Source organism: Benincasa hispida, chromosome 4, assembly GCF_009727055.1.
Source record: "Benincasa hispida cultivar B227 chromosome 4, ASM972705v1, whole genome shotgun sequence".
In the NCBI taxonomy this organism is placed as follows: Eukaryota; Viridiplantae; Streptophyta; class Magnoliopsida; order Cucurbitales; family Cucurbitaceae; genus Benincasa; species Benincasa hispida.
Genome location: NC_052352.1, coordinates 50,067,781 through 50,139,869, shown reverse-complemented (window position 1 = coordinate 50,139,869; position 72,089 = coordinate 50,067,781). Strand labels below are relative to the sequence as shown.

The following is a 72,089-nucleotide window of genomic DNA, read 5'->3' as shown; positions in this document are numbered from 1 at the left end:
TGCTCCATATAAATGGTCTTCTCAAGATTTCCATTAAAAAAGGCAGTCTTGACGTCCATTTGCCAAATCTTATAGTCATAATATGAGGCAATGGACAAGAGGATTAGAATAGACTTTAGCATGGCAACAGATGAGAAAGTATCCTCATAGTCGACTCCCTCAACTTGGGTATAACCTTTTGCACTAGTCTAACCTTGAAGGTTTGCACCTTCCCATCAGTATTTCGTTTTCTCTTGTAAATCCATTTGCAACCTATAGGTTTAACCCCATCAGGTTGATCTCTCTCCCAACAATTGATTAAAAAATAAATTAAATAAAATTAATTTATTTAAATAAATCAATTAATTATTAATATATATTTATATGATAACTATCTTATCATATAATATATATTAAACTATACATTATATTAAATATAACATATAACCTATAGTTTCTAATTGTATCATATAGAATATAATCTATAGTTTCTATACTCTCATCAATTACATTTAATATAAATCCCATTCATATTAAATTTAATTATATAATCCAAATTCATATAATTAATATCTGAATCATATTCAAATATTTATTTCCTCTCAAATATACTTTATATTATAATGTATCAAATACATTACAGTAATTATATCATATATAAAATTAAAATTAAATTAATTATATAACATATAATTAAATCCCTCAATTAATTTGAACAATTCAAATTAACCCAAAAACTTAATTTCATTTATTCCTGTTGAGCTACCGAGGGGATCTCATAGACCTGTAGCTTGAAGCTCTCATAGACTTGTAACTTGAAGCTTCAATGGTACGTGAATAATTAATTAAACTATTTAATTAAATTATTCACCATCTATTAACTATTAGGCACTCAATTAAAAACCGACAATTGCACTCTTCGTACTATAGATATATTTCAGTGTTCATTGGATATAACTAGTCAACAATATGATGACCTTTCACAAATTATTCGTAAGTACAACTAGGCCAAAATTACCATTTTGTCCCTATAGTTACATCTAACTCTTTAAGTACCATTGATCCCTCTAATGAACAATAAATCATAGTCCAACTATGATAAAACCTCTCTTAGGCTAGGAGAGGGTGTGGTGCCACATTGTTCAAGCTCCAGAATCAGCCCTTAAGGGAGCAATTTATCTACTTATCCTTACATTGGGGAAGGAGTGAATTTCTTCTTGTGTAGTTGTATTCCCAGCTCCCCAATCAAAAGAATCCCCAAAATAGTAGGCTTCTTGAGTCAGCAATCTGGTCACTCTCACCCATACAAATCAAAGAACCGCCTTCATAGGTAGGAGTTATTAACTCACTTAAGATTTAGGTCATGTTACCTATGGTTATCCTAGTGAAATGTAAGTCTCTATTATGAACGTCGTTATATAATGAGACTAAGCATTTTGTAGTTCGGTCTTGTACAAACTCCTTTGTATGAATATCCCCGCTCACATATCTCCACATGAATAATCAGGATTAGATCATTTATAGCACTTTACAATAATTGTAATATCTACAAAATGGGTCATACTCGTAGTGTCACTAGGATAAGTATCCAGCCTTATCCATCTATTATAGACCATTTAGATTATCACTTAAACATGATCCACCTATATGCCTCTACATACATGTTTAATCTACAAAATAATCTTGGATGTTAGTTTATTGGTTTGTGGTTAATGCAACTCAAATTGAAAAAAAAAAAAAGCATCATATATTTTATTAAATAAATAAGATGTTTGTACATTACAATTACAAACTATAAGACCCTATGAGATTTAGGGCATCAACCCCAACAATACCTACATCGTTCCCAATGAGTAGGATATCGTCTACATAAACACAAGAAAATCTACTAAACTCTTGATGATTTTCTTGTAAACACAAGGCTCATCAACATTCTGATCAAAGTCATAAGATTTGATCGCAGTATCAAATCTTATAACCCAAGGTCGAGAAGCTTGCTTTAGTCCATAAATGGATCGATTAAGCTTGCAAACCTTTTGCTATTGACCTTCGGTTATGAATCCCTTAGGCTACTCCATATAAATGGTCTTCTCAAGATTGTCATTCGGAAAAGCAGTTTTGACGTCCATTTGCCAAATCTCATAGTCATAATATGATGTAATGGACATGAGTATCCGAATAAACTTCAACATGACAACAGGTAAGAAACTCTCCTTATAGTTAACTCTCTCAACTTGGGTATAACCCTTTGCCACAAGTCCAACCTTGAAGGTCTCCACCTTCCTATCAGCACCCTGTTTTCTCTTGTAGATCCACTTGCAACCTATAGGTTTTACACCATCAAGTTGATCTACAAGATCCCAAACTGAATTGAAGTACATAAACTTCATTTCAAGATCCATGACTTTGATCTATTCATCTTTGTCAATATCGTCCATTGTCTTTTTGTAAGACAATTGATCTTCAACATCTCTATCAGCTATGATAGTTAGGATTTCTAATAAGCCCATATAATGAATAGGCGGGTTTGCAACCCTCCCATTATGTTAGGGCTCCCTCAATGCTTAAAGTGGATGTGACCTACTAGATGAACCAACTACAACAACTCTTGTTGAGGTATTGGGCTCTTCAAAAACTCTTGTTGAAGGTTTAGTAGTTTCACTGGAAAATTCATTCAACACGATTTTATTGCGGGACTTATGCTCCCTTATGTGATTCTCTTCTAAAAATGTAGCGTTTGTCGACACAAACACCTTATTATCCCTAGGATCATAGAAGTAACCACCTCTCGTTCCTTTAGGGTAATCTACAAATATGCACAATTTTGAACGATGTTCCAATTTCTTAGGATTTGCCTTAAGCACATATACTGGACAACCCCATATCCTAAAATGACGTAAACTATCTTTACGACCATTCCATAATTCCAAAGGTGTTCCAATAATACTTTTGGAAGGAACACAGTTCAAAATGTAAGCTGTAGTTTGTACTACATAACCCTAAAACGAGTCAGGTAAGGAAGCATAACTCATCATAGATCAAACTATGTCTAACAAGGTTCAATTTCTCCTTTCTGATACACCATTCTGCTGAGATGTACCAAGTGTTGAGAGTTAGATACAATTCCATGCTCTATCAAATAAGTCTTGTAATTTTAAATCCAAATACTCTTCAACTTGATCAGGTCAAAATATTTTAATTGTTTTATTTAATGTATTTTCAACCCTAGCCTTGTACTCCTTGGACATTTCAAGGGCTTCAGACTTATGTTGCATTAAATAAACATATTCATACCTAGAATAGTCATCAGTAAAAGTGATGAAATATTCAAACCCTTCTCTTGCATTAACATTCATCGGACCACAGAGGTTTGAAGTACAAGTTCTAAGGGTTCTATGACCCCATGACCTTTTCCAGTAAAATATCTTTTAGTCATTTTGCCTTCAAAATACGACTCACATATAGGTAAAGAATTTTCTTGTAACTCACTTAAAAGTCCATTCTTGACTAGTCTCTCAATTGTATTGAGATTTACGTGTCCTAATCTTAGGTGCCAAAGATGGGCATTTTCCTTAGGAGAAATTTTCTGTCTTTTATTTTGAGTTATCACAATTTTAAACAGTTTAGTATTAAGGACAACTTTAGTTGCTAACGGTCTTAGCACATAAAGATTTTCTTCCAGCTTAGCAGAACAAAGTTTATATCATTCTTAGAAATAAACGCTTTATTTAAAGAAAAATATATAGAATAATGTTGTTCAATTAAACACTTTATAGAATTTAAGTTCATCTTTAAATCAGGAACTACATATACATTGTCCAACACGCATCGTCATCTCCCCAGCCTCCACTTGCCATCAGGAACTAATTCTCTAGAATGAAGAACAAACATGTTTAGTGGTGAATGAATCTATTATCCAGATTGAATCATCATTCTCCACTAAACAAAGTCTCTTAAACAAGTAAATCACATTTACCTTGCTTGACCTTCTTCTTACTTGAAAAATTCAGGATGTTACAACCTGGTATTATTTCCATGAATAACAATGTATATTATACTAAAATTAAAAGCGGGGTGGGGAATTCATTTATACTAAACTTTTTTTAAGATAAAAATTACACACTTAATTTTTTTAAAAAAATAATTATACACTTAAATTTTAGAGTTTATCAATTGAGTGAATAATTATATCAATTTAAACCTTAAACTTTTACAAGTGAATTTATTTGAACATGTTCATTAGTAATTTATAATCAGTTTCACTTGAATCCATTTAAAATCAATTCAAAATCACCTAAATAAAATTATTATTCACCTAAAATTCTACCAAAGTAATTAGGAAAAAAATATCATATATTTCTTTCTAAATAAGTGGAGAAAAATATAAAGAAAATATATGAAAAATTAAGGTGTCGTATCGTAACCCTTCTGTTTTTGTTTTTTATTTTTGAAAATTAAATCTATTTCCTCCTAATTTTTTAGGATGATTTGCATCTTTATTAATTACAATAATTGAATTTTTAACCAAATTCCAAAAACAAAACCTAAGTCTTTAAAAGCTACTTTTGTTTAGTTTTCATAATTCGACTTGATTTTTTAAATAATCGGTAAGAAGTAGATAATAAAGAAAAAATTGGGAGTGAAAATAGTTTTTATAGACTTAATTTTTTAAAATAAAAAAACTAAAAACCGAGTGATTTTGCCAATTTGGCCTATTTCTTTTTAGAATTTTATATCAATCATTGCATTTAAAAAGACTTAATATTAGTATTTATATAGCTGAATAAAAAAGAATGGGCTACAAGTAAGGAAATCCCCACTAAGCCAATACTCATCTAACTGAACAAACAGAAGAATAGGGAGAAGTAATTAGCAACAACCATTTGACTAAAAAATTTTACATGAACAAAGCGACACCGTATAGCTCGAATACAGAAGATAATAATATAATTTAAACGGTTTATTGTTTTATTTAATAATTTGGATTTTTTTTTTTTTTTTGGAAAATATATATTTGTCGATTTTTTTAGTGAAATATATATTATTTAAACCTAAGGTTAAAATTTTCACAGAAATCTCGAAATTTCGGCTCGAAAGTTTGGTTAGGAAAAATTTTGTTTTCCCCATTTAAATTAATTTCGATAATATTTCAAGAATATTCCGATTCTCCCGTTTCGAAGAAATTTCGATATTTTGAAATTTTTTTGATTTTTCAATTAAATAAGTTTATGTTTTTCAATTTTGTGGTCCTAATTACACACAATTGTTTCACACACCAATGTCATTTTCGATTAAGGATTAAACATTTTTATGTGCTAATTTTTCTAATTTCCAACCTTTCTCTTTACTTTCAACCTAAAACTTTCATTTGTAAAGAAATTGAATTTGAAAAAACTACAAAAAAAAAAATAACCTATAGCTATTTTTTCCCTCATTCAAACTTTTTTCATTAAATTTTCAAATTATTTCACCTCCACATTGAATTGATGTGAGTTCTTTTTTCTTTTATCATCTAAAGTTCTCATAATTTTCACGTCATTTCACCTCAAAATATTTCTAAACTTTATAATATTTTGTAATTATTTTTCGTTTTTTCTTAAATTTCTACTCTTGCATCAATATTTACGGATACATTTACAATAGACATCTAAATGTTGTATTGTGATTAAAAATGGTCAATTATAGTGTAATTGAACCACAATGAAAGTTTCATTAATTAATTATAACAATTTTTATTGATTTTCATAATTTTTCTAGAAATTTCTATTGATATTGATATTTGTATCGATATTTCCTATAAATCGAGATCCCAATATCTCTATCGACATGGATATTTCGGACCTTGATTGAAGCATATAATATCAATCCCATCATATGTTTATTTAAAATAATAATAATAATAAATAAATAAATAAATCCCATCATATGTTAGCTATCGTATTTAATAGAAATTAGGATCGGTAAATGTTATTGCTATATCAATATCCATACAAAGATTTTCAAATAAACATTTTAAATATTTCCTAATCGAAACTAAGATAAATTAAGGATTCCCGATTTAAATTGTATTTCCTTCTCGTTTTCCAATTCCCACTTGGACTAATTTTTCTCCACATATATAAAATCAAACATCGCTGAAATTCTCAATCCCCAAATAATTTTCTCACAAATTCCAAAACCCCCCACCATGGCCAGTGACCAGCTCCAGCTTCTGACCGTCCTTGACCGTGCAAAGACCCAATTCTACCACTTCACGGCGGTGGTAATCGCCGGAATGGGCTTCTTCACCGATTCCTACGATCTCTTCTGCATCTCTCTCGTCACCAAACTCCTCGGCCGCATTTACTACACCGTCGATGGCTCCCCTCGCCCCGGAACCCTCCCTCCCGCCGTCGCCGCCGCCGTCAACGGCGTCTCCCTCGCCGGCACTCTCGCCGGTCAACTCTTCTTTGGCTGGCTCGGCGACAAGCTCGGCCGGAAGCGCGTCTACGGCCTCACCCTCATCCTCATGGTCGTCTGTTCCATCGCCTCCGGTCTCTCCTTCGGCAGCTCCCCGACTGCCGTTATCACAACTCTCTGTTTCTTTCGATTCTGGCTCGGCTTCGGCATCGGCGGCGACTACCCTTTATCCGCCACCATAATGGCCGAATACTCCAATAAAAAAACCCGAGGCGCCTTCATCGCCGCCGTCTTTGCAATGCAGGGGTTCGGAATTCTCGCCGGCGGTACTGTAGCAATTATAATCTCCTCAATTTTCAAGACCCTTTTCAAAGCTCCACCCTACGCGGTGGACTCCGTGAAATCGACGGTTCCGGAAGCGGATTACGTATGGAGGATTATACTAATGTTGGGTTCCTTGCCGGCGCTTTTAACTTACTATTGGCGGATGAAAATGCCGGAAACACCGCGGTATACTGCCTTGGTTGCGAACGACAATAAGAAAGCTTGTGACGACATGTCGAAAGTATTGAATATGGAAATTGGTCAAAATGTGGTAAATGAGACCCAAATTAACACAAATTCAAATTCATTTGGGTTTTTTAGTAAGAAATTTTTGCAAAGACATGGGATTCATCTTTTAGGCACTGCCACTACTTGGTTTCTAATTGATGTAGCATATTATAGCCAAAATTTATTCCAAAAGGACATTTTTAGTGCTATTGGTTGGTTGCCACAGCCTAAAACAATGAATGCTTTAGAAGAGGTTCTCAAAATCGCCAAGGCTCAGACACTTATTGCCCTTTGTGGAACCGTTCCGGGTTACTGGGCCACAGTTCTTCTCATAGACCGGCTCGGTCGGTTTTTTATTCAGGTGGTTGGGTTTTTCTTCATGACGGTTCTTATGTTTGCGCTTGCTATTCCTTACCATCATTGGACCGGGAATCCTGTGGGGTTTGTTGTTATGTATGGACTTACTTTTTTCTTTGCTAATTTTGGTCCTAATAGTACTACTTTTGTTGTCCCTGCTGAGATTTTTCCGGCCCGTTTCCGGTCTACTTGTCATGGGATATCGGCTGCGGCTGGGAAAGCGGGGGCGATTGTTGGAGCTTTTGGGTTCTTGTATGCTGCTCAGAGTCAGGACCCGTCGAAGACCGATGCCGGTTACCCACCGGGGATTGGAATGAGGAATTCTTTGATCATTTTGGGAGTTGTTAATATGTTTGGGTTGCTTTTTAGTTTTTTGGTTCCGGAATCTAAAGGGAAGTCTTTAGAAGAAATGTCCAAAGAGAATCAAGTTGAAGATCAAGAAAGTAAAGAACAAGCTACTGGAGTTGAACAGGTTTAGAAGAAGTTCTTAGACCAATCTTGTATTTTGGTTTCTTAGACAATTTTACTTCGAAGTAACTTTGATTTTTTTTTGGTTAACATGGTTGGGTAATATATTAATTAATTTCATTTGATTAAATGGTTTGTTTTCCATCTCCTTCCCAACCATTTCATTTTTTTTTAATTTGAAATTTATGTTCATTGTCCTCTCACAAATATTTAGTCAAATTTAAAATTATAAACAATTCTTTTTAAAAATTTTAAAACTCAACTTCAATTTTGTTAGATGATATAAGATAAAAGAAACTCATAAGTGGAATAAGTGATTATTAAAAGAAACTCATAAGTGGAATAAGTGATTATAATCCTAATTTTGAGAAACCGAAGACCGAAAGTGAAAGAATTATTCAAAAGATAACTTCAATTTTGAGTTTTGTGGATGTTTAATTAACTTTTGTTTTGTTACTATAAAAAAATCTATATCAATCTGAAATTCAGAATCAGTGTATCCAATAAGGATCAGATCCTTATCATCATACACGAGCATATAGTCCCTTGTTCTTCAAAGATATTTGAGGATGTTTTTAATGGTAGTCTAATGATCATATCCAAGATTAGACTGATATTTGCTAACAATTCCAACTGCATAGCATATGTCAGGATGAGTACACAACATGACATACATTAAAGTCTCTATTGCTAATGCATATGAAATTCGTTTCATAACCTCAACTTCTTGAGGTATCTTAGGACACTGTTCCTTAGACAGATGAATTTCATGCTTGAAAGACAACATACCTTTCTTAGAATCTTGCATTTTATATCGAGACAACATCTTGTCTATATAAGATGCTTGAGACAAAGGCTATCACTATGTTCTTGTGGTTTCGAACGATTTGGAACCCAAAAATATACTGTGCTTCTCCCAAATCCTTCATTTGGGATTGCGTGACTAGCCATGTCTTAATGTCAACTAGAAATTCTACTTCATTTTCAATGAGTAGAATATCATCAACATATAGAACTAGAAAAACTACAATCTTGTTGACAATCTACTTGTAAACACGAGGTTTGTCAACATTCTGTTAAAAGCCATAAGATTTGATTGCAGTATCAAATCTCAAGTTCCAGGATCAAGACGCTTGTTTTAGTCCATAAATGGATCTATTAAACTTGCAAAACTTTTTCTTTTGACCCTGTGCAATAAGCCCCTATGGTTGAGACATATAGATGTCCTCTTCAAGATAGTTATTCAAAAAAGTTGTCTTGACATCCATTTTCAAGATTTCATAATCATAAAAAGTGCCAATGGATAAGAGTATCCTAATAGTCATGATCATGCCAACCGAAGAGAAGGTTTCTTCATAGTCCACTCCCTCCCTTTGGGTAAACCCTTTTGCTACGAGTCTAGCTTTGTCGTTTTGTACATTACTAGCTTGGTCTCGTTTTCTTTTATAGATCCATTTGCAACTAATGTGTTTTACTCATTCTGGTTGATCTACAAGATCCCTTGAACTTTTAATTGGTTCTTAATCTCTGCGTTATATTCCTTGAACTTTTCAAGTGTATCAGACTTATGATTCATTAGGTAAATGTAGTCATACCATGAATAATCATCCATGAAGCTGATGAAATATTCATACCCTCCTCTTGCTTTAACATTCATTGGACCACAAAGGTCTGAATGTACTAGCTCTAAGGGTCCTTTGGCTTTAAACCTTTTCCAGTAAAAAGATCTTTTGGTCATTTTTCCCTCAAGACAAGATTCATATGGTGGTAAAGAGCTTTCTTCTAATTGGTTTAGAAGTCCACTCTTAACCATACTCCCAATCCTATTGAGATTAATGAGACCTAGTCTTAAGTGCCAAAGATAAGCATTTGGAGAAAATTTTCTTTTCTTATGATGAGTTTCAGATGTTTTAAACATTTTTATATTCAAAACAGCTTTTACCTCAGTCAGTTTTAACACATATAAGTTATTCTCTAGATTTGTAGAACATACTTTTTTACCTTTTGAAATAATGAACATTTCATTGTATTCAAAAGAAACTTTGTATTTTGTTCTAGCAATCATGAGATAGAAATAAAATTCTTTTTTATAGAAATTAATACGCAAGTAAAATGTGTCTATCTCCAACAAATAACTTTATATCTCCCACTGCTTTAGTCGAAACAACCTCCCCGATCCCTACCTTAAAGGTTGCTTCGCCTTGTGTAAGTTGTCTCCAGGAACTAGTTTCCTAAGCAAAAGTACAGATATGATTAGTGGCACCTGAATCTAATTTCCAGGTTAATTTATCATTTTCCACTAAGCATGTCTCAAGAACAAGTAAATCATATTTACTTTGTTGTGCCTTTTTTATCAGTAGCGATATTGAGAGATGGAGGACATTCCTCTTTTAAAACAAATTTTAAATCGTCATCTGCTAGTATTTTTTATTTCCATGTTGATTTATTGTTAAATGTGTCAGAAGCAAGTAAATTTGAAGAATTCAACATGCTGAAATTATAAATAAATTATAACTAGTAAATTGCTTTTAAACCCAATCAGATTTTAGCAAAGTAATAATGTACCTAAATTCATTATTTTATTTGCATCGATACTATAGTGAGTCAGAATAAGTTCTACCGATAGGCAGTCAAATACTCCTTCACTAAAGCAAGATATTCTTGACTAAATATTATCTCCAAAATAACTCATATTCTGATAGTCATTTAGTTACCATTTTCAGTCAAGAACTTACTAACACTTAGTAATTCCGTAAGTGTGACCCTCCATTTTTCAGATCTCAAAGGCTAGCGGCCCCAATGATGCTACCAAATTAGAGAGTCAAATTTGGGAAATAGCCGAAGAAATCTTATCCATTTCTAAAGTTTGAGTTGTTACGAATCCTACGTTACAACTCTCCGAGGGGATAGTCATGGTTAGCGACTAGCTAATGCCGCCTTAAAGATGATAAACAGGTGCAACATAGGAATATCTCGTTCCAAATTAATGGAAGAGATTGCAGAATACATTGACACACATCCTTCACCCACTTACTAGGAACTACTTCCCCTATTCACCTTCCTATTGACCCATGCAAACATTTTTCGAATAGAGGTCACTCCCAGGTTGACATGAAGCATTGCATGGATCTCACGGTGTGAACTCTTAGGGACGTGAGAGCTAAGAACAACATACCTCATATGTTATTAATCTCCCACTGGTGTGTTCTATTTATTTTTGGGTAAATATTTACTTAGGAATGTTTCGGCTAGTTAAACAACCTAAGTCTATGTGATTTATCCAAGTATAACAGTTATAATTGGATTTAACCTACGATGTCTAGGTGATAAACTAATTTTAACACCTTGCACCGCTCACGTGTGCTCATAAAAACGGTTAATAACGCTCAATTATTCGACCATAATCCCTAGGTAGGAGGTGTTCAGTAGACCGTCAACTTAAGTACCCCCAGCCTTAAACAAGATTATATACCGGTTGAGTTTATAACCATGTTTTACAAGATGTCGACCTATTTTAACTATTAAAATAGGTGGTTAATCTACGCGAACATGTAACTTATCTTTGTTATAGATTTGAATGTCTAATCCAATTTTAGAATAACTTATAAAATAATAGACATACTTTGCAACCATAACATGCTTTTATATAACAATTCTATTAACATTAATTTCATGCATTAATATAACAACTTATATAAAAAACATGGAATCCTACACATGCATACTATACATTATAACACTTATAATATACTTGCAATGCATGCTACATGTTTATCCTATGGTGGGATTTTAAATTTACATGGCATACAATATGCACACAATAGATAAATTATTTAATTTATACATTCACAGTGCATAATTAAATAATCACACTAAAATAGACTCGTTTTGGCACCTAAGCTAGCTAAAAGTTAAACTTATTACAATAATAAGCAAAAACCATCCTCGAACTGCCTCTGAACACTTCAAACCAGCTCAAACCATTTGAAAAACGCTCGAATCGGCCTTCAAAACTGCAAAATGCCAAAAAACCGTCTAAAACCGGTCAAAACTGGTCAAACTAGTCGAACCGGACCGATCCAAACCATCTGGACCGGCCGAGCCACCACCACCACGTGTGTAGGTCAAACACGGGTCGGACGGAGCAGGCGTAGGTCGACGAGTTGGAGGGAAGGCTAGGCCGGAGCGAACTGGGCTGGCGAGGCGGACGCGTGTGCTGGAGCGTCAACCGAAGCGGACTGACGAACACCGAGTTGGGTCTGGAATGCCTACACGTGTCAGCTTCACCTCGTAGGTCAGGCTCATCACTCCGGATCGGGTTGTGGATCGTGAACAGGGTTTGGCACTTAAAACGGGTCTGTGATCAAATTTACTCCAAATTTGAAGTTGTCCACTTTCGGAAACCAAGCAATTACAGACTAAAAATGACTCTAATGACTCTAACAAATTTATAGACCATTCACAACATGTTAAAGCCCATAAAACACCAGACAATTACAATAATTATTACAATACAAGAGAGAATTTGGATGCCAAAATCGAAATTATCCATTTTGGAACACACAATTATTCATCTCATGAATCAATACCCAGCATATGTAAAAATTAACCAAAATTATGTACTTTAAGCATGCTCTGATACGAATTGATGGAAAGAACACATGTGCAGCGAAAGAAATAACGGATCTAAAATACTCTAATTAGGTTAATTACAAAGGATAAGCATGCAAGTAAATAAATAAAAGGGGAAGAAGAAACACAACCTTTGTAGTCCCAAAACTTCTCCAAATTAGCTACAATCTCCTCATGAACGGTTCGTAGACCACTACGAGAGTTTTCCCGACTATTCTCCGGCCTTAAAACGGGATGGTGGAATTCAGTGAGTGACTAATTTGGAGAGGAAAATGTTAAGTTTTTGAGAGAAAATTGTAGGGAGATTATCACATAATCTCATCAATTTTCACTATGGCAAAGAAGTTTAAAATTCATTAAACTCTTCCTTTTAAAGACCATTACATGCAAAATATGCAACTTTGAGTTTGATGAGAATTTGATACTACAAAATTCACTAACTCAAAGTAGGATTAGTGGGGCAAGTGTCTTCAATTGAAGAGAATACTTAGCAATACAAAAGTTGGTATTTCCACTAACTTGGTCAAAGTTTAACTCTCAAAGTCCAAAGTCAACAAATTTGACTTTTTGACTTTCAAAGTTAAAAGCCAACATATTGACTTTCATTGCAATTTTGACCTAGTCAACAAATTTGATTTTCAATGCAATTGACCAATTTCATTTAATTTCAAAATAATTTTTAATAATTAATTTTAAGATTAAATTAATATTAAATAATTAATTAACTAATTTAATTAATTTAATTTAATATTAAATTTAACAATAATCCCAATTTATATGAATTCCTATTCATAATCTTGATATTTAAATCTTATTTAAATATCTCTTATTTTCTCTTTCTTTATGTTTAATTCACAATTAAACATTAGGTTAAATATATCGTATCTATTTAACGCTTTGTTCCAACAATTGAATTTGAACACTTTAAATTCTTTCATCATACTGTACTAAGGTTTATTCCGATATGAGCTAGTAAGGGGACCTCATGGACCTACAGATCATGGGCTCCAATGATACGAGATTAACCATCTAAATTCTTTAACCAAATTAACCACCATTCGTTAACTACCGGGTCACTCCACTAAAGCTCAGTAGTTGCACCGCTCTCACTATAGATATATTATGTCCACTCGATATAACCACTTCTTAAGTCCTACCGATCCTCTAATAAACAATTGGTCTGTGATCCAATCACTAAACTGAGTCCCTCTCGGACCAATGAGAAGTTGAGGCTACTTGTTCAAGACCCAGAGTCATCAATTAAGGGAACAACCTCTCCATTATCCCTAAAAGTGGGTAGGAGTGAATTCCATCTTGCACCCTATGTCCTTAGTTATCTACCCGATCTTACCCCTGAAATGGGAGGCTTATTGAACCGGCACTGTTGGGCCAACCCTCACCGATGCAAATCTAAGGATAATTCCGAATAAACAGGAGTTTATAGTTAGCTCAGGATTAAGGTCAAGTTACCTAGGTCATCGCTTTGAAATAATCAGTTTTTAAATAGTAAATAATGTTATAAAGTAAAAGTAACTTATTTCTTTGGTTTGATCTTATGCAAACTTTACAAAAAAAAATTGTAACAACTACAAAGTGGGCCGCATCCGTTAGTGTTACCATAATAAGGTACCCAACCGTAGTCGTATACTATAGACCATTTTGGCTATTTACTGAACTTGATCAACTTTTATGTCTCCACATAAAGTTTATGTATACAAATAATAGCCATGGATCTTTAGTTTATTAGATTTAGTTTTTACATGTGCAATTCACATATTTAACAATAGATTTATTAAATAAACGTATATATTTTTTTACATGTGATATGTATATATATATATATATATATATATATACTGTGATATATATATTTTTTCCCTATTTTTTTTGTAGCTTTTGTAGGAAATTTAATATATATTGTTATACATGTATTTTCTTATTTGATATAAATGAGAGTTTTTATTTATTTATTTAGATTTCATGTGTAATATATACGAATTTTGATTTGTTGATTTTTTTGTCTACGTAAATGGTATATATGATATATAAACTTTGATGTAAATGAAATTTATGATATATATTGTGATTTATGTCGAACATTAAGCTAATATGTGATTTATATACCGTGATATATTTTATATATTGGTTTATACTGTGATTTATGTCAAACATTGAGTCAAACTCTAATTTATATATTATGGTATATTTCATATCTTGGTTAAGATATTTTCAAATACCTAACCAAATATTTTGAGGTATATTTAAAGTAACCATGAATCCACCATGAGACCAACGTAAATAAAAATAAAATTTCATTAAATGAGTTTTCTCTCTCCTATTAAGCAAAATGAATAAAATCTCAATAAATAATTACATTTCTCTCTTCTACATTAAGGGTGCTTCGTAAATATATATAAAAAAAATCCCAACGCCACATTCTTTCTCTGCCCACCACACTCAAGGATATTTTAGATCGAAAAAATTCATTATATCTTATATACAAAATTATCAAAAAAGTTTAGACATTTATGAAAATAAGTTTGGTAAAGCGAATCAATCTATAATAATCCCTTTTTAGTACTCCAAATTAAAATCGTATTGAAATGTATCTTGGAAAATCGAAAATTAAAGACAAATCAACTATATTGGAGTTTGTTTAGCAAAATCTTTGAATTAACACAAAATTCCAAGTTTAAACAAATTAACAAAAGTCATTGAAATATTATTTAGAGGATTAAAAAGTTGAAATCCACAATCCCAACAGTTGTTTCCCTCTTTTTTTCCTTCTTCAACCTCCTCTTCTTCTTCACTTCTTTATTTTTCACCTCTAGTATTTTTTTCAGATGGGTTATTGATTGTAGATCAGCGAAATTGGCAACTGCTTCGACAGAATCGTGCGCGATTGTCTAGAGAATTCATTAGAATGTGTCGTCCATGGGTGTTTCTGCCGATCTGATTTGTCGCCAGACTCTGCTGTTATGCTACGTAGGGGACGTTGCTACGTAGAGAATTCATTAGAATGTGTCGCCAGATCAGCAAAATCAAGCTTCTTCCGCCAGAGGCGCGTCTGTTCCACATACACCGCTTCAGGTTTCGCCGGAGGTGGCCGCTCGTGGGTTTCTTCCAAGATTTCTGATGTTGTCGGGCTGGGTATGAAGGTTTATGAAAACTGTCCGAAAGCGAGATTGGATCTCAACTTTAATTTTTCACAGAGATGAAAAACATTATGAATTCAACGAATTAATAGCATGCTTAAACAAAAGAGAAGAGAAAATTAGGGTTAAAAGACACTTACCCTTGAAATTACAATCTCTTCTTGATTTCCTCTCCAAACGATGACTAATTCTCCTTTGTAAATAATCACGAAAGTACAATACCCCAAATGATCAATTGGTTGGACACCACCATAATGGAAACCACGATATTCTTTGTAGGGTTGAGAAAACACAAGAGTTGTGGGCTTAGTGTTAATTTTCGAAAGAGTGAGAGATTGATTTTTAGAGGAAAAAACAACCTTTCAATAATCTATGGTATTTAATATAAATCAATATTAAATTTAATTATAAGAATCCAATTAATATTTAAATTATATTCAAATATTTATTTCCACTCAAAATAAATTTTATATTATAATATATCAAATACACTATATCAATTATATAATATATAATTAATCATTCAATAAATTTAATTTGATTCTCAATAATCCCAATTGAACTATCGAGAGACTTTTCGACTTATAGATCGAAGCTCTAATGGTACTTAGATAATTAATAATACTATTCAATTAAATTATCAAACTTCCACTTAAAAGAGTTGTAAAAATCGTGCAGAAGCGTGATCGGAACCCAATTTAATTTTTTCACATAAATGTAAAACTATGGAGACGAAAATATTATGTATTCAAAATAACAACATGCTTAAAACAAGAAAGGAGAGGTAATTAGAGTTTTTAAAGAAAATTTACCCTTGAAGTTACAAAGTTCTTCACAATTCCTCTCCTTCAAATTGCACAAAAAAAACAATGAACACCCAAAAACAGACAACACCAAGTGGAAACCTCTGTATTCTCTTTTGGTGTGAGAATCCACAAGAGTTTGTGGCCTTTGTGATTAATTTTTAGGGGAGGGATAGAGAGCTTTTGAGTGGAAGCTTTTATAGAGATCAATTTGGAAGGGTGCACACATTGTATCTTCTTTGCGTGAACAAGGAAGAAAAAAAATAAATTTTTTTAGCCACCCCACTTCCACATTTATGAGAGAGATAAGAGGAGGGAAGTTATTTTTCATAACTCCCTCCCTTTAAATAAAAAATAAATTAAAAATAAAAATATTTTTTAATTTAATTAATATATATTTACATAAACACTAACTTACTATATAATATATATAAAGCTATATGTTATATCTAATATAACATATAGCTGATAGTTTATATTATATGAAATATGATATATTCTATAGTTTGATATGAAGGAACTCGTATTGAAAAAATCCCTGAGCGGAAGTGGATCGTCCAAATTCTATTAATTATTGAAAACATAATTTACAATAAACATACAAGAGATGCATTCAAAATAAATTACAACATGTTTGATACAAGAAAAGAGCTCAAGATACATTACCTTTTAAGACCATTTCTCTTCACGTAACTCCCCCGAACAGTCACAAACTCAGCAACTCTTGAAGACCTTCTTCAAGAACTTCTCAAACCAAATAAAGTAGACACTACCACAATGAGCCTTTGGTATTCTCGAGGTGAGAACACAGGAGTGGTGGGCTCTAACTATTTTGGTTAGGAGGGATAGTTTTAGTATGGAGGAAGAAGAAGATTGAAATACACAGAACTTTTCTGTAAACTCAATCGTTCAGCCAATGCATAATTAGCCATAGAGGAAGAAGAGAAAACAATTTTCTTTTATTCCATTTGCTATGAAACAATAACCACCCACTAAGGTGATTGGAAAGAAAAGATAGAAGTTATTATTCAAAATAATAAAGTAATATAAATACGTATGATAACTAATTTATCATATTATATTTATATTAAACTATATGTTATATCAAATATAACGTATAATCTATAGTTTTATTATTGTATCATATACGATATAAACTATAGTTTCTTTTCTCTATTTTATGGTATTTAATATAACTTATATTTATATTAAATTTAACAACCATGAATCACATTCATAGAAAATATATTCGAATCTCATTCAAATATATATTTCCTCCAATTAAACTATAATGTATCAAATACATTATAACAATTATATCATATATAATTGAAACAATAATTATATAATTAAATCCCTCTCATTAATTCGAAAAATTCAAATTAACCCAAAAATTGATTCTCAACTAAATTCTTTTGAGCTACCAAGGGGACGTTATGGACTTGTAGTTTGAAGCTCCAACAGTACGTGAATAATTAATTAAACTCTTTAATTACATTATCCACCATCTGTTCACTGTTGGGCACTCTACTAAAGACCGACAGTTGTACTCTTTGCACTACAAATATATTTCTATGTCCATTAAATATAACCAATCAACAGTACAATTACCTTTCACAAATACTCATAAGTACAGCAGGGCCAAATTACCATTTTGCCCTGTTGTTACATCTAACTATTTAAGTACCACTAATACTTCAAATGAACAATAGATCATAGTCCCACTATGAATAAACCTCTCTCTAGCTAGAAGAGGGTGTGGTGCCACATTGTTCAAGATTTAAAATCAGTTCTTAAGGGAGCAATTTATCCACTTATCCCTGCTTCATGGAAGGAGTGAATTCCATCTTGTGTAGTTGTGTTCCCAGCTCCCCAATTAGATGAATCCCCAAAATGGTAGGCTTGTTGAGTCGACGATCTGGCCACTCTCACCCATATAAATCAAAGGACCGCCCTCATAGGAAAGAGTTTACAACTCACTCAGGATTCAAATCATGTTACCTATGGTCATCCTCACTCACTTTGTGAATCGAGTGTGACTCGATTGGTTTCGTGGAGGCTATGCCCGTTGTGGTCGCGTTGTTTCGGTTGTTGCGTTCGAGAGTTGCTATGGATGCGTTTGTACTGATCAAGGGATTCATGAAGAATGTTTCTTCAAAGGTACGCATACTCTACCTTGATACTCTTATTAGCATGCTATAATTTCGTGTTGTACATGACCTGTTAGTTTCATGTTCTTGTACTGTAATTGTTTATGTTCAATTCGAATGGAATATGGAACGATCCTTCCACTGCTCATGGAAATCCTCATACTTGATTTCCTTCAATATTTACATGTCCAAGGGACATAACCAATCAATAGTGCGTTGACCCTTCACAGATTGCTCGTAAGTACAGGTAGGTCAAATTACCATTTTATCCCTAAAGTTATATTTAACTCTTTAAGTACCACTAATCCCAATTGTCATAGTCCAACTATGACTAAACTCCTCTTGGGCCAGAAAAGGGTGAGGCGTCTTATTGTTCAAGCATCGGAATCAGCCCTTAAGGGAGCAATTTATCTTCTTACTCTAACTATAAGGAATGAGTGAACTTCTTCTTGTATAGTTGTGTTCCCAGCTCCCCAATCAGACGAATTCCTAAAATGGTAGGCTTATTGAGTCGACGAATCTGGCCACTTTCACCCATACAAATCAAAGGATGCCCTTATAGACAGGAGTCACAACTCACTCGGGATTAAGGTCAAGTCACCTATGGTTATCCTAGTGAAATGTAAGTATCTTCTAGCAACAGTGTTATAAAGAAAGACTTAACATTTTGTGGTTTGATCTTTATACAAACTCTTTTGTATAAGATACTCCTGCTCACATATCTCCGCAATAATGATCAAGATCATATCATTTGTAGTACTTTACAACAATTATAACAACTTTAAAGACCGTCTAAACGATACCCTCTGCTCACATGTCTCCACAATAATGATCAAGATCAGATCACATGTCACAAATGTGGTTCGGTCTTTATACAAACTCTTTCGCCTAGTGTGCTTCGCACAACGCCAACCTTATGTGATCGCCTAAACGACTATGATGGGGCAAAACACCATCACCTACACGATTGCTTAGCTAGCACCTTCATATCGTATACTGTGCGATTGTGTAGGTAGTAACTAAGCGATGAAGCACGATAACTACACGATCGTCTAGCGCGCGCCTTTTACTAAACAATAAGCATCATATGCTCCCACTACGATCGTCTACCTCCAACGCCTACGCGATCGGGCAACCAACGTTACGCGATAGAGTAAACAATTTACCTGATCGTTTAGCATAGTAAATACTACACAATCATATAGAAAAATCTACACGATCGCTTAGATAAATACCAACGATCGTTTACTTTAGGCTACACGATACGACCAACTCTTGGTCTTCTTCCTCGTTGAGAACCGCATCTCCATGCTTCGAAACTTCATCATGAACGACTCGACTAACTCAAAACTCTTTGAATTACAAACTCGATAGCATGTTAATTACGCCTAAAAACTCAGGGGCCCTTACAAATTAACACTTTGTAATTTAAGAAAGCTTTAAACAAAGGCAATTACTAGAAAATATTCATCAACTCCATCCACAAATGCACTTAACAATTAAATACAAATGTAGAAAACCCATCACGACTATAAAAGAAGCTCAAAACAGAATTGAAATTTGGAATATCAGAACAACCTGGCTCTGATACCAATTGAAGGAAATCGAATACAAGGATTTCCATAAGCAGCGGAAAGATCATTCCAAATTACAATCATATATGAACTTTACAATAACAATTATAAATAAAAACATACGGTTATGCATTAAACAGAAATTACAGCATGTTCTACAATAGATTAAGGACAAGAGCAACACACTTTTGTCAACTCATCTTCATGCTCCTTGATCACGAACTCTTGATCACAATTACACAGCAACACATGAATGCTCATCTAACACAACCACTACACTGCACGAACACCGCGTGCTCAAACTAAGTGATCGCCAAGGTCACAAACACCCCGAACAACATGAACGGCCTCCACAGAACCTCGACAGTGTTGAGTTGAGTATAACACCACCAAGAAGGCTACCTTGGTATTCTCAATGTGAGAATCCAAAGGATGGGCTCTATGTGAACTTGGTTTAAGGCAGAAAATAGGAGGAAACCACAATCGTGTAAACGATTGAGCAAGTAAGAGATGGAAGAACCTATCGTATAGGTCGATGCCCAATCGTTTAGGAAAAACTAAGCGATCGTCTAGCAAAAGTTATGTGATCATTTAGCTCATCGCTTAACTGAGTGTCTATCGCCTAAGAACACTCCACGTTTGTTTAGCCAACTCCAAGTTGTCGCTTAGTAAATCCAATTTACTTGACAACTCTCCGTGAGAATTTTTCCGAGATTGAAAATCTCAAATTCACAATTTTGCAAATCTTTCTAAAATTAGGAATACATTTTTCCTTTTATCTCACGGTTACCATGAAACCACCAATAACCTCCCACTCAATTGGTTATTAGAGAAAAAGAGATAATTATCCAATAATTAATATTATTATAAATATAAATGATAACCAACTTATCATACTACATTTATAACCATAGCTCTTTTTCTATTTCATGGCACTTAATGTAAATCTCATTTACATTAATCCTCCACTAGATATATATCATACACCATACCAATCATATCATATATAATCGAATTACTTCTTATCAATCTGAACATTTCAAATCAATACAAAGAACTGATCCTCAACTTGAATCCATTGAGCTACCAAGGGAACCTTATGGACCTATAGCTCGAAGCTCCAACGGTACGTGAATAACTGACTAAACTCTTTAGTCACGGGATCCACCATCCGTTAACTGCCAGGCACTCCACTAAAGATTGACGCTGAGCTCTCCTTACTACAGATATATATTAATGTGCCCATCTTACCAATCAGCAGTGCAACAACCCTTCACAAGTCACTCATAAGTACAGTTCGACCAATAACCGTTTATGCCCTGTAGTTACTTCTAACTCCTTAAGTACCATGATTCCCTCTTATGAAACATAAGTCATAGTCCTAATGAACTAAGTCTTCTCTTCCCAAAGAGAAGCTATGGCCACTATGTTCAAGCCCCGAAATCAGCCCTTAAAGGAACAATCCCTCTACTGTCCCTGCATCGGTGGGAAGAGTGAATTCTCTTGTGATTATGAGTCTCCCGGCTCCCAGATCAATACAAGTCCCCAAAAAGTGTAGGCAATGTTGTTGTGCAAATATGGCCACTCTTAATCCATACTATCAAATGAAAGGACCGCCTCAAAGGCAAGAGTTCCCAAAACACTCAGGATTGAGATCGTGTCCACCTATGGTCGCTTAGGTGAGAATGTAAGTCTCCAGTATCAACGGCGTTATATACAAAGTCTAGTCATCTCGTGGTCCGATCTTATACAAACTCTTTGTACAGGACACCTTCACTCGCATGTTTTCACATGAATGGTCAGGATCTACCATCTATAATAGTTTACAACACTTGCAAACTTTTATAAAGCGGGTTGTATCCGTAGTGTCACCAGGATCAGGTATCCCACCTAAATCCCTATACTACAGACCTATTTAGATTATCACTTAAGGCATGATCCACTTGTATTTCACATATACATGCTTAAACTTACATAAGATAACCATGGAGTTTTGTTTATTGGATATGAGTAAATGCCAGAATGAAATTATTTTATTCATAAAACAATGTGTGTAATTACAAACAACGAGACTCCGGGAGAATTAGGACACCAATCTCAACATACACTTCAACAGACCTGTCGTCTTCCATAGGAGTTTCAGAATTTATGTCAGTTGACATGTCTGTAGAGTTGTTAGGGACATCTACATTAACAAGTAGAAGAGAACCAAAATCTTCCTCTTCCCAAGGAATAGAGTTAAATGAATCTTCACTATCATCAATTACAAAATTAATTGACTCAATCACACATCAAGTTCGTTTATTGTCACGGTAGGCTTGACTATTTGTTGAATATCCAAGAAAAATGCCTTCATCTGATTTAGAATCCCATTTTCGTCTGGCTTCCTTATCAACCAGAATATAACAAGTACTACTAAAGATATGGAAGTATCTAACATTTGGTTTTCTTCCTCTCCATATTTCATAGATCGTGCTTGAGGAACCGGGACGTAAAACAACATGGTTGTAAATATGACAAGCTGTATTTAAAGTCTTTGCCCAAAAATGTAAATGTAGATGTTCAGCATGTAACATCGCTCGAGCCATCTCTTGTAAAGTCTAATTTTTCCTTTCCACAACCCCGTTTTGCCGAGGAGTGATTGAAGCTGAAAATTCATGATGAATTCCAACAGTATTACAAAAGGCAGCAAAATGAGAGTTTTCAAACTTCCTTTCATAATCACTCCTAATTCAAATCACATTTAACTCTTTCTCGCGTTGTAACTAGAGACAAAAAGTTTGAAAAGCAACAAATGTGTCTGATTTTTCACGAAGAAATCAAACCCAGGTGTATCGGAAGAAGTCATCGACATAACCTAAAATATACCATTTCCCTCCCAGATTTCTAATTGTGTAGGACCCATAAGGTTCAGGTGAAGAAGTTCCAATATTCGTGTAGAACCTGAGTGAGACATTTTTTTATAAGGAGAGTGATTATGCTTACCTGATTGCCAATTTCCACAAATAATTCCAGTCGACGCAGGTAAAGATGGAAGACCAGATATTGCATTTTTAGCTAGTGATTTTTTTATCATCTTCATCCTCACATGACCAAAGCGTTTATGCCAAAGGCTTGCTACATTTTGTTGAGAAATATGACAAATATGCGAGACAAAGTTAGGACTCCATAGATAACAAGGTTGACAATAAGTCCTTCAACCAACATTACATCATTTAAGGATGGAAGACTTGGGTTATTAAGTTTGCCTTTCCCAATGATCTTACTAGAAGCACCATTGTTAAATGTGACCTTTCTCGAGTATACAACCCTGAGTTCAAACAAATAATTCTTGTCACCAGTCATGTGACGAGAGCTCCCACTATCAAAGTACCAATCTCCCTTAGTCGATGATCTAAGGAATGTCAGTACAACGTTGCATTTGTTTTGAACATTCTTCATTTTCCAAACCTGATTCATTTTTTACTTTTTATGAGGACCCTTTTGAGAGAAGAAGTTGATAGCCCTTATGAAGTAGGTAAATCTGTGTAGAGTTTCCAATAGTTAATAGCAAAATGGTCGTTTATGGCCCACTCTTCCACAGTAGTGATAGATTCATCAAGGATTGTGACCATGATTGGCTATTTTGATTGAATTGCTAGAGGAGGTACCTGTAAAGCCATAAGACTCTGGATTCTGAGCTCTAATAAATTCAATCTTTTTCTTTCCTTTATATCAAGACTGTTTATTCAGATGATTTTCACCTTGAGAAGCCTAACCCAGAATTATCTCCAACTGTTATTCCCTTTGTAAAACTTCAGAGACTCAGTACTAATACTCAATATTCTAACATTGAGGACAGAAATGCACGTTATTACAGTGCAAATAAGTAAAACAATGAGGGAATGCAACGGTCAAAATATACAAAATCATGTCCAAAAGTGTTAAACTAAAAAAATTTCGATCGCATGCGCCTATCGCATAAAAGTAGTTAATTTACTTATTTTATACAGGAAAAATGCGTTGGCACAAGTTACATTGCGATCCAAGGAATTCGGTGTACGTGCGCATTGAAAGTTTATGATCGTATGCACTCGCGAGAAGCAGCTCAAGAAGGTGGCCGCATAAATATGGCGCATCAAGGTGAAAGCTTAATAAATCATGATGGGACGGAAAACTGATGACGGTCGAATCTAAATTTAGTTGACAAGCCGTTAACGACACACTGTAGCAAGTACACTCAACTTTTCGGTGACCATTAATTGGCGCATCAGAGCAGAAGATTTAATGACCGCCCATCATTGAAATCATTAGAGAGGAAAGCTTCTTCACCTTGAAGCTCTATAAATACCGAAGGCCACCATTGTTAAAGAGTTCGCCATATAGAAGATAGATCATATACAATATAGACAGCCGTTAGTCTGTAGTTATTCTTATACTCAGAAGGCGGAGGCGAGCAAAGAGAAGAAGACGCCGAGAGAACATTCCTGGACAGCTCGAAAGACTATCAAGAAGCATTACAAATGGAGAGAGGGCCAACACTTGCGAGAGAAAGGATATTCTTCTGGATAGAGTTGAAGTGAAGAGACAGTGTAAAAGGCCACGGGAAGCAAGACATTGCTACCGGTCTTCTTATCTCTACATTCTTATTGTCATTCTGTATTCTGCATCTAATTATAAACAATGAAAATTTCATTTCAACTTATGTTCAATCTCTTCACATTTCTCTTGAGTAGCTAAATTCCCGAATGGGTTGAGAAGTACTTAGCTAGCATGACCTAAGATCTTCACTTTATGCGATTATCTTGTCTTATGTATGCGTCATTCACCCTTTAGAGATACTTGAGAGAGTAGTCTAAAGAAAAAACTTAGACTTGAGAGAGTCAGGTTAGAATCTAGGCTTGAGAGAGTCAGATTAGAACTGCATAAGCAAGAGATAGATACTTAGACATAAGTTCTATTTGCTATTACGCATCGCATGCACCCTAGAAATAGGATATAATAGTATGCAGTCACCTTGTGTTTGTGTACATCATTCATCATCGCATAGACAAGAATAGAGGCTTAGACATAAGTCCTATCGACATTATCATATACATCACATGCGTCCTAGAAATAGGAACTATGGCATTTGCATTGAGAGATGACATGTTGTTGTGTGTGTGTAGCATGATCGCATAACTTGAATGCAATCTTAGAAAGTGTTAGCTAAATCTCTTCTCAACCCGTTCACCGCATACTCATTGTAATTCTCATTTTTATCAACTCTTTACTCAAATCCGTCGCATAGGAAATATACTTAAACAACACACCAACCAACTTATTTGTTTTTGTCACCGCAAAAGAATCAAAATTTACCCTCACATAGTAACTCAGTAGTCCCTGTGTTCAACCCTGAACTTACCAGGAAACCTAGTGAGATTTATACTTGGGTTTTACTAGGAAAACTTGCATGTGCAACGCATAACTCATCACCGCAATTTCATACCATTATTTCATCACATTTACAACGCATCAATAACCTATCTCACCTTAACCTTCATATTTAATGGCCTGATGGCACATCGTCAAAGCATGGAAAAACATGAAAGTGAACCTGTCGATTCACGGAATCGTAACATGAAAATGAACCCATCGGCTCATGCATGTCTAGTGGCCTAAAGGCACACCATTAAAACATGAAACTGGACTCGTCGGTCCCTTAAAATAAAACATGAGTCAAGGCAAGATAGTAAATCGCTCATGTTGGTCTAATCATGCATCACATAAATTTCATTAATGATCCCACGGCACAAATCATAACGTATCATGTAAATTCAATCATGCTCATGATACTCATAACTCTCATGCAACAAAAAGTATATCACATAGTCTAAATCATGCTTCTAGAGTCCATTAAATAACTTGATAAATCTAATCTAGGACGTCTGGCACGAAGGCACCAGTAATAATACCACTTACCTCAAATTAAGCCCAGAAAGTTATCACAACAACCACTCTCCAACAGTCTACTTGAACTAAAATCTAAGAACATAAATCTAACTCAAATTTCACTCATTAGGCCCAAGCCAAACATAATTTACCCAAACAAAGGGGGCTTTGAAACCTTGACTTACCCACAATTAATCGAAACAACTTTAGCCCCACTAGAAAGCACCCAAAAGTCCTTTAAATCTCCAAGCTAGCCTCCCAATATTACGAGTAAACTAAATATTAAGCCAGAACTAAAATCAAACCCAATGGACAGTCCAAAACTTAGTCAAGCACCCAAATAAAATTCATTTAACCTTACAAACGAAACCCTTACCCATGAAAATCTAGGATTCTGACGAAGATGGTGGCAGCACTGATTAGTGGCCGACGGCAGGTTTGTGGTTGGCGCAGGCAGCAGCTAGCAGCACGAAACGACCAAACAAGGTCGGGAAAGGACAGATGCCTACGATCTGCGGCGTTGGGCGGCGAAACAATCGCGGCGATCGACGAGGTGCAAGGAGCGACGTGGGCAGTTGTCGAGGATTGGCAAGGCGCAGCGAGTGATGTGGGGAGCTACCGAGGATCGGCGAGGCACAGCGAGCAACGTTGGCTGGGTTCGCATGAGAAGATGGCTGACGAGCGCTTCACGAAACCTTCTTTCCCTTGTTTTCTTTTTTCTTTTCACTTCATGCTAACTGAGGTATCTTATATAATAACTTTTTTTTTCCTTTTCTCAAACTCTAGGCACTCAATCAACTATATATTTTTTTAAAAAAACCCTTTTCCCTTTTCCTTTATCAAAATCCAATTCCAAAATCCAAATCCTTTTGGATTTAAATTCCAATTTCAATTTAAACTCTTTCATAATTCCAACTTCTCCTCTACCTTCTTAATTAACGAATCAAAATATCAACTAAAACCAAATAAATCAATTATCTCTAAAATCAATAGGAAGTAAAATCCAATATTTTCAAGATAATTAATTCAATCCTTTGATCATTTAAATTCAAATTATTCGATGAGGCTTTACATTATCTCAATTTAATCCCAAATTCCTAAAATTAAAGGGAAACCAAAACTTAATAATTGGAGATAATTAGCTTAATAATTTTTTTTTCGAAAACTCGGGATGTTACAGCTACAATATATATTTTAATATATTAAGATTGACAAATTTATAAACTCCACAAAAATTTGTTTTATGGATCAAAATGAACTATAAGAATGAAAAAAGTTGTCCAAAAGCAAATAAAACCTTTCTTATTGTGAGATAAAACTCCATGTAATCAAACATGGCATCAAAGTCCATTAAATCCTAAAGAGTTTTTGGTTTAAAAAATGGAATTTAATCTAAAAATGTTGAACCCAAAGAAGTACTATCTTCAAAGACATGTTAAGAATCTCGTATAGAAAAAGTCAAGGAACCTCATAATGTTTATAAGATACATGAGTAATTAGTTTTGAGATTGAACTCCAATTATCTAATACCAGAGTTAAGATGTATCAAGATTTTTATCTATATAGATAAATGCATCAATGTAATCTCTAATTCAACCTTAATTATTTAGTACTAAATAAGTGTTTGACTTAAGTGTTAAGGCTAGTTAAGAAAGTATGAAATTAGGGAAAAAAGTATATATGTTGGTGCTCCTAAAAATTGAATGAAGAAATAAAGTTTGGCAGTGGAAAATCATTCTATAAATAGTAATATGCATTAACCCTCGAAAATTCCACACTTAGAAAACCTTTGAAAAAAAGTCAGGTTTGAAACCTCTTATGCCCATGGTAAAATGTCAAATTCTGATGTATGATGAAAATCTTTAGAGAAAATAGAAAATTATTAAAATGTATACAAATATTATATATTTGTAAACGATACTTTTTCTATAATATTTGTAGACGATACTTTATTAAAAGGAAATCATGAAAATTGATGAAAAGTATTTGAACTAAAAGACCTTTTCGACATAAAAAAAAAAATGACTACTTTGAATTCCCAATGGATTAATGTTAAGTTAGATTTATTGTATTTGATTTGAAGATCTTTGGTAACTTTTATTATAAACATTCTCAAAAAGGTTTTTTTCTTGGTATATCTTATCTAGTAAAGTACTGAACAAAAATAGTTGTCTTCTCTTTCTTTATTCAATCACTAAAAGTTCCTAAATAGATGTTCCGACTATATGTTTGAAACAAAAAACTACTTAGGGTTTGAATCCCTCTCTCTCCTTTTGCTCGACGAATACTGAGAACTTGTAGTGTTGTAACTAGGACTTAATGACTCAATAAACACTCATGTAGTTAATTGCACAAATTAAATTATTTTTTTTTTAGTATTTATTGAGGGTTGTTCCAAACAAGATCAAAAGTTCACGAATGAGCTCAAATCCAAAGAAAATAGAAGTCTGGATAGGAGCTCATGTGTCTCAAAAGGGTTCCTCGGTTCCGATTTGATCAGTCTAGCTAACGAAATTCATCAAAGAGGAAATAACCAAGTCGAGTTTGGTACTAACACTCTACAACCTCAAGAGTCACATCTACCCTAACACCATCGGTGTTACACATAACCTCACACGGGCGTTAAAAGGGGAGCCTTAAAAATAGTCTTATTTTGACAAATCCAAGGGAAGACAAGTTAATAAGCTCATGTGAGAAACTCTAATTTCTCTCTATGCTTAACTGAACTAAATATTTCATGTACTAACTTAAACATTAGAGTGTACTCAACTCGATACCAAGTTAATTATAACGATGCGACTGAACTAAGTTGAATAGGCCAGAGGAACACTCAAGACCCAGGTGCATGTTTCTTCGGGCCAACAATATTTAAGAATTTCGAAAGAACTTTACTCCCATACTAAAATTAAAAATTGAAATATATGTTTGAATTTATTCTCCAAATATAAATGGTCGGAACATGCAAATTTAGTGTGTGAATTGAAATATCCGAAAAATATTACGTTACTAAAAGGGGTTTTTTTATTTTTACTAATTAGAATTCCAAAAAAAGAGTAAGATTAAATAGAATAAATATAAATGCTACAATTTATAGACGTGACCTACAAACACGGACACACCCGATTGAGACCTGTTCATTTTCCGTGAAATTTGAAAAATAATAATAATAATAAAAAAACTGCCAAGGTCCCACAGCGTCGCCAATCAGAGCCCTTCAAAAGTGGTCCCACATGTAAGATTGAGATGAATGGTCATGATCAATCTACTTGGACGGTTAACAGTGGTAGAGACTACATAGGATAATTTCAGTTTTTGAAGTGAGTTTTTATTTGGTTAAGACTGTGGTAGCACGTGCCACACCTGTCATTACTAAAGTGAAAAAGAAGACCGAATCTTGATCCGACGACCATATCTTCCCGGCAACATCGCGCTTCATCCAACGGTTATTATTCATTTTAAATCCCACTCCGTTAGATTCCCATCACACGGCTCAAATTGAATCTCACTCCCTCCCTTTAATCTAAACCCGCCCGCCCCTATTCCTTTTTTGAAGCAAAGGGAAGTGAAGTCTTATAAAACCTTCTCTGAGTTTTGTTGAGCTTCTTTCCTAATTTGCGCCATTAATTCTCTCTGATTATCGTGCGCCGTTCGCCGGAGATGTTGTTGACGCCGGCTTCTCAAACTGCCTTTCTTATTAGAAGAATCTCGAGATACAGAGCTTACTGAACGGAGAAAACGGGAAAACGGAAAAACGGAAAAAGGGGAAAGATCTGTTTGATACTGGGAACTGATATTGTATTTGGGTTTTTTTTTTTCTTTTCTCTCTTCCGATGGACGGCCAAAAGAATCAGGCGAAACTTACAAGAACTCAATCTTCGCTTCTTCGTTCATCCCCCACTGTACGTTCGATTCAGAGTCTGTCTTCGGTTACGGAAGAGGATGTAATCGAACACGAAAATGAAGACCGGAATCGGAAGAACAAGAAGCTTCGTCGGAGCCGGTCATCGGCGAGGAATTGGTCGATGTGTTTTACTAACCCTGTTATGGGTTTGGCTTTGCTTGCTTGTTTCACTCTCTCCTCCATTTCTTGCTTCTGTTTCTTCTTTTATACACGGAAGGAAGAGATTGCGACTTCGGAGAATCTTCTACTGGCGTTGGTTTTCGTCGCGATTGCGCTCTTCTTCGCCAACAAAAACAAGGGTTTAATCCAGCAGACGGTTTCGATTTTGAAACAATCATGGGATGAAAATGCGCGACGGTTTGGGTTTTCGAGTAGCAATGCGAAGCCGGTGAAATGGTTTATTGGTAGTCCGAACCCCAATTTGGAAACCAAGAAGAAGAGGCAAATTATCAGAGAAGGGGTCGAGTTCTACAGTAATGGGGATTTCTACGAAGGTGAGTTTCATAAAGGGAAGAGCAATGGAAGTGGGGTTTACAATTACTTCGCGAATGGAAGGTATGAAGGGGATTGGATCGACGGCCGATACGATGGGTATGGAATTGAGAGCTGGGCAAGAGGAAGCCGGTACAGAGGCCAATACAGGCAGGGTTTGAGGCATGGATTTGGGGTTTATAGGTTCTACACAGGGGATTCTTATGCAGGGGAATGGTATAATGGACAGAGCCATGGGATTGGTATACAAACTTGCTCTGATGGCAGCTGTTATGTGGGCGAGTTCAAGCATGGCGCTAAGCACGGCCTTGGCTGTTACCATTTTAGGTGAACTCTTTAACTCTACATTTGAGTTGCCATTACTTTTGTTTGATGTTTATTTGTCATTTGACCTTTTAGAGTACATGATCTTAAATGTTTCTTGGGGAATCTCCATCTTCTCTTTTATACATCATTATGTCTAGTTTCTCTTTAGCCATTCATTCTGGATTGGATCTGGTTGTAGTTGTTCAATTCAATGTTTATGAGATATCTCTAAAATGATTGATTGAGTGTCTAATGATATTAATGATATCTCTAAATTTGATTTGGATGATTGGTATATACTATTCAGGAATGGAGATAGATATGCAGGGGAGTATTTTGGGGACAAAATACATGGATTTGGTGTGTATCACTTTGCCAATGGGCATTGTTATGAAGGATCATGGCATGAAGGGCAGAAGCAAGGTTTCGGCATGTACACATTCCGAAACATCGAGAGTCGATGTGGCGAATGGGATGCCGGTCATCTCAAGAACCCTCTTCCCCCCCTTACTGATTTAGTCCTTGGAGCAGTACAGGTAACTGTGATAAGTTTGTTCATATAGCTGCTGTTTTTCTGTTGCCAATTCTTATGCTGATTTAGTTTACAATAACACTCCATTAGGCTGCTCGGAAGACGGCAGAGAATGCGATTAAGATCGAGCCGGTGGACGACGAGGTGAACAAGGCAGTAGTAGCTGCAAATAGAGCGGCTAATGCTGCTAGAGTTGCTGCAGTGAAAGCTGTTCAAAACAGAATGAAAGGGGAGTTTTGTGATATAGGGGTTTAAACAACAAAAAAAAAGTGTAAAGTTTGACTAATTTGAGTACTTTGTGGAAGAAACAACCACCCTGCTGAGCAAAAAGCTCATCAGAGGTTGAGGGAAGCTTTTTTTTTTTTCTTTTAGCTTTTTTGTCTCTTATTTTTATTTTTTTTCAATGGTGATCACAATCTAACATGTATATACTTCCTTGTATATCAATGCAAGCTTCATCTTTCATCAACTCTTTCTTCTTTGTCTGTATTATGATTATTGTTTAAGTTGATAAGAGAGGAATGATAGGAGAGGAAGACAAAATCCACGTGGAGGATGGGATGATGTGGCGACATTCGATTGGCAACTGGTCCCATCTTTCTATTTTCATTTTTAATATTAAATCAAACTTATCCATAATTTTCTCAAATCTAGGCTTGTTTGCATTGGATAATACTTATCTTTCTTCGAGGTGGTTGTAGTTGTGAATGTTTTTATCGCTATTTTACAATATCGACGTGAGAATTGAATCAACATTTTCATTATGTCGAAGAAAAAAATCATGAAACATGAAAAATTAAACGACATTAACATGAATATAATATAAATGATAATCATTCTAACTTGTTTTAAAAAAACGTAGATACTATATCGATATTTTTGTGAAATTGAGATCTTGTATGGTAGCCATCAACATCTTAAACCAAAATTGAATGAAATATGGTTTTTTGAATTTTAAAATTGTTTTGATAGAATGGTTTTTCAAAATAGTTCCAAGACAAAATAGAATGAAACAAATGAATAGTAGTATTTTTGTTGGTTTGTTGTTTTAAACAAATCATCTTAGTTGATCAAATCACCATTGAAATTATATGCATTTGGGAAGTCGTTGCTGGTAATCTATTAAATCAATGTCATAAAATTTGGGAAGAATTACACAAAACAGGGGTTACCAGAATCAAAATTAGATGTCCTCTTGTTTTTACTTCATTAGCATGGATTGAAACATCAAATATCTATATATGTCAATATCTATAAATTGGAGCGTAAGATAACGAGGTCAAGGATCGTAAATCAAAGAGTTCAACATCAAGGATTAATTGATATCTCTGAAATTCTTTATAAATACATATAAAACTTTAAAGACATCTCATCTATCGAACTCAAATATGAATATGGATACTATTAAAAAGATATTATAACTAAAAGTAAAAATAACTTAATTACTAATTTCAATCATTTTTATACATTTTTTTATCATAGAAATATTTTTCGATAATCGTTATATTCATCTACATATTCATAAAATTGAAATCTCGCTATCAATATTGACAACAAAACCATAGATAACTAACATAAGCATAGTTCAACGATAATAGACATATACTCCATTTGAGATTGAAATTCAAATCTCTATACCTTAGAATTGTTATACTAAAAAAATGAATAGTCAAAAGTAATATAATAACTCTAGAAGGTATCGGAATATTTTCATATGTAAATGATAAATTTCAAAGGTATATTTTTTCAATGCATCGTATAAACTATACAACAATTACATCTCAAACTAAACACATGTTTTATAAACTATCATAGTACTAGAAATTTCATGGCTACCACAAACTTATACATTTAGTAAAAGTCTAGGGTTTAAATAAAATGATTTGACTTCAAGAAACAATACATATATCAAAGGGAAAAAAAATCTGTATCTAAATTTTGGGTCTAGTTTCTACGATTTTACCTTTTAGATATGAGGTACACTTTTAAACTCAATTTTTTACTTAAAAATACTTACTTTATGAAATTTTAATTTAATTTTAATAGCAATAAAAAAAATAATTAGTTATAATTCCTTTAATCCTTTTAAATGAATTAATAAACATTAATTAGTGACGGAGAATGAATATGTAGTAAAAAAAAAAAAAAAGACTAAAGGTTAAAAGTGTAAATCTTGAAACTCAAGAACTTCATTTCAACCGTAAAATTATAATATTTTGAAACCTTAAAACTAAATTGAAGTCGAACTCAAAATTTAAGAATTAAAATTATAACATTTTGAAACTTATGAACCAAATAGAATCGGAATTCAACACGCACGGACTAAAAATGTTTTTTTTTTTTGGTTATATATATATTTTTTAAGGGTTGGAGAGTGCTAAGGATGGAAATAAGCTCCCCACCAATTATCAACCTATGTCCATTGCCACGTCATTTCCGACATGAGTAACATGACTTTCGACATAAGATCTCATCTCTAAAAATCTCTCTCTAGATTGTTTCTTTTTTTTTCCCCTTTTTTTCGTTTTGATCCGTTGAGCATAATTAAATTATAAATGTTGTCTGTTATTTGCTTAGATACAATGTATAATCTATAACAAATTATATTTGTCCTAAGCAAATCTCAACGGTACTGCACAATTTTTTTTTTTTTTTTTTTAGGATTGATATATCCGTCTCAATTCTCTATTCAACTATTTTTTTCAATTTCATTCTTACCGATTTTTTAATTTATATTAACATTGATTCACGGTCGATAAACTTTTATTGTATGATGAGAATAAGTTGACAAATTTATTACGTGATCTAATTCCTCTTCTAAATTCCTACCAACTGTTGTCCCAGATAACTATGTTCCTCTTGTTTGCAGGTTCAAATTACTCAGTATTAACGGTCAACTTCTCTTCAAGACTTAGGGAAAATTGTATTCTTTAAGCTTCAAAACTCTTCAATCGTTTACTTCGATGCAGCTCAACCGTGTAGACAAAGCTCTGATGAACTAGACGATAGTTCAATTATATAAATGATATTAAGAAGCACTAGACGATCGTGTAGATGATAGTTGTATGGAACTAAACGATCGTATAGACGACTACTGAGGGACTAGATAATCGTATAAATTATGCAAAGCGGAGCTAGACGATCGTGCAAACGATGCAAGAGGAACTAAACGATTGTGTACACGATACTTTAGAAAAAGCTAGACGAGCATAGAGAAAGAACGAAAGAACACAAGTATTTAAGTGGTTCAGCCAAAGGCCTATGTCCACTGTGCAAATCGGAAGGGTCTCTTTTATTACTTCTTCTTTAAACTTCTTTACAGAATGAATGTCTTGCTCTCTCTAGTTCTCGTCATTCTCTCATTCGTTTTCTTTTTATACAGGCACTCATTTTCAACGAAAAAACTTTGGTTTGGTAGTTACAACAAACAAAACAGAAAAAGGCGACAACGATAAATTGATTGCAACTTCATTTGCCTTCGGTTCTTTTTGTAACACCAACTCCCTAGTTATCACATTAACTAACGAAAAACAACTCCAATATTGTGAATCATAGAAACATGAGTAAATCAATTAAGAAAATGATGATTATGGATTGTTGGTTCAATATTTTACCCTAAATTTTGTTAACTAAAGAAAATTATATAAGAAAAATACAGATACATTAAATTAGCATGGTAATTTTTATAATGAAACTAGATGCATACTTGGGGAATTTCAATGTTAATCAATCTAAGTAAGATTCTATTTTGGGACTGGGTTGCTTTAAAACCTATTACTTTCTTTAATAAATTTATTTTTCGTATATTTAATTTGAGTGTTGGGATTATTTTTCTCGATATAAACAAAACACCTCCATATGTGTTTCTCAGCAACTTTTTGACCAATATTTTCTCTCTTTTTTAATACATTTATTCGACCCACAATGTTCTTTATTATTATTATTATTGTTTATTTATTTCGTCAATTCCATATAATTTTTAAATAAATTCTACTTTTATGGAAACAATAAATATAATTTCCATGCCATGGAAGTAATGGACTTTCTCCCGAATTAGGAGAGTGTATGTTTTTTAATGAATATTTCTTTTGGGTATTAATAGCATGTCTTCTCGACTCTTCTCTGCCATGTCCCCAGAAATCAAGGATATCGACAGGTTTTTAATGCCAAATTTAATTTTGAGAAATTTAACTTCTAAGAACTAAATTTAAGTTATTTTATCAAAAGTACAAGATTAAAGTCTTAACTTTGAAATTAAAAGAAACTAAAATGAAACAAATTCTAAAGTATGGTAACAGAATTAATATTTTAATTTTTTTAAAGTGTTGTTTTTAAATATAGTAAAATAAATTAAAATATTTATAAATATAGTAAAATATTACAATCTATCAGTGATAAATAACGATCGGTTACTATCAATGATCTATCACGGATAGACATCGTAAATATATGTAGTTATCCTTACAAATATCACAATTTAAAATTTTTTCCTACATGCTCACATTTTCATGTATCTAAATTTGATGTCCATATGAGAGATAAATCGATATTTTCATCTAACATTGATAACACTTCCAATATTTTCATAAAATTAAGATCGTGACATTTTCATCAACATCTTCCTACAAAGTCTATATTAGGGCACATATTATTGTATTTTTTTTGTCTTTGTAGATTTTTCTTTTGTGTTACTTACATGTATAAAAAAGTTTTTTTTATCTTTTTTCAGAAGGGGTTACAATGGTTTCTCTCTTGTCATAATAAGAAAGCTGACTAAAGCTAATGTATGCAAGAAGCTAACGTGACAATATTATAAATTTAACTTAAGATTAGGTGGCAAATTCAATTTATATATATATATAAGCATATGAGTTTGTTCTTCTTTTTTCCTTTTCTTTGTCTTGTGTTAGTACGAGAAGTAAAAGTACAGACGTGAACTTCTGATTTCAAATAAAATAGTATATGTCAAAAAAATATATTATAATATATAAAATAGAATAAAATCTTAGTTGTTGATTAAATGGTTGTGTCTTCTAGTTTAATATTTCTCAAGAAAATATAGCAAAATGTTACTATATTTTCTCAAGAAAATATAGTTTATTTACAAATATAGCAAAATGTTACTGTCTATTAGTGATAGATACTGATATCTATCTATCTATCTATCATAATGTCTATCATAACAGTGATTTTTGGTGTATTTGAAAATTTTTGTAGCAGTTTTACGATTTAAAATAAGGGAAGTTATTTCAAGTGGTAAAACTGCTGAAAATATTCATAAAATATAACAAAATTTTGGAACTATGAATTATAGTCGTTGATAGACATAATAATGTCACTGATAGAAACTAACAGAAGTCTATAGTGTCTATCAACGTCTATTATTAATAATTCTAAAATTTTATTATATTTTATAAATATTTTGATTCATTTTTCTATATTTAAAATCCGTCCTCGAAACAATTACCATTTTTAAATCAACGGTGAAATTGACCGATTGGTTTTTAGAAAATGAAACAACATATTAAATGTTGTGTGCGACTTTGTGGCAATTGACTGACCAACGGGCAGTTTGTCTGTATTTTATTTAAATTTCTTTATTTCTTCCTTTCTTAATTCATATATTTTTAAGTACCAAATGTCATGATGTTTTTTTTTCCTTATATTGCTATATTAAAATTTTAAATTAATTTCTACTAATTTTTTATGAGTAAATATTATTTTCTTTATTTTCTTTTTCTTTTATTTGAATAACTATCATTATCTGTTTTGTAAAAGTATATGTTTTCATTTTCAATAATCATATAAATTATTTTAATCTAACATCTAAATTAACATCAAAGTGAATAATTTATAGATCTATTTTAATTTTCATTGAATCGAAACTTTTGGATAATTAAACATGAAATAATATTCGGTATACAAAAATCGACGCCGTGCGATAAGGCTTATAAACTTATTATTTGACGTCGACTTAGTCAATCGAATTGGTTTTAAAGTGTGTTAATATTCACCTCTAGTTTAAATCATATTCTTATCGAAGCATTTATATTTATTTTATTTTGGTTTAAGAAGTTATAAGGGGTTTGTTTTAATCCAAATTAAAAGAATTGTTTAATAGAATAATTTTGCATGCCTTCTATTTGTTTTTTAAGTCAATATGTTTCCATTTCGATAAATATTTGAAACTATATTTAATAAGTTAAAAGGTTGGATTTGCAAAGAAGATTAGATTATCGAGTTGAATGATTAATAAAATAATCAAGAATAAAAATACTTAAATAATATAGAGACTAAAACATAAGATTTGAAAGTAATTTAGATATAAGAAACAAAATCATCAGTTGAAACTTCATTAATCTTAAAATAGCATTGAAACCAAAGTTACATTTCAATCTAAACTTTAATGAATTGTTATCTTATTGATATCTGTAAGTGTCTGAGCCAGTTTCGCATACCTCGATTAATCTCATCGGACAATCTACATGACCATACCAAAAAAATCGGTAGGATATTAAATCCTAGGTATGTGACTACCAAGGATAGACCCTATAATATTCGGGTGTCAAAGAAACTTATAGGATATTAAATCTTAGGTAGGTGGCCACTATGAGCTAAATCCATTACCCTTTGGCCCTTTGACCATGTTCTTACTACCGTTAGACCAATTCATGATGGTTAACTTCAATGAATCATTTGTTTTCTCATTATTTGACATCTTATGCTTGTATTTTTAGGGTAGCATTGTAAATTTGAGTATATTCTTAAAATTAGTATTAATTTTTATGAATTAAAAGTGAGAAAGAGACTGGTGATACCAATAGCCATAGCTGTCAAGCTTCAACTAATCCTTGTAAATTTGTAATCTTAAGGCTGACATATCTTGAGATTTGAGAGTCCCAAAGAATTAGGTAACCTAATTCATATCTAACATATTACTATTTCTTTACATTTTTTTTATGCATTTTAGACTTTACTCTATCACCACCTATCCATTTCCTCCCTTTTTAAAGATTAGCCATGAATTTACACTTCCTTTCACAAAAAATAAAAAATTATTCTCCTTTTCAAATACTTTTTTAAAAATAGTTTTTGAATTTTGATTAAGATTTTGAAAGTTGAATCATAAATCAAAGAAATTAGGAATAAGTAGAGTCAATTCATCTTCAAAAGTAGAAAATATAAAGAAAATTAGTTATTAAATTGGGGATTTTTCTTTACGTCAACCATTTGATTTTTGTTTTTTGTTTTGAAAATTAAGCCTATTTCATCCTCATTTCTTTTAATAATTTGCATATTTCTTAAATACAATGGTTGAATTCTTAACCAAATTCTAAAAACAAAAATCTTTTCGAAAGCTACTTTTTTAATTCTCAAAATTTGACTTAGTTTTCTAAACTATTAGTGAAAAGTAGATAACAAATGAAGAAATTTGGAGGTAACGGTAATGTCTATAAACTTAATTTTAAAAAACAAAAATTAAAAATAAAATAATTACTAAATAGGACCTTAATTATTTAAATTTTGTTTGAATTGATGTATGCTAATTTTCTTAAAATTAAAAACTTGAATCCTATATTCTACTAAAAAAATAATTTCTGTAATGTAGGTTTATATCTATAAAGATAAGAAGATTTACTCTCTACTTTTTTTTTCTTTTGAGATAACTACTTTCTCCAAAAGCGCTTTTTAGCATAAATTCTTTGGGCAAAGCTGCAATCTTTTTATTATTTGAGCATGCTTTTGTTTTTGAAATAACTCAAAGATTTACATTTCTATAACTTTTGTTCACATTTATAAGGATTAATAACATTTTTAAATGTATATGAATTTAATTTGAACCTCTCATTTTATTATATACTATATTTGAAGCATCTTTTTTAAAAACGGACGCTTTTAATATTTCTTTCCTTTTTTAAAAAAATTGATACACTATTAAATCTAAAGAAAATTATTTTAAATGATAAAACTGTTAAAAATATTTATAAATAATTAAAAAAAATATCACAATCTATCTATGATAGATGATAACATTTTATTATTATTTATAAATATTTTACTTCATTTTCCTATATTTGAAAAGAGTGTTAATTTAAACTTATATTATCCCACACTATAATTATCAAATTAAATATAGGAGAAACATCAACAACAGAAAGTACATTTGAACGTTGAATCTATTATAAAGTTAATTAGTTCAAATTACAGGCACAACGTTAATTTATCAAAATTTCAAATTTCAAGTAAGCAAGAGAATCAAGTTGAAAAAAAAAATCACTGTTCATGTGGGGGTGGTTGGTGGGTGGAAAATTCAAATTGGAAATAATAGAATCTATTTATTTAAGAGAAAAATTTTGGTATAGTCGGCTACATCTATCTTCTGTGCAGTCTGGTTGCCATTCAATTGGAACGTGACACGTGGTATTTTTTAAAAAAAATATTTGTGTGACAAATAAGGAAAAAATATGGTGATTAGATGCATCCTAATATTACTCTTTATTTAAATGGGAAAAGGCATATGAAAAATTCAATGGGGTCATTTATTTACCTTATAATTCCCAAAAAAGAAAAAGGTTTGTAAGCAAGTGCATGTCATGTCACTTTATTAAAACCTTATAATTTGATATTTCCTATGTTTTCATTCACCCTTGTTGCTTGAAGTATAAGCTTATGTTTCTTTTTCTTTCCCATGGTCCAAAAGAACAAAAATCATGAATTTTTAATTCTTTTTCTATTTTTTTATACATTATAAAGATGATGGAATTATTATAGTTCATCATGTAGCTGTTTTTACAAATTTGGAAGTTTGGGGCATGCTCTCACCTATGCCCTTCATTATATTCATGAAGTGAGAGCATTGATTAGGCAAATTTTTAAATAAAATTTTGCTTTTGGTCCTTTAGACTTTTAAATTGTTCTTTTAGTACTTAAATTTTATGTATTTTAGCATTTGATGTTAATTTATTCTTCAATGATATAATTCGACGATTTTTTTTCTTATCTAGACTGTTGCATGTGATTTGGACTACTTTTTAGATTAAAATACCATTTTCATCTATGCATTTTGAAATTACTTGTTTAAATTCTATTCATGTATTTTCAAATGTTCAATCTTGTTCCATATTCTTTCCATAAATCTTATAATATTTAGTGAAAGTATAGGGATTAAAATTTGACGTTTGTTTCGACAAATTGCGTGCTTCTAGTTCTCTCTTTGTGTTTCCTTGTTATTCATTGCAAATATTCATATATTTATGTTTTATGGTATTAAAATTTGAAATTAATAAGATATAGACTATATTTGAATTGATTTTCAAAGAGTTTCTAAATGGAAAAAAAGATTTGTTATAAAGGTAAAATAATAAATTTCTCATATCTAAATTTATTTTGTGAGGTAAAATATCAATGACTTGGACATAAACCGTGGCAGATTCAGAAGTTTAGTGTATAAACTTTTAAATTTGTATCTATTTTGTGAAATATGTGTCTAATAAAATCATAAAATTTGAATTGTGTGCCGTAGATCCTTGAATTTTTTATTTTATGTCTAATAGATCCGTTTAAGTGATACTTTTCAAAATTTATGAACCTACTAGACAAAAAATGAAGATTTAGAGTCTCATTAGATATAAAATTCAATTTCATATCTAATTAATGAGTTATTTTTTCTAAATAATATAAATTATGACCAAGACACATAATTGGAAACTTAGGGAAAATATGAAGTTCAAGGACTCGTACACTTCATCTATATATAATTTTGGTTAAAAATACTTTTTTTAGATTAAAATACCATTTTAGTTTTGATACTTAAAAGCTTATTATATTTTAGTTTTCCTACTTTCTCATCAAATATTATTTTGGTATTTTTAATAATATTAAAATTAATCCTTTTTTTTTGTTAGTCTATGGTTAAATTTCCAGAAAAAAAGATGAGTTCATAGAAAAAAATTATGAATTTAAATTATGTAGAAATTGAAAATCTGGCTTGTTTTCATTAATTAATTAATTAATTTTTGTTAATTGAAAGTCTTGTTAATCAAATTTGAAAAAAATATCGAAATTTGATTTACTAAGACCCAATTTGGTAATCATTTTGTTTTTTGTTTTTGGTATTTGAAATTAAACTTATTTTCTCTTCATTTCTTACAATGATTTGCATCTTTCTTAAGTATAATTATTGAATTTTTAGCCAAATTCTAAAAATAAAAGTTAATTTTTAAAGTTAATTTTTTTTTTTAAAAAAAAAATTGACTTGGTTTTTTAAACCATTAATAAAAAATATATATATAACAAAGGAAGAAATTTGAAGGTGGAAATAGTGTCTATAGACTTAACTTTCAAAAATTAAAATCAAAAACCAAATAATTACCCAATCATTTCAAAGAGTTTTGTTGTGTTTAACGAAGTGGTTTTGTTTTGTTTGAAACTACATTTTATGAAAATTTCCACCGATGGCTAGGAACTACATGTTATATATATAACAAAGCAAATAATTTACGCTAATTGTTAGAAACTACATTTTATATATAGCTGTTAAAGACTTGAATTCGATGTTGGCTATATTTGTTTAAGACAGTTGTTGCTGGTTGGTTTGTCTTTTTATCTTTGAATTGTCTTTCAGTATGTCTCTCCAATTGTGAGTTCAGATAGGTTGTTGTGAATTGAATTGTTGACTCTGCAAAATATTTTCATTCTTTTATTTTCTCCACTTTTATGTCCTTTTCTAAGTGTTACCGACTTTGTTTAGGGTTGTCTCCTATTTTTTCGTTGTGCATATTTAAGGGGTTACGACATCCAGTTCTGGATTAGTAATTTTGAAAGAAATATTGTAATTGTTGTTCGTGTACTTGGGCAAACAAATCACAAGTGTGTTACTCTTACGTGCTAAGGTTATACTGCTACGTTCGTCAATCTATCTCAAGTACTTGTTGAGTCGGCCCATTGCATATTGAGAAGGAATTCTCAATCTTAAAGGAAACCTAAGATCATTAAGAGGAATATTCTTTACTTGAAGCAGGAAAGATAAAGTCTTGGTAAGAGGGAGTCTCACATTTAGAAGGAGCTTAAATGTTTCTTCACTAATATCTACGTACTTAGAGGGAGTTTAAATTCTATTGAGAAGTAGTCTCACATCTAGAGAAAGCCTAGGTGGTTATCTAAAAAACTAAGTTCTTTGTGGGTCACTGTAATCTTTGTTTTTTACAAATAAATACAATGTTTATATCTCTTAGACACACTGTCCTTAAAAGTTTGTGATATATTGCACCGAACTTGATTACCAAACACTTTGTTCTATTCTTATCTTGCCTTCTTTGTGTTTGTTCTCAATGTGTTCTAAATAGTTGTAACATTGTTGATAACAAAAGACGCAGTGAATTAAACAACCTTTATTTCAATAGTATATATATTTGCAAGTTGAGGGACACATATTCCTTCTGAACTCTTCATGAATCTGTACCTGGACATGATCAGTTATGATGGTAAAGTATTAAAAGTCCATTTGGATTGACCAAAGAAAAAGTATTTTTCAGAAAACTCATTTTTATTTAAAATTTTTTAATCAAAACTATTTAAAAAACACTTCAAAAGCTATTTTTAGTGGTTAACAAACACTTCATTTTTTTCTAAAACGACTTATTTTTTAAATTAAACACTTGAAAAAAAATATTCCAAACACACCTTAAATCTCGCATATTTGAACTTATTTCAGTATGAGGTAATATCGAAAAGAATGAAAATGATTCCGACATAATGAAAATCAATATATTGTTTAGGGATACCTATGAAAATTTCCCAATTTCATAAATCCATCAATAAGTGGCCATAATTCAACTGTTATAAAGTTTATACTATCGTTAGAAGTTTAAGTTTCCTATCTCACACAAAAAAAATAAATTTTTTTTTTTAAAAAAACATTCTTAGGGACGAATGGTCTACTGAATTAAGAGAGGCCCACGTCAAAGTCCAAGGTCCAGCCCAAAAAAGGGTAATGTTGATTGAATATTGCTGTTATGGGTGCGGTTTTGAAGCCCAAATTATTATTTCAGGCCCAATAACTTCTTTACATCCTGTTGATAATCATCAATCATTTTACTTTCAATTTCTAATTTTAGAAAATAAAGTTTACAACCCCTGCGGTTTTGATGAGTACTTTCAAAATCCAAGCCATATTTTGAAACCTAAAATATATAATTTTCTAAAATTTGTTTTGTTTTTAAAATTTGACCAAGAATTCATATTAAGAAAATTGTTAGAAAAATACAATTTTCAAAAACAAAAAATCAAAACTCCATTTGATAAGGATTTCGTTTTTTTCTTCTCTTTTTTAGAAGACTTATACTCCTTTTCTCTCCATCCTTCAATTATGGTTTTCATATTTGTAATTATGGTTTTCATATTTGTGATAGACACCAGTGATTTCTTAATTAAATTCTAAAAACAAAAATTATTTTTTGTAATTTTCAAAATTTAGTTGAGTTTTTCTAAAGTTATATAGAAACTTACAAGTAGAATTAGCATTTATAAGCTTAATTTTCAAAAATCAAAAACTAAAAAAATACACAATGAAATGGTATGAAACAAAACCAAATGATTTTTAGACGATGCCTTACTTTTTCAAATTGGGAAAAGTGTGAAAATGAAAGAATACAAGGGCATACAAAAAACCATGGTCACAGAGCCCATAGAGAAATGGCTCAACTAAGAGAAATATTTCATAGGGAATAATTACAAAAGTCTTTGAAACCAAAGCCTACAAACAAACATGAAATTTCACCAAGGACCAAACCTCACGGGGGTCTCTCCCTACCATGAAACACTCTGCTATTCCACTCCCTCCAAAGATCCCGCAAAAGAGCACACACCCCTATAAGCCAAAGAAAACAACCTTTCTCTTTGAAAGACGAATGGGGAGGAACTTCCCAATTTAGAAACGAACATCCTCCTGACGAGCGAGCGCAAAATCAAACTTTTGACGAAAAAAATCATTCCACACAGATCTTGCGAACTGACACTCCCAGAAAAGGTGATCAAGGTTTTCCTCAGCCTTCCAACAAAAGATGCAACACAAGGACCCATAAGCTAAGGCATCTTTCTCAAGAGTCTTTCTATCATGTTCACACGGCCAAGAAAAACTTGCCAGGAAAAGAACTTTAACTTTCTTAGGAATCTTAATCCTCCATAAAACATCAAAGACTAACTCACCCACAGGAAAAGGATCCAAGAAAACCCTAAAGAGAGACTTGCAAGAGAATCCCTCCTAGGGGAAGGATTCCACACATGCACATCCTTCCTCCCAAGTCTAAGTCAAAATCCTCAATCAAGGAAAGAAGAGAGGTCACCTCCGTCATTTCCCTATTGAACAAAGACCGACGGAAACCAAAAGAGAAGGAATTCCAGCTCCCCACCCAAACCAAAAAATCCAACACCCTACAATTTTTTAAGGACAAATGATATGATCAAGGGAACGCAGAAGAAAGAGGTTTATCCCCCACCCAAAGTTCTTCCCAAAAATATGTATCCTTGTCATCTCCCACAACACAGAAAACAAGATGGGACAAAAGCCCGAGATGAGAAGAAATATCTCTCTACAGCTTTCGGAATGTGTCTTTGACCCCTTCCACCATCCACTCAAAGGGGTGAGGGCCATGCTTGCTCACAATAATTTTCCGCCATGAGGAGTCAGGTTCAAAGGAGGACCACCAAAAGCCATTTAGCCAACAAGGCTTTTTTGCGTAACCTTAAATTTCTGATCTCTAAACCCCCCGATTCACAGGTTTCCCCACAATGTCCCAACTAACCAAGTGAGGTCCTGTTCGTTCCTCCCCCCCTTCCTAAAGGAAGTCTCTCATAAGTTTTTCAATGCCCTTACAAATCGAGACAGGTGCTCTAAACAGTGAGAAGTAACAAATGGGGACCTGTTATATATGTAATAAAGTCATCCTTAAAATGTTAAAAACCTTATTTCAAAAACTTGCAATGAAAGGATAAATTTAAGGCAACCAAATATTAATATTGGTTACTAATAACTAAAGAGCCTACATTAGACATTATAGATTTGTAGAAAGTTGAGTCTGTTAGCTTTTTTTTAAACCCCCCAAAAAAAAACAAAAAAACAAAAAACAAAACAAAACAAAATCGTTTGAAGTATTCATTTGGTAACCAAAAAAAATGAGTATGCCCCAGATGCACGTATTTTTCTTTGGTAACAAAGTATTACTCCTCACAGATCAAACTTCATATGAAACTTCAATTTTTTTTTTTTACTTACAACCAACAATGGTTAGCAACCTAATCTACATTTTCTTTTCCAATGAGAAACCAGAGATAAATAAAATAACAATACTCAACAAATTTTTAACAATGTCCTATCGACAAAACTTTGAACCCCATATGTTAAATACATTCTATTGTTTTATTAGGATTTAAATTTCATTTTCATCCATCAACTTTCAAGTTTATTCTATTCACCTGGGTGGCACTATGTAACTCAATCCATAAGAGGGTGTTAGGTGATTTTTTTTTAAAATTTTAGAATATACTACTCGAGGAGACTTTAAGAACAATGAGGTAACCAAGCCCACCCCCTTTTGATTGTTGGCCCCCACCCATGGGGTTTCTTTGTTCACTAGAATAAGCTGATTAACCGCACTCTGGGATCGATAAGTGTTTGGTCTTTAAACTTTCAAAATGAGTCCTTACACTTTCGAGTTCACTACATTTTGTTCCTTAAACTTTCAATCAGTCTATTTTAGTCCCTAAACTTTTAAGAAACAATCTTTTTTATTCTTGTTAGGTAACTTTTCTACCTTAAATCCACTTTGCACAATTTTCGTTCCTAGCTTACTTAACTTGAAAATCATGCTCTTATTAACATGTTAGCACACATAAGCTACACCATTATTCTATTAAAATTAGACTAAAAGTAAAGAGCAATTTTTTTTTAAAAAAAAAAGTTTCAAAACTAAAATGGACATTTTTAAAATTTAGCACCAAATGGAACAAACTTTTATAAGTTATATTTGGAAGTTCAGGAAGCATAATAAAATAAACTTAAAAGTTAAGGACCAAAATACAATATAAACCTTATTTTATTCACTTGAACTACTAATTCTAATCCAATCAAAATATGATTACAAATAATTAAAAATCAAAATTCCCTCAACCACACACTACATCATAAGAAAAACAAGTGCATGAATCAAAGCTGTGAACAAGGAAAATTACTCAAACAAGTATTACTAAATATAATATTTCTATCATGCTTCAATAATGAGAAAACCGCAGTGTATAAGCCTGTGCTAACCTTCATTCCGAGGAGAAATAGAGTCATGAGCAACTTGTTCGCTATAACTGGTTTGGATAGCCATGGCTGCTTCTCTTGTGGAATCTCCCTTTTCCAAAACACGTTCAAGCTCCACAATCTTCTCCAACAAAAATCTCGAATTTGAATTGGTTGATTCAACCAACTTAGTAGCAGTATCAAGAGCATTGCACATCTGAAAATGCCCCAAAATACAGTCATATATAAGGAAATAAACCATTTCCTCAAACACCAAGCAGTTCTTCAAATCAAAGGACATGAAGCAAAAAAGTAAAGTTCAGACCCAAAAGCTACAGACATCATTTCATATCACTGTATTAATCAATGTCCAACACAAGAAACAACCTACCTTCAATGTCAAAGCAGTCCAGGAATGATCATTATCATCGAATACTTTGTTCAATTGGTCGTAATTTTCCTGAAGAAGAAGATGGGTAGGGTCAAAATCTTGCAGCTATGATGTTTGGAACAGGAAATAAAAATAAAGCAAAATAGGTAAAGTCGTTGGAAATCACATTCGCAGAACGAAAATCATTCAATTAGCAGAGTTAGTGAAGAAAAGGGAAAATCGAGAATCGGAAGCGTCAATTAAAGAAGAAATGAAAATCAAAGGATGAGGAGGAAACCTGGAAGAGTTTGGGGAGATCGGGGGATTCAGATACGTCGAAAAGAGTGGAAACAGAAGCAGAGGAAGAAGATGGCGATGGAATTGATTTGGGGGTTTCATTTGATCCCTTTGTTCCTCCGGCTTCTTCTTCTCCGACATCGCACAGAAGATCGCCTATGCATAGAAGAGGTCCTCCAGTTCCTCGCATCTGAGACTGTCTCTCTGTTTCTTCAAATCGGATCGACGACAGAGATCGGAATCCTTCGACTGAACCCTTCGAACTGGAGCCCGCCCTTCCCACATCACCTATTCGAGCCTACCCCCAAACAGAAATTACGGTCTTTTTTTTTTTTGTTTTTTTTTTTCCCTTTTCCCTCTCTTTTTGCATTATGCCCTAAACTAGTTCAATGTTTACTAGAAAGGTTTCAATTTTTTTTTTCTTTTGGGATTACCTCAATTTCGCGATTATGATGTTGTTTATACCCTAAACGAACACGTTGATTGATTATCTATATTACTTCTTAGAATTTTAATATGTGAAATTAAAGTCATTCGTACAATAGTACTCTCACACGTTAGAACTCTTCCTCTCTATCCTTTGCACTCGCTCTTGACTAATCTAATGTAATAGTACTCTCACAACCTAAAGCTTTTCTCCCTTCTACTCTCACTCGTCCTCCTCACTCTCTCACTCACACTTTGAGCCCTCAGTAATGGTGCATGAGTGACATTTTAAATAATTGACATGCTTCTAATGGATTCTGACAATGACAAAAGACCGTCTTTCATCTTTTTAAAACACCGGAGTAAACGACATCAATTCTCCAAGAGTGAAAACATTCAAACTAATATGTGACATATGCCTTAACTACATCAGATGTAGTTAAGAGTTGAAACCTTCAATTAAAAAGTTTCCAACTCCACTTTTTTAACTAACTTCCATAGTTGTCTATTATTATTGTAATCTTTTTTTAAACAAAATGGGTGATTAGTTATTAGCCTAATTTATAACATGTGAAAAATAAAATTAGATGGATTATCTTCTAACCCATTATAATCATCCAATTTAGCCTTCATTCATCTGAGGTCTGTCATAGCAAAATATGGCATACAAGTTCTCACTCACTATAAAAAACTAGTTGAAACAAAAGCCAAACTTAAACGAGCTAACATAATCATTTCAACTTATTTTTCTCAACAATTTAACAAAATGAGAGTTGAGCAATCGTAGAAGATGTTTTACATCATTATTCAGTCTAAAAGGTACAATCAAACAAAAGAACAGAAGGCGAAATGCCTGCAGTAAAATGAACATCAATGACTCAATATAAGGAAACATGTATTCAAACAGCAGCTAAAGAGGTATCAGTCAAATACAACCTAGTTTTAGAGCCGCCCAACGACCAAAAAAAAACCTTGATTGGGCTGCAAACAAAGAACATATGAGAAGAGATAACATTATGTTTAGTCTGAAGCTGGGTTGCTGATGGGTGGGATGTTTCAAGCAACAAGCGTAATCACAAAACAGTTTAAGTGAATGGAACTGGCCGACAAAAAACTAAGGCCTTCTCCAGAAACCAGCTTCCTTCTTTTCTTTTTTTTTTTTTTTCCTCCTACACAACTAAAAAGCAATTAGAGCTGAAGCCACATTGCATTGCTTTCTCCATCTTTTATCTACAACTCTCCACCAGATCGATCATGTCGTCTTCACTACTTAATGAAGATTCAGCAAGATTTTACACCACAGTAACTAAAACCCTATTGCCTTGCACTGGTTTCTTATCTACAACAGAGCAAGGCAATTTCCAGAAAAGCAAAAAAAAGAACTGTATGTGTCATTATATCACATTCTGAAGGAGCAGTTGAATGGCAACAAATGATTTGCCACATCAAACATCATATATTACCTTAAATATGAGCTCATATATAGCCTAACCCCGATGTCGATGGGTCCATCATCCCCACCAACGGCATGAAGTGCTACTGGTATCGTTGAAAGGAGCCTTACTGTGAGGGGGAAAACTGCAGGGTCAACTCCAGTATCTGAAACATGAGATTTCAAATTGGACTCCTGTTCCACAGCAGAACCCCCTGTGGTTGCTCCACCCAACTCACTAGGACTCACTCCCAGCGTCCTCTGTTTAATATTCTGGTCGCAAGGAGAAATAATTAGTGCAACATCTTCCAATGCCTTCCACTTAATTGAACCTCTATTCCTATGCGAGCGCCTAGTACCAAAAAAACTAAGCACCAATGTAGATGTAGTATCAAGCCATTCAACTGCCAAACCTTCAACTTCATCGTAATATATTCTTCGCTCAATCTGATATCATATGCCATGAGAAAATAATCAAAACAAAAGAAAATAATAGATACCAGTTCAGACATTGAAAAGAGAATACAGCAAAGAACACTCACAGCCAGCTTCTGTATGTACACAGACATAAATCTTGGACCAAGGCCCAACACCCTTGCATCTGAGAACAAAATCTGCGAATATAAAGAAGAGGCCACAGATGAATCAATCATCCACTGAAAGTTAATACTTATAGGACAAAGAAAAACAATGGTAATATTAGCGTCATCTTCTAAAAGCTAGTTTAACAAGGAAAAGTAGAACTCCTATGACAGTGTGGAAAGAACACAACAAATACCACCTGTGGAAGAATTTTATGATATAGAACATAACAGAGAATTTAGGTTATTGTTACATCATGATCATACAATAATGGACGGGATCATTTTTTTTGGGTTGGGGGGAGAATCAGAATCACAAAGGAAGGGTGCTGGACTGCAAACTAAGTAATAAAAGAAATCCACAAAAGTCGGTACTTCATCAAGCGTAGCATAAGCAATTCAAATGTAATAACTCTCACATTTTGAAACAAAATAGCAATTGATCACTGAACCAGTTTAGAGAAAGAACCCACCTAGAGGAAATGAAAAAGAGCGTTTCACAAAGATGGTGAACAAATTATATCAGAAGAAGGTATAAAAGAATACCTTTTTTTTCTTTAAAAGAGCCCACATGTAGAGCTTCTCACAACCATCCGCAACATGCTTGCTAGCCAATTTTCTGTTATTGCAGTGCACAGCAACATCTGAAAGTAATTTCGAGCATGGAACACCATGCCTCAATGCCGCAGATGATAATGCTTCTCTACCTTCTAAGGAGTCAGCAGCATCTTTGTCAAAAGAAATGCCAGTAAAACATCTCATCTGCTCATCACTATTAACTTTCTGTATGATTCCTCGGTGCTTTAAATACAACATCTCAGCCTCAATTGCTGCTGCCAGTGTGCGATGGACCACAATATCAGGATACCGTCGCAATGGTGAAGTGAAATGTGTGTACAATGGGACAGCCAGTGCATAATGACTCCCCTTTTCACCATCTTTTAACTCTCCACTACAGAAATAAGTTGCTAATTGCATGGGCCTTGTAGCATAGGATGTGAGAATATCGAACAGCAAAGGATCGTCATGAAGTTTTATCCTTATCTGCTCTAGTGACTGTTGGAACTGGACTGAAGAGGATGTGTCCAGTTCAAAACCATGCCTAGAACAAAATGATTCAAATTCTCTGAGTTTCCTCAATATAGGATCTGGATGCCTTCTCAATAATGCACTGTCGGGAAAAGTCCTGGATATAACTTCGGCAACAGTCGTGTTTGCCAAAAGCATGAACTCCTCAACAAGAAAATTTGAATCCTTCTGCTCATAAAACGTACTATCATATGGAATTCCACATTCATCATATAAAAAAATTATTTTGGAATTCTCAAGCCGCAAAGCCCCATCTCTAAATCTCTTCTCCTTTAGAGTTTTTGAAATTTCATGAAGAAGTTTAACGGATGAAATGACATCATGCCATGCAAACTGACCGTGCAACTGGGGACAATTATTCCTTAAAATCTTTGAACTATCAGAATCAATTAATCCATCAATAATATCCTGAGCTTGTTCATATGAGAGTTTGCAACAAGAGCATATGACAGTACGCCCAATCCAACACTCTTTAACATCTCCACAATTATTTATGTCCAAAAACAATGAAAACGCAAGTCTATCCACTCCAGGGTTAAGTGAACCTATATTCTCAGATAGTAATGGTGGCAACATTGGTATCTTGCGCTGCAAAAGATAAACACTCATTGATCGGATTTGAGCTTCCTTATCCAAGGCAGTGCCTGGCAATACAAAATGTGATACATCAGCAACATGAATGCCAACTCTGAAGATGCCATTGGCTAATATTTGAACCGATAAAGCATCATCAAGATCCGAGGCAGAGGAAGGATCAATAGTAAATATACATAAATTTCTTATATCTCTTCTGCATTGAAGTTCCTCTTGTGGGATCTTCCAAGGGGTATGAGGAATGCAAGACAGTGAATCATGAGAGAATTCACACGTCCGAATTGCATTTTCAAATAAAATAGCATCAATGTGAGACTCTACTTCACTTCCCCGTCCTAAAACATGCAAGACTTGTGCACGTGGAGCTGAACTCTCTATAACCCATTCATGAATTCGCGCAGCCACCAGCTCACTTTCAACCGTTAAATCACCATTGTCCAATCTCTTCTTAATGCAGTCAGGTAAATCTTCTGCAAGAACCATCATTATCGGGAATCTTGCATCATTAGGAATCAACTGGACATATCCACAATTCTGCAATGGTGATAAAAATTTTGTATTCTCTTTCACATAAATCTCCTGGAAGGAGAGGAACTTCTTGACGTTAAGATGGCCAACAACAGTTTCTCGCAGCCGAGACTTTTCTAGGATGGTTACAACCCTGCCAGTTGGTCTTTTTGCAGGATACAAATTAATCACTGCACAGATCCTCCCGACTGCCTTAGACACATCATCTTGATTACTGGAAAAATGTGCTTGGGAAGGATACACAACCGATGACTGGTTTACATCACATTGCTCGTAATTTGATAAAAGATCATCACAAGCAGTTCCATCCAACACTTTGTCCTCACTACAACACCTCTTATCAGGTAAAGAGGAACTCCTAAAACTGTCAGACTTAACATCGGCATCAACTTTATTCTTGCCTTTACAATTATGGCAGTCCTTTTCAGCCACCTCAAAAGGTAAGTTGACATCTTCCATTGAATGCATATTGTTATGGGCCTCACTAGTGCCTTTCATCCTAGTCCATGACGTAAAAGGATCCACCTTGATTGCAACTATGTCTCCTTCCACCTAGATGAGGAGAGTCAATCTAAATCAATAAAAAAAATTCTACTCCCCCACAAAAAGAAAATGGATCGTGGTAATTTCCCCATTTTTACATTTTGATTGTGCTACTTACAATTCTACAGTAACCAGAACGCAGGTTTCTACATTTTCATTTGAAGGGGAAGTCACCGAATTGGATGTTTCCAACAGAAGATCAACACAATCAAATGAAAAGTGGGGAGGTAAACAGACAACAGAACTAACCAATTGTCCCATTCCATTAGTGTATAAAGAAAAATTCAACATAAAATATAAATAACTATTTGATGTGTCTACACCTAAACGCAAGCACCTTTTTGAATTGCTCATCTCCTAAACAAACACAAGAAGTATATATGTCTAGCTATCTAGATAAGAATATAGGACATAGACGAGTGGACATCAGTATACATGCAAATAGCATGAACAAATGTTCCAAGTTAAGAAGCATAAATCACAGCTCATTTGACACAAAAATGAACCTAAATGTTTGAATCCTTACAAAAACCCTACAACGAACTTTGAGTTTGTGCATGAGTAAGAGCATGCAGGCATGTGTTTATGTGTGCTTGTATGTGTAAAGGAAAGAGCACTTACAGCTCTGTTCTGAGATGCAATTCCATTGATTAAGACATCAACTGGTAGTCCGTCAATTTTACAGTAGGCCTACAAGATTAACATATCATATTCAAAAAAACTCAATGAAATATTTGAAAAAACATACTCCGTAGCTAACATTCTGAGCATGATACATCAAAGGGTTTTCCAATAAAATATACCAAAGAGATTTGACACAGACCTCAAGTCTATTGTGGGCATTAACACGAAATAAAGCTTTAAATATGTCCCCTTTCTGCAAAAGTGAAAACAACAGCGAAATTGGTGCATTATATCAGAAAATTTGATATCATTTGGACAAAGCACTCTCCCCTGTCATCATTCAAAATCAGAATGTCACACTAACCTGTAATCCTTCATTGACATCATCCATGGACCAGTGCGAAGGAAAATATTTCCTTTGTGAGTTATTTTCAGTTACATCAGCAGGAGGTGAATGCTGGTTTAAAGATATCCCTGAATTCCTACCAAAGGCAATCTGTTCAGGACATGATTTTATAATCCTACCACCATCATCCAATGAATGAAGATTTTGATTCTTCAAATTTTGCGATTCAGATAACTCTGCTTCTTCACTAATATGCAGAGGGGGCAAAGAACTAAAGGCAATCTTATTTCTTCTGGTCAGACCATGCTCTATTGGATGATTCGACTGATATGCCTGTTGTGTCAAAGAAGAATAATTTGAGGGTGATGTTAAGTTAGCATCTATTCTACCATTTTCCATGCTCTCGGATGCTTCCCCCGTTATTCCATTAACTGAATTGCAAGATGCTGCCAAAAGGGTCAACATATCTTATAAGTTAAAGCATATTAAGAGTGGGAAGATGGGTTCGGAGGAAAACAAAAATAAAACACAAAAGCATCTCCCTGGGCAACAAAAAAACCCATCTGAAAAATCAACATCAAAAGTACTCAGCAAAATTCGACGAAATAAAACTAAAATTAAGCAAAAACAAGTTAAAAGAAAAGAGTACCTGAAGTGGAAAGAGAGGCGTTTTGCTTAGATCGGCGATTGGATCGGCGTTTCTTCTTCTTCTCCTTGTCCCCATCCTCGTTCCTGTCGGGAGTGGATTGCTCAACAGCTCCCCTCATAACTATAAACGGAACGAGAAGAATCAAAGAAAAAAAGAACCCTGAAATCTAAACGAAATAGCAAGAGATAGCAGGAAAATCTTCCGAATAATTGGAAAAAAATAGACGGAAGAAGCCTTTGGCAATGGATCTGAAGGACCCAAATGAAGAAAGGGAAGGGGAAGGGGAAGGGGAAGGGGAAGGGAAGGAATCAAAGAGAAGACGTGAGAAGGAGTTTGTTTATAAAACTGAGAGAAAGAGAGAGAGTGTTGGTGTTGGCGTTGGTGTTGGTGAGACTGTGGAAGAAGAAAGGGACGCGATGATTGGTCGGCGAAGACAAGGGCGCCGACTCTTGATTCCTTTGTCTTCCCACATTTTTTTTTTTTTTTTTTCCTTTTTTTTCCCCCCCTTCTTTTCGTCTCCTTTTCTATCCTTTGCTTTTTTAAATTATTAAAAAATTATTTTCAATCTCATTTCATTTTAGTTTAGGTTGAACTTTTTGTTTTTATACTTTTAAAATATTTCTTCAAGTTGAAGATTCAATCTTTCGTCCATAATTAATATATTAATAAAAAAAATTCTTAAAATTAGTTCCTATTTACTAAAGTGAGTTTAGGGATAAAATACGTAGACTTACTCATTTAAGATTGGAAATTAGGTTGCTTTAATCCAATATTCAACCAACACTAATGTGTTTGATTACACTTTCTCAAAAGTGTTTTTTTATACAATTGTTTTGTTTGGTATTTATTAAAAGTGTTTATATTAATGTCAAAATAATAATTTAAAAAACACTTTCATTACCTAAGTTTTTTTTGTTCTTTTATTTTTTTCGTGATCTAATATGTCAATAGAGTCAATCGTTAGGAGTTGGTCGTTTGAGATAATCGATGTAGTTAGCCGATTGAGTTGGTTTGTTAGAGTTGAGCATCAAATGTGCCCATTGTTAGAGTTGATTGTTAGATGAGGCCGTCGATCGTGGTCGCTTAAGGCTAGTCACCAATGGTTGTTACAATCAAAGTTGGTGGTCGTCGTCCTTGAAGATGGTCGTCGAAGGTGATCATCACTAGAATTGGTTGGATGTGATTGTCACACGAAGATGGTTACCAAAATTTTTGCTAGAGTAGGTTGCTTGTGGTGGCCGACGGAGGGTGGTGGTAGCCGATGACAATCATGGTGGAAGTGAAATATAGGACTAGCGAAGGTATTTTGGTAATTTATATATTATACAATTTAGGAACAGATTAACCATTAAATATCCAAAAATAAGTTTTGTAAGAGTTGATTTCATGTGATTCTCAAAACTAATTTATTTCATAAAGTCATTTTTTTAAAAATTATTTTCAGTGTGAAGTACTTAGTTTTTTTCTCAAATAACTTAAAAAAAAAAAATTGAAAAGCTCAACTAAATCTACCATTTTTTTAAAAGTATAAAGATTCAAATGGTTGAAAGTATATTTAAACAAAATTAAAATAAAATCGAACGTAGACCAAAATGTTTGTTTTTTTTTAAAAAAAATATAGAATACATTAGGATTGTTATTCATAATTGTGTTAAGTGTTAAGTTAGATCGTTGTGTCATGAAATACTAATGTCTTGAAAAGCAAATTCAACACGATTTTGGTACAAATCATATAAATAAGTTGCTTTCCAAATTTAATATAACATCCATTTTGAACGTGTATTCATTAGACACAAATTGAAAGTGAGAGAAATGATATCTATAAAAATAACGAAAATCGAACCAGATGAAAATTTTGGTTTATTTAAAAGTTCTTATACATGTTTTTTTTGTTTTGAAGAGAAAACCAATACGTTCAGATTTTTAGATTTGGATTAATGACAAAATAATAATAATAATAATAATAATTAAATAAAATGTACTTAATATTGTGGGAGCACAATTGCCCTAGCCCACATGAATCAACAACTCTATCCATTTCTGCGAGTCTTAAACAGTTCTAATTTAACTAACTTTCAATATGAAACAATTATGTGGTGGCTTAAGTCATAGGTCTAAGTGATTGTAAGTCATTTCGAGTCTAATTTAACTAACTTACACAATATATTAGTGAAAAAGAGATTTGTGATTTAAATCTTCGACTATTTTAATTAAAAGGTTTAAATCCTATATTGATCTCTGAATTTTTAATGTTATTCTATTATGGTCCTTAAACTTAAATAACGACTGTTGTAGTCCTTAAATTTTTTTAAAAAATGTTTATTTTGATTCCTACTATTAAGATTTTGTTAACTCTTTGATAAAATTGCGTCTAACATGTGTTGAGTAAAATGAAGGTGAGGCAAAATTTCAACAACTAACGTGCCAAAATACTAAGCGTAAATGACTTTTGAATTCTATAGAAAATTCAAACCATATACTTTTTAACACGACTAACTTATTTGACAGTCTAATCATCTAAAAATATAAGTCATCTCATTATTTTATTTAAGAGTTAACATAATTTTAATAGTAAAGACTAAAGCAAGCATTTTTTAAAAGTTCGAGATTAGAATAAATATTTCTAAAAGTTTAAGGAGTAAAATATAATACATTTTAAAAATTTTAAGGACGATTTAAATTTAATTAAAAAAATGGTTTAAGTGTGACGTGTCGTTCCCCGTTTGTGCTCACTCCTTCCCACAAAATTCGTGAAGGCTGGCGTTTACGTTTTCCCAGGTCATTACTGTCTTTTCCCCTTCCCAATTCCATCTTTTCACTCATCCAATTTATTATTTTGGTTTCGCCAAATCTCATTTGTGGTTGTGAGTGAGTATAATACTATATATTTATATATCTAAAATTTCTATCAACATAACATAAATAAGTAGACAAATAAATAAACATGATAGAAATACTCATAATGAAATTGTTTTTTATTTTTTAAGTTTTAGCTATGGATAGATTGTGCATTAACGACTTTTAAACGAAATCTTAATTTAAATTAATTATAACTATCGGTTTGGAATTTTAAGTGATGCGAACCTTCGTTACATATTTAAGAGTATTCATTTCGATTGCGTCTGAGAATTATGTCATATTGTTATCGTTACCATTATGAATACCGTCATTATTATGTTACAATTGAAAAATTATTAATTTTGATATCTTCATTTTGAACTATCTAGAGGATGCATTACTATTATATAAAAAAGATGATTGTTACTGCTTGAGCCTTAGAGGCAGAGGTCACGGTAACAGTAAATTTGACAAAATTCATAATTTTAAGTAAATACGATCAAAATCAATCCAATTGCATTTAGGATTCAAGCTCACTACAATTTATCCATCAATGAAATTTTATTACGGTTATATCAATTTTCATTACGTTTTGGTAAATGTCGCTTTATTGTTTTTTTTTTCTCCAAAAAAATCGAAGGGCTGTTAAGGAAGGAATATCTAAAAAAACAAATGTAAAAAGAGAGACTTGAACCTAGTAGGTCAAGAAGGGGTTGGTAGACAGATGTATCACTGGCTAGCTCATAGTACTAATATTAAATTAGTTTATACATATATATTGGGTTTTATGTCCTAAAACTCGTGGATTGTAAACAATAAACTTATTCTAATAAATTCAATAAAGTTGTTATTGAAGTTTTATTCAATAAAATTGTATTGAATATATGAATTGCTTATTTCATTTTAAAAGATCCATGACTATTACATGAGTACTTGAACTTTATGCGGAGACATACAGTAGATCAGGTTTGAGTAAATAGTCTAAATGATCCATAGTATATGAATAAGATTGGTGCCTTATTCTAGTAACACTATCGGATACGACCCACTTGTAGTTGTTACAAGGAGTTGTAAAGTGCTACAGACGAAGTGATCCTGATTCATATATGTAATGACATGAGGAGTAGGGGCATCATGTGCAATGAGTTTGCGCAAGATCAGACCAAGAAATAAGTCACTCTTACTTTATAACGTTGTTTACTGTTTAAGACTGACTATTTCAAAATGATGACCTAGGTAACTTGACCTTAATCTTGAGCTAACTATGAACTCCTGCTTATTCGGAATTATCATTAGATTTGCATAGGTGAGAGTTGGCTCAACAGCGCCGACTCAATAAACCTCCAATTTCAGGGGTAAGATCGGGTAGATAGCTGGGGACATAGGGTGTAAGATGGAATTCAGTCCTACCCGCTTTCAAGGATAGTAGAGAGGTTCTTCCCTTAAGTGTTGATCCCGGGTCTTGAACAAGGGGCCTCACCCTCTCATTGGCCCGACGAGAGAGACGCGATTTAATGATCAAATCATAAACCAATTGTTCATTAGAGAATCAGTGGGACTTAAGGAACAAGAGATAATCTCAGGGGTAAAACAACCTTTTGACCCAGTCGTTATTATGAACTACCTGTGAAAGGTTAACTTACTAATTATGGTTATATCGAGTGGACACAATATATCTACAGTGAAAGGAATGCAACTACGGACCTTAGTGGAGTGACCCGGTAGTTAACGAATGGGGTTAATTCGATGTAAAGAGTTTAGCCAATTAATCTCGGATCGTTGGAACCCATGATCTGTAGGTCCATTAGGTCTCCCTACTAGCTCACAAACAGATAAGCCTTAGAATAACGTGATAAGTTAATTTGAATCGTTCAAATATGAATTAAGGGAATTAGTAATTATATGTGATATAATTACACGTTTAATTCTAGAATTGAACAAAATTGGAGAATTGGTTAATATTTAAATATTAAATCCATGAATAGGGATTCATGGTGGTAGAACTAGTATTGAATTAATTTAATATTTGATATTAAATTAATTATAATTAATTAAGTTGTTTAATTAATTATTATTAATTTTATTAGAAAAATTAATTTTGTATTAATTTTTGTAAAATTAATTTCAGTTTTAACTTTAAGATTAAAAAGTGAAATTGAAATTTAATTTTGTAAATAGTTTCAAAATTAAATGAAAATGACGAAAATGAGAAAATCTCAAAGTGGGATTTTCCCATTTCTTTAATCTAGTAGCTCATTCATGGTTTCACTATTTTTACAACTCAAATTCTCAAGCTTGAGCTGGAATTCATGCATAAGATTTGTTGCTTGAAAGTCATGCAATATAAACTTCAGTTCTGTGTGGAAATCAGGCTTGCAAGTAGTTGAATTTTGCTGGAAAAAAAAATGTTAAGAAGTGTTCTTCACACCGCTAAAAAACCAGTTCTTCACCTCCATTTTCCTTAATTCAAGCTTGTTTTGAGTCCCACAACTCTATCTAAGGCTCCAAGAGAATAGTAGGGAAGATCTTGTGGTGGTTCAAAACCAAAGGAAAAGGAGATTGTAGCTAAAGATCGTGATTCAAGAGGCACTTCAAAGGTTAGTATGGAAACTCTCTTTTTAGTTTATGAGCATGCTGAATTTGACTCAAAAATTAATGAATTCGAATACTTAATGATCCTTTTTTTCTTCTGCTGCTTGTTTTTGTATTCCAACAATTGGTATAGAGCATCATTTAAGCATTCAATTCGATTTAATTTTGACTTGGTGGGTATTTTTCATAAGTTGTATGAAAATGATGAACTGATATGATTTTTCTGAGTTTTGGCATTGTTTTCTCTTCAATTATGATTGTAATTCTTGTAATTGGCTCTTGATTGATGGGCCTTAATGTATGTTTAAGTGTCTATAATTCGATTGGAGTCATTAAAGTTGCAATTAGGATGTAATTGGAGAAAGAAGTGAAGAAGGTTGAGCAACAGAACTGTTTTTCCAAGCCACTGCCCAATTCTCGATGCACAATGCCTCATACTCAATGGCATTTTGTGAAATATTCTATGCACGATGCCATAATTGATGGTACTCGATGGCATACTCGATGATACTTTGTGAATTACTCAATGCATGATGTCATACTTGATGATACTCGATGGCATACTTGATGGTATTTTGAGAAATACTCGATGCACGATGTCATACTCGATAGTGCTCGATGTCATACTCAATGGTATTTAGTGAAATACTCGATGCACCATGGTACTTAATGCTTGATGGTACTCGATAGTTTTTGCCCGATTTAGCCTAATTTTGAGCATTGAAGGTTCGGTTCGAGAGGTTCGGGTCAGGTCCAAGACAGTTCGAGTGATCCAGAAGTGTTTTGGAGTCAGTTTTTGCTGAATTTTGTAATAATTAGGCCTTTGTTTGCTTAAAAACGTCAAAACTAAAACCATATCCATTTGTGTTTAATTATTTATGCATGTGATGTATGTTATAATTAAATAAATCTTGTATGTGCATAAAGTATGCTATGTAGATTTAAAATTCCGCTATAGGAAGCATGTGACATGCATTGAAAGTATATTATAAAGTGTTATAATATATAGTATGCATGTATAGGGTTTCAAATTTTTTAATATAAATTTTATATTAAATGTTGAATGCCTTTGATGTATGTTATGGATGCTTAGCATGTCTAAAATTTTGTAAGTTGTTATAAAATTTGGTTAGACATTTAAAATCCATAACAAAGATAAGTTGCATGCTCACGTAGGTTAACAAACTGTTTTAATAGTTAAAATAGGTCGACATCTTGTAAAATATGGTTACAAACTCAACCGATATATAATCCTATCAAGGCTGGAGGGTATTCAAGAGAACCATTGAGCGGAAGCAAGATCTTTCCAAACCCATTGTGAAAGAATAAAACAATTACAAACATACAAGAACAGTTATGCATTATATAGTAAATTACAATATGCTTTCTTCTTAAATACAAAGGCAATCAAGTATCATACCTTTGAAGAACTCTTCTTCACGTATTCCCATGATCTACACCGGTCACGCGTCCCAGCAAACTCGTTCACGAGCACGAACGCAACAAACAACACGTGTAATCACAAACTATCCGATCCTCGAACCCAATCGAGTAAAACTCGGTCTTCAACCCTCGAACAGCAACACTCGACACTACCACTCGGTTACCTTGGTATTCTCGGTGTGAGAATCCAGGTGGTGTGGGCTCTGTGTAAATTTGGTAGAGGGAAGGAGGAAGTATACGTGATCAAGTTAAACAATCAAATAAGTGGGAGAAAGGCTTAAGTCTATCGTATAGACACTGGGTACTCGATTGTTTAGTAACGAGGAGCAATTGTCTAGCAAATTCGCTTGTCGTTTACTCTCTCAAAAGGGCTATCGTATAACTCTCTCTTTCACTCGATCGATTATGATGCGCGATTCGAATAATAAAAAAATGAAAACTCTTTTCACTTTTTATTCTTCAGTTATCAAGACTGATAAATAACTTCCCACTTCATACACGGTTAAAGGAGAAACCAACTAACAATTATCTAATAATTGTTTGTATTGTAAATAAATATAATAACTAATTTATTATATTATATCTATAACCTATAGTTTTAATATCACATCATATGTAATATGTAAACCATAGTTCTTTTCTACTTTATTTAATATAAATCATATTTATATTAATTCCTCCAATTAATGTATCTAATACATCAAATCAATTATATTACATATAATTGAATAATTTAATTATATCATATATAATCAAATTTCCTCTTGTTAATTTGAACACTTCAAACTAACCAAAAACTGATTCTCAGATTGAATCCATTGAGCTACCAAGGGACCTTATGGACCTGTAGCTTGAAGCTCCAATGGTACATGAATAACTGACTAAACTCTTTAATCACGATATCCACCATCCGTTAACTGTCGGGAACTCTACTAAAGACCAATAATTGCACTTTTCACACTACAGATAAATTTTTGTGTCCATTGGATATAACCAATCAACAATACGATAACCCTTCATAGATCACTCGTAAGTATAGTTGGACTAATTTACCGTTTTGCTCCTATAGTTACATCTAACTCCTTAAGTACCACTGAATCCTCTAATGAACAATATATCATAGTCCTACTATGAGTGAACACTTCTCGGACCATGAGAAGGTGTGGTGCCACATTGTTCAAGTCTCGAAATCAACTCTTAAGGGAGCAATCTATCTACTTACCCCTGCTTTGGGGAAGGAGTGAATTCCGTCTTGTGTAGCTGAGTTCCTAGCTTCCTAATCAGACGAATCCCCAAAGTGGTAGGTTTGATTCAGCGATCTGGCCACTCGCACCCATGCAAATCAAAGGATCGCCCTCATAGGTAGGAGTTCCCAACTCACTCAAGATTAAGGTCATATTACCTATGTTCATCCTAGTGAAATGAGAGTCTCTGTCATGAATGACATTATATAACGAGACTAAACATTTCGTGGTCTGGTCTTATACAAACTCCTTTATATAGGACACCCCTGCTCACATGTGTCCACATGAATGATTAGGATCAGACCATCTGTAGCACATCACAACACTGTAACTATCTACAAAGCGGGTCGTATCCGTAGTGTCACCAGGATAAGGTTTCCCTCCAATATCCATATACTACAGACCATTTTGGTTATCACTTAAAGCATGATCCACTTGTATGTCTCCACATACATGCTTAAGTTACAACGACAACCAGAGATCTTAGTTTATTGATTTTTGATAAATGCAAATAAAACATCTCATGTTTCATAGACAACATTGAAGAAAATATCTCATATTACTACATCACAAGTGTATGTTCATACAGGTGTTTACAAACTACATGATCCTACAAGAGTTTAGAGCATCAACCCTAATAATCTCTCACTTGTCCTAAAGCGAGTGGGTGTACAAGATTACAAAAAGTGAAAAACAATAAATTAGGGTATTAAAGCCCAGTATAAAAATCTCTCGCTTGCCTTAGTCCAGCCACGGGCGGTTTCGTAGACCCATGCTCTGAAGGTGACCCTCAAATACTGTAGCAGTGAGAGCTTTCATAAACGGGTCAACAACTTTATGCTCTAAAGCGATCTTCGTGACAATCACGTCCCCTCGATGCACTATCTTGCGGATGAGATGATACTTCCGCTTTAAACTGTTGATGATTTTCTTGCAGACACAAGGCTCATCAACATTTTGGGCAAAGTCGTACGATTTGATCACAGTATTAAACAAATGTTCCAAGATGGAGACGCCTATTTCAGTCCATAAATGGACGAATTCAGTTTGTAAACCTTTTGCTCTTGCCCTTGGGCTATGAATCCCTCAGGCTGTACCATATAAATGGTCTTCTCAAGATTACCATTTAGAAAGGCAGTCTTGACGTCCATTTGCCATATCTCATAGTCATAATATGAGGCAATGGATAGGAGGATGCGGATAGACTTCAACATGGCAACAGGCGAGAAAGTCTCCTCATAGTCGACTCCCTCTACCTGGGTATAACCCTTTGTCACAAGTCTAGCCTTGAAGGTTTACACCTTCCCATCAGCACCCTGTTTCCTCTTGTAGATCCATTTACAACCTATAGGTTATACCCCCTCAGGTTGATCTACAAGATCCCAAACTGAGTTGAAGTACATCGACTCCATCTCGAGATCCATGGCTTTGACCTATTCATCCCGGTCAACATCCTCCATTGCCTTCTGATAAGACAACGGATCCTTAACCTCGCCATCAACTACCATAGCCAGGATTTCAGTGAAACCCATATAACGAACAGGTGGGTTCGCAACTCTCCCACTACGTCGAGGTTCCCTCAACTCTTGAGGTGGAATGAACCTACTAGATGAACTTTCATCCTGTCTCTTATACACATCTAGATGTGTATAAGAGACAGGATTTCAGTTAAACCATATAACGAACAGGTGGGTTCGCAACTCTCCTACTACGTTGAGGCTCCCTCAACTCTTGAGGTGTTCTGACCTACTAGATGAACTTCCATCAACAACTCTTGTTGACGGTGCAGACCCTTCAATAACTCTTGTTGAAGTTTCACTAGTTTCGTTGAAAAGTTCATGCAACACGATCTTACTATGTGGGCTGTGCTCCCTCATATGATCTTCCTCTAGGAAGATAGCGTTCGTCGACACAAACACTCTGTTTTCCTTAGGATTATAAAAGTAACCCTCTCGTGTACCTTTAGGGTAGCCTACAAATAGGCATAACCTCAAACGTAGTTCCAATTTCTTTGGATTAGCCTTAAGCACATGTGCTGGGCAACCCCATATGCAGAAGTGACACAAACTAATTTATATTCGTTCCACAACTCCAAAGGTGTTCTCGCAACACTCTTGGAAGGAACACAGTTGAGGATATAAGTTGCAGTCTCCACTGCAAAACCCCAAAATGAGTCTGTAAGGAAGCATAACTCATCATCGATTAAACTATTCCAATAAGGTTCTGTTTCTCCTCTCCGCTACACCATTCTGCTGAGGTGTACCCTACGCTGAGAGTTGGGAAACGATTCCATGTTCTATCATTTAGTTCTGGAACTCAGAATCCAAAAACTTTCCACCCTGATCCGATCGAAGTGTTTTAATCCATCTATCCAATGCGTTTTCAACTTTAGCCTTGAACTCACTGAACTTTTCAAAGGATTTAGACTTCCATTGCATCAAATAAATATACCTATACTGAGAGTGATCATCAGTAAAAGTGATGAAATACTCTGAGCCTCCCTTAGCTTGACATTCATCGGATTACAAAGGTCTGAATGTACTAACTCTAGAGGCTCTTTAGCTTGATAACCTTTTTCAGTGAAAGGTCTTTTAGTCATCTTGCCTTCAAGGTATGACTCACACACAGGTAAAGAATTTTCCTCTAACTTTCTTAGAAGTACATTCTTCACCAATATCTCAATCCTATTGAGATTGACGTGCCCTAATTGAAGTGAAGAGTATATTTACATTATATCAGACACTTTACAAAAATTATGTTCCGCACACATCATTCAAAATGATAAACTTCTTCTGTAAAGTCAGCTAGAGTCCTCCCACTGTGACAGTTGAGACGACGTGTCCGGTACCTACTCGCATCATCATCTCACCAGTCTCAAGCTGCCGCCAGGATCTAATCCCCTAAAAGATTAGTGGCCCCAGAGTCAATAATCCAAGCAGAATCATCATTCTCCACTAAACAAGTTTTCAAAACTGGTGAATCATTTTTACCTTGTTTTGCCTTGGCCTTAGCCTTCATCTTCTCCTTTATCCAGCGAGGACAGTTCCACTTCTAGTGCCCATCCTGGTTGCAATGGGAACACTTTCCTTTGTCAACTGACGCTAGTTGCCTACTCTACTGTGCGACAGGCTGTGGGTTAGCAGATGCCTTCCCCATCCCCTTACCACCATTCTTTGTCTTCCACTTGGAAGTGTTAGAAGTAGAAGGTGCAGACTTAGTCCCTGAGGTCAAACCTCGATGGTGTTGGGGTTGATGCTCTAAAGTCTCGTGTCCTGTAGTTTGTAAACAGTTTGTACGAATGTTTGTGTTGTATAATACATGATATTTAATTCACATCTTGATTTTGCTTAGTTGTATGTTTTATTTGCTTTACCACAAACCAATAAACATAAAATCTCTTGTTATCTATATGTAGCTTAAGCATGTATGTGGTGACATACAAGTGGATCATGTCTTAAGTGATAACCAAAATGGTTTGTAGTATATGGACCTATGAGGGAAACCTTATCCTGGTAACGCTACGGATGCAGCCCGCTTTATGAAATGGTCACAAATGTTGTGACTTGTCATAGATGGTCTGATCCTGATCATTCGTGTAGGGGACTTGCGAGCGGGGACGTCCTATACAAAGAGTTTGTGTAAGACCTGACCACAAAGTGTTAACGTCTCGTTATATAACACGTTCATGACAGAGACTTCACTTCATTAGGATGACTATAGGTAACATGACCTCAATCTTGAATGAGTTGGGAGCTTCTGCCATTGAGGGCGATCCTTTGATTTGTATGGGTACGAGTGGCTAGGTCGCCGATTCAAACCTACCATTTTGGGGATTCGTCTGATTTGTGAGCTAGGAACTCAGCTACACAAGATGGAATTCACTCCTTCCCCGAGGCAGGGGTAAGTAGATAGATAGCTCCCTTAAGGGCTAATTCCAAGGCTTGAACGATGTGGCGCTACACACCTTCTCTTAGCCCGAGAGGTGTTCACACATAGTTGGATTATGTTATGTTGTTCATTAGAGGAATCAGTGGTACTTAAGGAGTGAGATGTAACTACAGGGGCAAAATGGTAAATTGGCCCAGTTGTACTTATGAGCATCTGTGAAGGGTCATCGTACTCATGATTGGTTATATCCGATGCACACAGAAATATATCTGTGGTAAGAAGAGTTCAGCTGTTGGTCTTTAGTGGAATGCCTGGCAGTTAATGGATGGTGGATCTCGTGGCTAAAGAGTTATTCAGCTATTCACGTATCATTGGAGCTTCGAGCCACAGGTTCATAAGATCCCCTAGGTAGCTTGGATAAAGTCGAGAATCAGTTTTTGAGTCAGTTTGAAATGTTCAAATTGACAAGAGGGAGTTCGATTATATATGATATAATTGAACTGGTTAATGATATAATTGGCTAAATGTATGAGATATATTATTTTGGAGGAAATTAGATATAAATATGATTTATATCAAGTAAAGGAGAAATTATTATAGTAGATATATGATATCAAACTATAGGGTAAGAATATAATATGATTATTCATTTATTAATTAAATTGGTTAATTATGAGATAATTGGCCGAAATATTCTCCTCAATCGTGCATTAGTGGGAGAATCAGTATTTGGTTATTGTAACTGAAGAATAAAATGAAAATTTGTTTCATTTTGCAAATGGTTTGTAAAAATTCGCAATTAGTGTGAAAATTTCTTGATCGTTTAGCTGAGAGCCTATCATCGCTTAAACAATCACACACTAGCGTCTAAACGATCACACGCCTTTCTCTAAACAATCGCTTAGCTTTCCTAACGATCGCCTAGCGTGCTGCGTTTTCTAAACGATCGTTTACCTTTTACTAGACGATCGCGTAGTAAAACCTACACGAAGTGTAGCTTTATCTAAACGATAAGCATCCCCGCTATACGATAGCTTTCTCTCCCACTTGCTTATCATCTACACGATCAACCCATTCCTTCGACCTCTACCAAATTCACCAAAGACCACATTTTGGATTCTCACTCCAAGAATACAAAGGGCTCTAAGTGGTGGTGTCATCCCCGCTTCTGCTTGCTCGTGCTTGTTCATGTTGCTGCTATTCGTGTAGACGATCGTGCTATCATAGCCAACTATTTTGCTAGGTGATAAAGAACGTAGAGGTTCTTCCGCTGCGTTGAGTTCAAAATTGAAAAGAGTCTTCAACTTGTTTGTGAACTCAATCCCTTGTATTTAATTTATTAAAGCATGTCGTTAATTAGTGTTAATTTGCATAACTGTTGATTAGAATGTGTGTATGATATTTCAGTCACAATGAAATCGGAAAGATTCGAACGCGCTCATGGATGCACTTCGTTAAGAGATCCTTCAAATGGAACTTCTTTGAAGATGAAGCGACATTTGCCTCACCTACCTTCTTCTTCTTACTTTTCAGTAAGGATTGGAATGTCTGCAACTCGTTGAGGAGAGTTATAAGGGTATAGTCAACTTTGTTTAGTATCGCGTTACTGATAAAGTGCAGGAAGCTATCTGGCAACGAGTCCAGAATGATGTTAACCTGGCTGCCCTCATCGATGCGTGACCTATTCATCTTCGCCACATTAAAGTGGACCATCATGTTCAAAACGCGTTCATGAACAGATGTGCCTTCCTCCATTTTGGAGTTGAAGATGCATTTAAGAGCTTCGTGCTTGAGTTGTCTAGACGGTTGTCTGAACATTTCCCGCAGGGACACCATGATCTCACGCGCCGAGACCATAGGCTCATGCTTCTTGGCCAAAACATCGTTTAGACTGGCTAAGATGTAAGCTCGAGCCTTCTCGTTTTCCTATATCCATCTCTCATAAGCCTCCCGAACATTTTGAGTGACGTTATGAGTCAGAATAGGAGGACACTTCTCTGTAAGGACGAACCTTAAATCATCGATGATGATTAAAATTGTAGTTATCGTGTGTTTCTAACTAGCATAATTCTTACCAGTCAGTTTATCGGCGCTTAATAGAGCTAATGTGGTTATAGCCATTTTTACGTTGCTGAAAAACGAACAAACTTAATGAGTCTATGCAATACCACTTTTAACACCAATTTCAGTTTTAACAAAATAGTTTCCATGTACTCTAAGTGAAAAGACATCTATTTCGCAATGATGCCCCAACGAGGCAGGACAAAAGCTGTCTCTTATACACATCTAGATGTGTATAAGAGACAGCTCCTAGGGTGCCTCGAGATGATGCACAAAACGTTATCCAACCTAATGAGAGAGACCGTGGGATATGTTGTCACACGTTCTGCTCCCACTTACTATGAACATTCTCTCCGTTCACCTTGGTATTGACCTACCTAAACACCATCCTTTAGAGGGGACATTCCTAGGGCTGTCTCTTATACACATCTAGATGTGTATAAGAGACAGGCATGAAAATTTACTCCAACCTAATGAGAGAGACCGTGGGATATGTTGTCACACGTTCTGCTCCCACTTACTATGAACATTCTCTCCATTCACCTTGGTATTGACCTACCTAAACACCATCCTTTAGAGGGGACATTCCTAGGGTGCCTCGAGGCCAAGGATAGATCTCACGGTGTGAACATAAAGGGAGAAACGTGAAGAGGTTTAAGTGAAATATCATATACCCCAAGTACCTCCCACTGAATGTTCTACCTAGGGGTTCATTAACTTAGACCATCTGGCTACTGATTTTATCTAGGTCAATTTAATTTTCTAAAAAAACAACTCTTGTCTTTGAAATTAAACAAGTTCAAGTCAAGTCCCATTAAACTCTTTAACGGACTATCCTCAAATTTGTATGCATGCATTAAATCTATCTAATTCACCTTTCCAGGTAGGTTCCCAGGTAGGGGTGTTTCGTTTTCATCAATTTAAATACCCCAGCCTAGACAGAACCCACCTTAGACAAAAGTTCCCTTATAGATAGATTTGCTACATATTTAATCTTTTATTAGTCAATTTAATCCTATTAAACTGATTAAAAGATTAAAACTTAGGTTATTAATCTCATTAGAACTGTGATCTTAGGTCTATCTCCACCAAGTTTTAAAACTCTTTTAAAACCATGATTCAAGCCTAAGTTCGCATGCATGTCTTTCTTATTGATTTTAGTTCTAATTTCCCTTATAACTCTTATAAAAGAAACAACCAAAACCATTCCTATTGCTATGCATAACTAGGCATTTACAACTCTTATAAATTTAACCTATGTATCATGCTTCATGCAATGTCCATTCATTACTATATATAACTCTTATATACTTAGTAATAAACTAAGCATACATGCTTCCATACACCCTTATACTATCACACTTATAATATAAAGATGATGCATGAATATGCTTAATGCATGCATAAATATAACTCTTATATTATATGATGCATGAGCATGCTCTTTAAGTAATTTAAATTCATAACACTTACAATATAGAGATGATGCATGACCAATGCATAACCTAAGGTGGGATTTCAACTATATGACATACTATATGATAGATAATAAAATCTACATTTTATGTACATTCACAAAAAAATTAATGGACTAGGATGATTAGCCTTAAAAATCAGAAATTAAATTCTATCTATTACATAAAACCATTGAGCAAACTGATTCACAAGCAAACCGGGTCTTGAACTGTCCGGACAAAGTCATCCTTGATCGTTCAGTAAATTTGGCGAGTAACCACGATCACTTAGCTACGATCGAGTACCATTTACAATGCGATGAAACATGAGGCCACTCAATCGTTTAGCACACTAATTAAAACCAAAGCAAGTCTAAATGATCGTATAGACGACTATGTTGCTGTGAAGCATGATTGTCTAGAGGATCATAGAACAAGCGCTAAGTAACTTTTACTACACAATCGTGTAGTCAGTGACTAAGCGATGAAGCTTGCTGAGCTACATGATCGTTTAGTGTGAGGGCGTCAACCTTGCTGCCGAGTATCCATACTCAACGATCGCTTACCCCCATCGCTTACACGATTTAACCAACACTTGGTTTACTTCTTCCTCGAAGTAATTCACAACTTCTTGCTTTGAAGCTTCTGAAGGAAATCAGATCTGAGATTTCCATGAGCAGCGGAACAAGATTATTCCAAATTACAATCATGAATGAACATATATTTACAGTCGATTTCAAACAAGCGTTTATAAAATTCATACAGAAATTACAGCATGAAAAACTACAAATGCTCAAAGGGAAAACTGTACGAACATTTACAGATGCGTCTCCACGCTCTGTTGTGCGACCGCTCGAATAATCAGCAACCTCAAATGCTTGATCTACACGACTACAACACAACAACAAACACAGCACGAACACTTCGCGCTCATCCTCAATGGTCGCCTCGGCCACGAACTCCTCAACTACATGAACGACCTCTACAACACCACGAACGAACTCTAGAAAACCTCAACGATGTCGAGTTGAGTTTGACACCACCAACAAGGCTACCTTGGTATTCTCGGTGTGAGAATCCAGAGGGTGGGCTCTGTTTAGACTTGGTATGAGGCAGACGAAGGAGGAAACACCAATCGCGTACATGACTGGGCAAGTGGGAGATGGCGGAGACCTATAATATAGGTCGATGCCTAATCATTTAGATAAAGCTATGCGATCGTTTAGCTCATCGTTTAGCTCGGTTTGTCGCCTACAGACTCTACACGATCGTTTACTTAGGGCAAGCGATTGTCTAGCAAAACTATGCGATTGTTTAGTAAATACTGCACGATCGTTTAGCTCACCATTGTACGATCGTTTAGCTCGCCCAACCGTCATTTAGTAAATCCTTAAAAATATAAATATAAATGATAACCAACTTATCATACTATATTTATAACCTATAGTTTTAATATTTCATCTCATGAAACATATAAACCATAGTTTTTTTTTTCTATTCCATTGTACTTAATGTAAATCTCATTTACATCAATCCTCCACTAGATGTATCTCATACATCATATCGATTATATCATATATAATCAAAATAACTCTTGTCAATTTGAACATTTTAAATCAACACCAAGAACTAATTCTCAACTGAATCTATTGAGCTACCAAGGGGACCTCATGGACCTGTAGCTTGAATCTCTAACGGTACGTGAATAACTGACCAAACTCTTTCGTCACGGGATCCACCATCCGTTAACTGCCAGGCACTCTACTAAAGACCGACAGCTGAACTCTCCTTACTACAGATATATTATGTGTCCTTCTTAGCCAATGAGCAGTTCGACAACCCTTCACAGATCGCTCGTAATTACAGCTGAGCCAATAACCATTATACCCCTGTAGTTACATCTGTCTCCTTAAGTACCACTGATCCCTCTAATGAATATAAGTTATAGTCCTACTATGACTAAGTCTTCTCTTCCAAAGAGAAGCCGTGGCCACTATGTTCAAGCTTCGAAATCAGCCCTTAAGGGAGGAATCTCTCTACTTATCCCTACTTCGGGAAAGAAGTGAATTCCATCTTGTGGATTGAGTTCCCAACCCCCAGATTAGACAAGTCCCCAAAAAGGTAGGCATGTTGAGTTGCCAATCTGGCCACTCTCACCCATACTAATCAAATGACCGCCCTCAAAGGCAGGAGTTCCCAAAACACTCAGGATTGAGGTTGTGTCACCTATGGTCGTTTAGGTGAGATGCAAGTCTCTAGTATCAATGGCGTTATATATAGAGTCTAGTTATCTCGTGGTCTAGGTCTTATACAAACTCTTTGTATAGGACACCCCCGCTTGCACGTCTCCACATGAATGGTTAGGATCTACCATCTATAGTAGTTTACAACACTTGAAAACCTCTACAAAGTGGGCCGTATCCGTAGTGTCACCAGGATCAGGTATCCCATCTTAATCCTTATATTACAGACCTATTTAGGTTATCACTTAAGGCATGATCCACTTGTATATCACGTATACATGCTTAAGTTCACATAAGATAACCAAGGAGCTTTGTTTATTAGATATGAGTAAATGCCAGAATTAAATAACACTT

The 72,089-nt window shown here is 34.1% G+C and overlaps 4 protein-coding genes across 6 annotated transcripts; 2 read left to right on the top strand and 2 right to left on the bottom strand.

Annotated features, from left to right (window-relative positions):
• The first annotated feature begins 6,139 nt into the window (after positions 1 to 6,139).
• Positions 6,140 to 7,849, top strand: LOC120076427 (low affinity inorganic phosphate transporter 3-like). Its single transcript, XM_039030249.1, has one exon. It carries the CDS (start codon positions 6,167 to 6,169, stop codon positions 7,763 to 7,765), a length of 1,599 nt encoding a protein of 532 aa, XP_038886177.1. The 5' UTR covers positions 6,140 to 6,166; the 3' UTR covers positions 7,766 to 7,849.
• Positions 7,850 to 29,523: 21,674 nt separating this feature from the next.
• Positions 29,524 to 31,679, top strand: LOC120074995 (MORN repeat-containing protein 1-like). Its single transcript, XM_039028125.1, has 3 exons — positions 29,524 to 30,699; positions 30,986 to 31,214; positions 31,301 to 31,679. The coding sequence occupies exons 1-3, from the start codon at positions 29,810 to 29,812 to the stop codon at positions 31,463 to 31,465; spliced, it is 1,284 nt and encodes a 427-aa protein (XP_038884053.1). The 5' UTR covers positions 29,524 to 29,809; the 3' UTR covers positions 31,466 to 31,679.
• Positions 31,680 to 42,452: 10,773 nt separating this feature from the next.
• Positions 42,453 to 47,522, bottom strand: LOC120076466. Of its 2 annotated transcripts, none has more exons than XM_039030304.1 (4): positions 47,162 to 47,521; positions 46,885 to 46,953; positions 46,518 to 46,710; positions 42,453 to 42,671 (listed from the first exon to the last, which is right to left on the bottom strand). In XM_039030304.1, exons 1-4 carry the CDS (start codon positions 47,348 to 47,350, stop codon positions 42,658 to 42,660), a joined length of 465 nt encoding a protein of 154 aa, XP_038886232.1. In that variant the 5' UTR covers positions 47,351 to 47,521; the 3' UTR covers positions 42,453 to 42,657. The 2 variants fall into 2 exon arrangements, with proteins under 2 accessions (XP_038886232.1, XP_038886231.1); XM_039030303.1 differs by lacking the exon at positions 42,453 to 42,671 and adding an exon at positions 43,814 to 45,129 and having other exon boundaries at positions 47,162 to 47,522.
• An 837-nt stretch (positions 47,523 to 48,359) lies between these two features.
• On the bottom strand, positions 48,360 to 54,471 carry LOC120076465 (DIS3-like exonuclease 2). Of its 2 annotated transcripts, none has more exons than XM_039030302.1 (7): positions 53,973 to 54,471; positions 53,342 to 53,886; positions 53,177 to 53,230; positions 52,975 to 53,043; positions 50,146 to 52,362; positions 49,561 to 49,632; positions 48,360 to 49,465 (listed from the first exon to the last, which is right to left on the bottom strand). In XM_039030302.1, the coding sequence occupies exons 2-7, from the start codon at positions 53,786 to 53,788 to the stop codon at positions 49,046 to 49,048; spliced, it is 3,279 nt and encodes a 1,092-aa protein (XP_038886230.1). In that variant the 5' UTR covers positions 53,789 to 53,886; positions 53,973 to 54,471; the 3' UTR covers positions 48,360 to 49,045. The 2 variants fall into 2 exon arrangements, with proteins under 2 accessions (XP_038886230.1, XP_038886229.1); XM_039030301.1 differs by having other exon boundaries at positions 53,342 to 53,769.
• Positions 54,472 to 72,089: the final 17,618 nt, after the last annotated feature.

Bases quoted from the DNA above. Each gene is read 5' to 3' on its own strand.
- LOC120076466 (XM_039030303.1), bottom strand. From the start codon at position 47,350: ATGCGAGGAACTGGAGGACCTCTTCTATGCATAGGCGATCTTCTGTGC. The intron at 46,711-46,884 runs GTAGGTTGTTTC...GGGCATTTTCAG, and splicing joins GGACTGCTTTGACATTGAAG to ATGTGCAATGCTCTTGATAC. The intron at 45,130-46,517 runs GTTAGCACAGGC...CATATATAACAG, and splicing joins TATTTCTCCTCGGAATGAAG to GTCCCCATTTGTTACTTCTC.
- LOC120076465 (XM_039030301.1), bottom strand. From the start codon at position 54,090: ATGAGGGGAGCTGTTGAGCAATCCACTCCCGACAGGAACGAGGATGGG. The intron at 53,231-53,341 runs GTTAGTGTGACA...TCACTTTTGCAG, and splicing joins ATGTCAATGAAGGATTACAG to AAAGGGGACATATTTAAAGC. The intron at 49,466-49,560 runs GTGAGTGTTCTT...ATATGATATCAG, and splicing joins TGTACATACAGAAGCTGGCT to ATTGAGCGAAGAATATATTA.
- LOC120076427 (XM_039030249.1), top strand. From the start codon at position 6,167: ATGGCCAGTGACCAGCTCCAGCTTCTGACCGTCCTTGACCGTGCAAAG.
- LOC120074995 (XM_039028125.1), top strand. From the start codon at position 29,810: ATGGACGGCCAAAAGAATCAGGCGAAACTTACAAGAACTCAATCTTCG. The intron at 30,700-30,985 runs GTGAACTCTTTA...TATACTATTCAG, and splicing joins CTTGGCTGTTACCATTTTAG to GAATGGAGATAGATATGCAG. The intron at 31,215-31,300 runs GTAACTGTGATA...ACACTCCATTAG, and splicing joins TAGTCCTTGGAGCAGTACAG to GCTGCTCGGAAGACGGCAGA.